The sequence below is a fragment of the Pholcus phalangioides genome, unplaced genomic scaffold, assembly GCF_987345545.1.
Source record: "Pholcus phalangioides strain wild (caught in Gottingen) unplaced genomic scaffold, Ppha-v1.0 ptg000015l_1, whole genome shotgun sequence".
NCBI classification, from domain to species: Eukaryota; Metazoa; Arthropoda; class Arachnida; order Araneae; family Pholcidae; genus Pholcus; species Pholcus phalangioides.
In genome coordinates, this window is record NW_028301608.1 from 27,816,090 (window position 1) to 27,873,157 (window position 57,068).

The 57,068-nt window shown below is 36.4% G+C and overlaps 2 protein-coding genes across 4 annotated transcripts; one reads left to right on the top strand and one right to left on the bottom strand.

Moving 5' to 3' along the window:
- The first annotated feature begins 3,831 nt into the window (after nt 1-3,831).
- On the top strand, nt 3,832-17,275 carry LOC149075767 (protein BANP-like). Its single transcript, XM_089243275.1, has 7 exons — nt 3,832-3,970; nt 5,250-5,342; nt 7,095-7,170; nt 12,105-12,268; nt 14,306-14,427; nt 16,229-16,420; nt 16,593-17,275. Exons 1-7 carry the CDS (start codon nt 3,964-3,966, stop codon nt 16,767-16,769), a joined length of 831 nt encoding a protein of 276 aa, XP_089099401.1. The 5' UTR covers nt 3,832-3,963; the 3' UTR covers nt 16,770-17,275.
- A 4,051-nt stretch (nt 17,276-21,326) lies between these two features.
- Nucleotides 21,327-45,493, bottom strand: LOC149075768 (uncharacterized). Of its 3 annotated transcripts, XM_089243272.1 has the most exons (9): nt 45,430-45,493; nt 39,916-40,082; nt 36,609-36,754; nt 28,546-29,512; nt 26,564-26,687; nt 26,202-26,386; nt 23,384-23,536; nt 22,347-22,514; nt 21,327-21,608 (listed from the first exon to the last, which is right to left on the bottom strand). In XM_089243272.1, exons 2-9 carry the CDS (start codon nt 40,071-40,073, stop codon nt 21,440-21,442), a joined length of 2,070 nt encoding a protein of 689 aa, XP_089099398.1. In that variant the 5' UTR covers nt 40,074-40,082; nt 45,430-45,493; the 3' UTR covers nt 21,327-21,439. The 3 variants fall into 3 exon arrangements, with proteins under 3 accessions (XP_089099398.1, XP_089099399.1, XP_089099400.1); XM_089243273.1 differs by lacking the exon at nt 23,384-23,536; XM_089243274.1 differs by lacking the exon at nt 23,384-23,536 and having other exon boundaries at nt 39,948-40,082; nt 45,430-45,492.
- Nucleotides 45,494-57,068: the final 11,575 nt, after the last annotated feature.

Sequence of the window (57,068 nt, forward strand, 5' to 3'; positions counted from 1 at the left end):
TTGGCCATGTGACCCATTGCGGCCGCACGGGGCACCGCTCAAGAGGGCGGTAAATTAAAGGTGAATGGGTAAAAAAAAAGTTCCATTTGCCGAAAAAAACCCAAAGAAAATGTTTTGTGTCTGTTCTTGAGGTGCAAAATTCGAGATGAAAGATGAAAGAGCAAAAAAATTTTTTTGTTAGGAATTGTTTGGATAAGTTGGAAGGGAGGGCATCACCTCCAAGGGTAAGGCTGACAGGGCTCCAGCTTCGGGGCCCGGGAATTAAATCCTTATAATTTTTCTTTTTTTCACACTATAAGTTAACTGTAGAAGGGGTCTCATGGAAAATCTGGCTTGGGTCTCACGAAAGATTCCAGCCCAGGGGCCCTGACGCATGATGTAGAAGCTATGGGGGGGGGGGGGGCAATAAGCAAAAGTCCTGCACGGGTACAGATTTTGTCTCAAGCCCTTCCAATAGCTTATATTCTTGTTTCTGGTATTACGGTCAGAAACCCTGTGTCTATTTTCTCAACGTTTCCGTTGTCGAAGTATGACTTAAAAAGCGTGATGTTATGTGCATTTTTACAGTGTTAAATTTTGTTGTCTTAATTGAAGTCTACACTTCCGCCCCTTACAACCTGCCACTCGGGTGCGCCGCACCCCATGCATCCTCGCTTAAGCCGCCCCTGCTGGTAACCCTAAATTATATACCTTGTGGGTTTTGACTATATCACATTCTTCGAATCGAAAATAACTTAAAATTTTCCAGCAACTTGAAAACACTAATTTCGCAAATGGTGCATGGAATTTATATTAATATCATATCGTTAATGACTCAAAAATATTATCTGCATATTTTTAAATTATGACAATTTTTTAACGTTTATAATTTTCGAGACTAAGTAGCAGTTTTCGGCTAAGTGGGGGCGTCAGAGAAAATCGCTTTGCATGGGGACCTACGGTGCCAGGGTACGAGGCTCAAGTGCCGGAATAAGTATGCGAATTAGTAGGCAGATACTTTTAGCCGAGTAGTGAGGGAGGGGCTCGTAAAATCAGCAAAATCACTTTACCCTTGGTCTTACGATGCTGTTAAGACGGCCCCACTTGATTTATGGAAATCGTGCCAAATATCTAGACTCGTCATTTCAACTTTTTCCAAGGGGAAGAGGCAATTTCATACTCAATGTATGTATATATATATTGTTAAACTTCCATCTTTTATATATGAAAAACTGGAAACCAATTTTTTAATTATGTGAACTGGAAAGAGAAAGCAAAAATATGAACATTGAAAATTTCAAAAAGAAATAAATCGAGGAATTCAAAAATGAAAAAAAGTCATAGCCAATGTCTAGGGCTCTCATCAGGAAGGGGGGTGGGTGGGGACACCCTGACATTGGCTTAACACAGAAAATTTCTGAGAGCATTTATTGGCCTCCAAAGCCTAAATGGATGCCCGATCCCTCGACATTCTGCTGAAGTAGAACTTTCTTGAATCAAAAGAAAGAATATGTTTTTTCACTACACAGCATATTACAGCTGCCTATGGCGTCATTTTCGGGGCAACGGGCGATTGTTCCCCCTCCCCCGGAAATGACTGGCATGGCTGAATCTCATTTCTAAAACTCAGCATTAATGCAAACTCTAGTTCACTGTATTGTTAGTTTCTTCGCTGTTGTTTCATCCTCTTGATAAAGATCTTCAGCTATACGAACAAGTTCTCAAGTTTCGGGATTTTCTATCGGATGATTGATGCTAGAAAAAAAATTGTTTAAAATAAAATAAAATTTGATTAAATAAAATAAAATTTGATTAAATAAAATAAAGTTTTTGTGATGCCTCCTCCACGTGATTGTTTTGCTTTATGGTTAAACTGGCCTTGTATGTGTGTTTTGTTTCGGTGAGTGTTGTGTTTGTTCATACAGATAATTCTAAACTGATTGACAAAGATTTTTTTCCCCATGAATTTTGATTTAGAACTGTTCAAATTTGGCGGGCGAAAGTTTTGTTTTGGCTTGTGCTGCCATCTAGTGATATATTTGGAAAAATTGAAAGTTTGATCTGTCACTAGATGACAGCATAGGTACTATATTTCCATAGTGATTGAATAAACGTTTGATTTGTTCCATTACAATAACTATGGCAAAAATAAATACATATTCATCTCACATGCTCGTCATATTCAATGGTCTTTTTTCCGAAAATGCCTTCTAATTTTTCTACGATTTGCAGAAATCCTAAATTTCTCATCTCGTATCAATTTTCCATAAATTTAGCCATAATTGGCCATTTTTTAACATTTGATAGCTTTTATGGTGAGAATTAATTATGTCCTTCACATATTTGGGACGTGTTTCTTCTGCGTTTATCTCCATGAAATTTATTTAATTTAGCTTTATTTATGTTGAATTCATTTGAGGAGTAAGTCTTACTAATCAAAAACCCTGGATAATTTGAACGACAAAGAAAAAAAAACAGAGAAAGTCACAGCCGTCCGTAAGTTTGAATATTTCAAGCATTTTTCAATTTTAACTAACAGAGTAAAACTTTCTATGCTTTGATTTTATTTTATATCATGAAAGATAAAAAGAGACATTTCAGTGTAAAAATAGAGAACGCCAAATTACGGGAATGAACGCCAGTTGGCGATATTTCTGAAGTTTTGTGATTATATTAAATTTAAGATAGTTTTAATTCAACATTATTATCTTGCTTTGAGCATGTGATTTATCATCGTAGCTGTTATCATTGCTATATTTATCAAAATTATCGCATGATAAGTTAAACTTTGTTAATTTTTATTAGCAACGCTGAATCAATATCGCTAATTTCGGTTTGGTCAATTTCCATGAGGGTAATATGATGCTCTAACGTACTGGTTCTCAATCTGTAAGCCATATGGACCCCAGTGGTCCTGGGGCATTATAAGCAAACCACGGGTGAACATCAGATGAAATGGGAGCCGTGACAAGTGACGGAGGCCCCACGGGGAGCTCCGAAGAATCAGCTCTTGCGAAAGAAATACGGAGGGGAGGGGGGTTAGAAATGTGACTACTTTCAGAATCCAACAGAGTTTCCAATAGAATCAATGCCACCTCAGACCACTGGCCTTATGACCATATCGGGGCCTATACGATGAGATCTGGTACTATAGTTTTTAAAAAAGTGTTAATGACTGCATCCACCACTAGATAGTGTACACCTGCACAATGTGGGGGGGGGGCACATTTCACTGTTTGAACAATGCAGCCACAAGATCATTTGTGATTTACTGCTGCACAATCTCTACAACAATGACCTGGCTGATCCCGAATGCTGTTCCACTTCTATTCCATCTGCCTCTGCTGTTACCTACTGTCATAGCGGCCAATATGACTGGCTGTTGAATTTCAAGCTGATTTTGGAAATGTCACCATGGCATTCACTGCAATTATGAGATGTTCTCTGATAATAGTAAATATATAAATATGGGGTAAAATATATAAATAGGTAATTTTTTTTATTTACTACTTTCACAGGTGTTAAAAAGACCTGGTGATAAATGACGGAGACGTCCCATGTTGTACACTGAGATATTATATGATGGGGAATAACGCAAAGAAATCTTTGGAGGTGATTGCAGAAGTATTTTCCTACTCTGAGATTTATTAGGCGTTTTTCTTTATTAAAAAATATTTTCATTCCTGTTAAAACATTTTTACTTACATCTTGATCTTGTCCTGTACATATTTACTGAAATAGTTCCCTTTCCAGCAGAAACTTATTTAGTTGTCCCAAATGGGCAATACAGTGAATCCCTTGCTGGATACAAATTCAAAAATTTCGCTAAAATTCTCCAACATAATTTCTCTTTGCAGGAGCTGCTTGCTCTGGTGCAAACTGAAGTGACAAAAAGACTTGACAGCATAGAAGAAAGGTTAGACTTCATCTCTGATACACATGATGAATTAGACGAGAAAGTTGAACAACTATCAGCTATCCTGAATGAAAGGTTGGTGTACTTTTAGATCAAGCCACCAATTGATATTACAAATACAGGCTTGACTAATCGGAAAAAAATTTTAAACATTAAAAATTACTATTTTCAAGAAAAATGATCCTGAATACTGTTTTTTTCAACTTTTCCGGAACTTTATACGTATCATTTACTTATATCAGGGGTTCTCAAACCCTTTCCCCTAATCAACGCTTATCTGTGGTTACCCAGAGCAGTTTGACAAAGAATCTCTTTGAAAAAACCGTTCAATGTTATGATTAAAAAAAAAGATGTTGGTCACGGGTTCTCAAACATTTTTTCACCCATGGGGTGCTCTTTTCTATAATCAACACCTATCCACGGCTTTGCAAAGCAGTTTAACAAAGAATTGCTTTGAAAAACCTTTATGAAGTAACCCTATTAAACCAAGATTGGTGGTACACAGTTCGAGAAACCCTGATGTAAGTAATTTGTATGCATGATCCCCCTCCCCAAATTGCAAAATTGTTGAATTATGAAAGAGCAAATTGCGAGGCACCATTGTACCCTTAAACAATGAAGAATTTTTCTTAACTTACAAAATTTACATAAGAAGGGAATGTTTATACGTCAATTGAAGGATTTTTTGCTGGCTTCATTTCTAGACAAGTGGGTAGTATGTTGAAGACAGTGGATAAGTTTCCAATATCATCTAAGTAGAATCAGATAGTAAAATTTGGGGTTTAATTGATAGGGAAAATGCAAGCTAATGAGAGATGGGTCACTATATGTATTGAGAAAAGTGCTAGTGGGAGATGACCATTACTGATCTCCCCACCTCAGCCATTAAGATTTAATGTTAAACTGATTTTTCTGACAAAGCTTAAAATGGTCAGTACATATTCTTGTCTACAAACCATTATTGCTCGAAGTAAGCTTGTTGTAAGCTAGAATATAAGAAAGGTTGTTTATTTACGTGAATTCTGTGATCCAGTTAGTATGCTGGACGAGAAGTCCCTTGAAGGTCACAAAGTGGGTGCATGTACGTATCTGTTTTTGTTTATTTTCGTCTTGTTGTCTGTTCTTTTTATGTACTTTGTTACGAGTTCTGTTCTGTCAAATAAAAAAATGAAATTATTATAAAAAAAGGATACTTCTAAATTTGTGCTTTTTCTTTCCAGATCTGCAGGTGAGTTGTGTTTTTCATCTAAAGTGGAATCTTGCAAATGCTTCACAATAGAAAAATGATTATTTTCCTTCCCTTTTGGGATTATATAAAAGATATCCCATACTTCCTTTTGTCTCCCCCTAACAGTATGCGGAGATAGTGCGGCCAGCTCTGAAGACAGCAACAGCCAACTGCTGCCACTAGGACCTGGTGTAACGGTGATTACACTTAATACAGCAGGTAAATCAAAATAGCAAAAAAATAAAATTCTTCCTGGATTTGATCTTGATGAATATTCCATGGATGTACCTATTTCTTTGAGGCAATATTATCCTTACCAGACAAAATTACATTGGTGTAATATATTTTACACCAGTTTTGTGATTAACATCAAGTGCAAAACTCTTTTTACAATTTCCTTTGTAAGACTTGCTTTCAAACTGGCTAGATTTCCACTGCCGTTTGAATCATTGGTTGCTCATTTGAAAATTTTTTTGCTGTTTTCAAATCAAGAAAAAAGACTTTCTTTTAATACTGGTCATTTGTGGGAATAATTTTTGATGATGATAGTGTGAAGGGAGTTTAAAAGAAAAATAAATGTGATTTCAATTGATGATTTCATTACCCCCAGGGTTGGCAAGTTTTTGCCACAGTGGTAAAAACCACCCTGACAAACATAGTTTTTGCCATATTTTTGCCAGTGACAATTCATAGAATTAAAAAATTGGATTTGTCTGTTTTCAATTCTATAAATAAATAATTATAAAGTCTTTTACTTATGAATTTTTGATAACAAATCTAGATGTGTATTTTATTAGGATGAAGCAAAAATTTTTGACACCTGGTAAAAATTCATAGAATTAAAAAATTGATTTATCTTTTTGTGAATTCTATAAATCAATAATCAGTCTTTTACTTATAAACTTTTTATAACAAATCTGGGTGATGCATGTTTTAATATATTTGGTTTGCTGAAAATATTCATTTTTATGCCATGTAATTTCATATTTCACGTTTTTTAAGTTTGTAATTGAAAAACCAAGCTTGGCATGTCTTGAGTAAAAATAATAATTTTTACTAATTTTTGCCTGGTTTATTCCACTTTTTGCCACTGTCCCGGCAAAACCCAACCTTGATTCCTCCCACCTGCTAACTGTGGAACAGGCAAACAAACGCACAAGAAGAAACTTGTCGAATCCAAATTTTTCTTTGTACAGAAAATTTAGGTCCAAAAATAAATAATTGAAGATTCTTTCTGGGTTTTTTTAGTTGTGAGGATTTCTAGTCAAACAGCATGGAGAGTTTTGATTACTTTTTGCCATCTTAATGCATAGGCCCACCTTCATACGGACTGGGGCCTCAAGTTTCTTGGGTGGGACTATGAAAACAAGATCTGAGGTAAGACTTTTTTAAATAACTACGTAGTAGATCCTGCTTACGTTTTCAGAAAACCCATTGTGAAAAAAAAAAGCCGTAAGCAGCTTTAAATAGGAAATCTCTGAGTATTAATAAGAGTTGCAATCACAAAAATGAGCTGTATTAAGGTGTGCTGGTTCTTCCAGGTGCAGGGGGTTCTAGGACATCACTATGTGCCCAGGGAACTATGATACAGTTGGAACATGCTAGGCTTGATAACCTATACATAAGTGTATTAACTATTCATACGTTAGACCATAGTCTCCCAAACTTTTTGTTCCATCGCCCCCTTCATCAGAAATTTTTTCCTCTCATCACCCCCTCCCCCCCCCAAGTAAACCCCATAGGATCCTATGTTAAATCAGTAGGTTCTATCGCCCCCTTGGACCATTCTATCGCCCACCAGGAGGCGATATTGCCCACTTTGGGAAACACTGCGTTAGACCTTAGTTGAACAAATTCAGATCTATTCAACGTGCCATTCAATGTAAATTTATAGATATTTAAATTATTCTGTTTGGATTCATGATTTTTTTTCTTCTTTACCACACTTAAAAATAGTGAAATAATTTTCAGATGACTTTCCTGATGGTTCATGGTTGGGGGATGAAACGAGACCTGAACTGAGGGTACGATGTCCGATGACCCCAACGTAAGTTCATGAAAAGATTGTTTCATAATTAGTATTATGTATGTTCAAGTGTCAAGTGCAAAGATTTACTTACTTGTGAGCTTTAAAATAATGTATATAAGGTCAAAACCTGCTTTATCATGTCCGATATGAAGAGGTTTTTAAGTGTCTTGTAATGTGTATACTTATATGTGTATTGACTGAAACTTCACAAATAAAGCATTTTGCTGTCAGTATTAAAAAAATTTCAAGAAATTCACACTTGAAAAAGCTAGAGTTTAAGACAAAATGCATACTAAAAGGCATCCGACAAAGTACTCGAGTACACAAACTTTTTTTTGGCTGTCTAGTATAAATATGTTATTGAAAATTAAATAGTAAATCTGCTGATTATGCATAATAGCCCAACATTTTTGAGTGTTTCATAAAAATTTTGTTTATGTACTATAACAAAATATCTATATACTATAAATTATAATATAGTATAATCTATATAAATTGTTATATACATTTACCACCATTACCATTTTATTATGTATAATCTGATACTCATATTGGTATACAGCTTGAATGAATTTCACCTAATCTCCTAAATGAAAGGGGTGATAGACGAGCTCAAGTTGAACATTAAACACATAGCTATTTTTTTCTATCTCTTACCATTTTTGAGTTATGGTGGATAGAAAAAAAGTGTCAAATCTGAAAAAAAAAAACACCCTTAAATTTGTGAAGTTCCTGAAAGACCGAGCACATATTTTGAAAGAGCAGAAAAAATTCCTATAAGGTGGCACAGTTTTTATCAGAATATTTGGATTTAATGGCGAGCTACAAGTGCTGAAAGATTGGTGAAGTGCAAAGTCAAATTGTTGCCAAAATCTGTAGATGCCTATTCTGCAATCATCCTTCTAGCTACAAGTAGTCAAAATTTACCAAAAACTTGCCCATTCCTCGAGTTTTTCAAAGAGCTTACAATCGATATTCTAGCTCAAGAGAAATTTAGCCTATTGTTTGCAATACACTACTGAAATCTGTGTTAATTGAGGTAAACATTCGGAATTGATGACTACAGATTTTTGGCAACAATTCGATTTTGCACTTTACCGATCTTTCAGTGCTTGTAGCTCACCAGTAAATTCAGCAACTGTGATAAAAATGCTGTCACCTTATAGGATTTTTTCTGCATTTTCTAAATATGTGCTTCATTTACGTCTGAGTCTTTCTGGAACTTCACAAATTTAGGTTTCTTAGATTTTGAACATTCTCCTTCTACCATAACTCAAATACGGTAAGAGATAGAATGAAGTTGCGATGATGAAATTCACTCTGTATATGATAAATTGTCTATTAATTACTAATTGAAAAATTTAAACGCAGTAGGTGCCAAATCAAAAAATTTTACAGGAGAGAAAAAGTTTCAGGCACCATAGACCAACATGTTAAGTGTCATCTACTAACACGGTTTCAACTATTTAGAATGAGTTAAACACACATTTCCCGGTGTTTTTTTGTACTTGTTGCTGCATTTACCATTTCCTGTCTTCAATTTACTTAAAATCTGGTCTTTATTGGACCAGATGCTTATTATGCTTAAAATTCAGTCTAGGATTATATTGATTAGTAATAACCAAGACTGAGATCATTTTTATGTGTTTATCTTATTATTTTAATGACATATACAAGAGAAAAACAGTAAGTGGCTAAATGAAAACATTTTTTTATGATTTTCCACATTCATCAAACTTGCAAGCCTCATTTGAAAATTATGCATAATTACCAGTAAGTGATAAATGTAGTGAAATTCATCAAAATTGCAAAGGCGATTGGAGACATAAGTAATATTTAAGTAACACATTAATAAGTAGAGACATAAATAAGTAACACACAAGACATTACCAAAAGACAGTTTATCACTTTTACTGAAAAATACACATGGTGTTCTCAAACGGTCAAGAAAAAATTGGAGAGGGTGATAGTACCCATCTCTCTCTCTCTCAAGAGGACCTGTATTTACAATGGAACATACAGTTGCAATCCACTCAGAGTGTTAGAAAAGCATAAAGTAAATTGTCCATGTTGAAGTTTTAATAGTGAGAAAAATAGACTTAACGGACATAATGAGTTGCACAATCTTGTGCAGATCAGCAAAGATTTAAAGGAGATGCTCAAAGTGACATTTGAAAGTACCTTACCCAGTTCACATCAATGAATGATGAAAGGCTGGTAACCCTCTCATAGATTCCCGGTGTTGTATCGATTCCCCCCCCCCCCCCAACAAGGATTGGATTCTTGCAAAAAGGTTTTCTGCAGAGTCTACAGAGATGTCTCATACACTAATGCTCCCCAAAGCAGATTCTACATTTTTCTTAAAATTCTTTCCGATTGTTCTGCAATAGCACTGATTGTTCTACGACATACGTCGCAGACTTCGGCATATTCTGCTTTGAGGCTAATGTTTTCATGTGCCCTCACAAGAAAAAGGCCAGTGGATTTAGGTCTGGTGATCTTGAGCAATCAATCAGCTGTGACTGTCGATGCTGTTTCTTCTCACCAGAAATTTGTATATGGCGAATAATTGACTGTTATGTTCATGTTACGAGCAGAAATGTCAGGAAAAGACTTTTGCTTGTTGGCCATGTTTCTAAGTTTCACTTTTCTGATGCTCTGAGTGCATTGCAACCATAAATTTCATTGTAAATGTTGTTGGTCTTTTTATGGGTACTAACTACCACACCTTCCAATTTTTTCTAAAAGTATAGAAATACCTCAGCTAACGAATGCCTTTGCTTACAAATTTTTTGGCTACTAACGATAAATATTTTCATGATCTTTTAAACTTCAGCTAATGAATGCGCACTTGGCTTATGAAAATTTTTATTGAAATGGATGCACACGTTAACATAAAACAGCCGCGTTGTCAGCTAAATTTTTAATTTTTTGCCGATAATCACCTGAATTACTCTCATCCGAGTCACTCATGGCCACCTCAGAATCTTTTTCCAGATGTACCTCCACTTCTCTTTCTGAACTATTACATCAAACTAAAAGATTCAGCTAATGAAAAATGCGTGAAAAAAATGGAGCTTGTGTTCTTTCAGTGCAAGACTCTTGGTATCAAACTGAACAGTCCAGATCAGTGTTTTTCAAAGAGTGCATCGTCAACCTTTGTCTGGGCATCATGACAAGCTGGAGATATTGATTCGTGTGCCTACTTATGCTTTAAAATGCCTCTTTCATAAGGATAAATAACTACTAAACTATTCTGGGAAGCCACAGAAGAATCATGAATTGTGCAAAGGAGCCACGGCTGAAAAAAGTTTGAGAACCACTGATCTAGAAGCTTATCTTTCCCATCTGCATGTATCAGACACATAAATGAGCTGACCAAATCACAAATGGATGAACTCGACTGGGGTTGTGTTAATACAGGGCTCCTACTTTTTTGGTAAAATGTCTCACTTTTCCTACTTTTTTTCTTATCAAATCCTATCTACGAAGTTCATGTAATTGGTTTCAATTGAGCAGGGAATCATCGATTTATTGCCGAATAGTACAAATGTTGTAGATTACAATTAATGATTCTGCTAAAACAGAAAATGTATCGTTTTCAAGGTTATTTGGGGCGGACCATTTGGTTTACTAATTTTTGATTTGCTTAGTTTGAGGGTTCAACAAGTGGAGTAATCATTAAAAACTTCTGTCTGAGATGGAAAAAATAATTTTATATGTACTTATCATGGTCTTGGACAGTAACTAACATTCATCATTTACAATTATGGTGCATTTGTCTAACAAAGCAGTTGGATACATAGGCCTATTCCAGGTTTGGTGATTCTGATGCTACTTAATAGCATTCAATTGTCTTTTGTATTTTTAGGGCATGAAGATTCATAAACAATGTTTACAATATTCAGCAAAGAGCTAGAAATGAAAATGCTTCATTTTTCAAAAACGATTACACTGGAATTGAATAGTAAAATGTAACAAATCCCTTTAAAAAAGGGATGTCAACACAGTAAAACCATTCTGATTGCCTCGACTTATTTACATCAAAGCTTGTAATTTACACATTTTGCACTGTGCTTGTGAAGGTGGTCTCGAAGGAGCATCTTCTTAATTTGCTGTGCATTGTCAAAGAGAGTTGACAGACTGGACTGTGGAAGATGCCAAAAAAAGAATATGTATTGCGAGAAGAAAAGAATTATCTGTGGTAGCTAGTCCACTGTTTTGGCCAAAAATTGCTTTTGTAACCAAGTCATTACTTTCATTTTGCTTTGACTTGAGTCAATCTTGTAGGATACTGAAATATTGCTTCAGGAATTTTTTTTTATGCCATGATTATGATGTCTAAGGGGAGTATCCTCCCCATCTTACTTTTTAACATTTTTTGAGTTTGAGTCCTGGTTAATACCAGCCTAGTCTACTAAAGTCAGGTCAGTTTTTGCCCTTTTTATAATTCTCCTTAGTGTTTTAAAGAAAACTTACCTTTTTGAATTTTGGGTAGTACCTGGAATGAATTTTCCATAAAAACCTATGGTGAATAACATTTTGCCTAATGAAGGTGATTTTGGAACATATCTTAGTTAGCCGAGATATCACTTTATATACAGAATTGAAGATTGTTAGTAAACTACAAGTGAGAGAGAAGCATGAAGGAGAAGAATTTTTTAAAATTCATTGTAGAAGCAGAATCATTGTTGATGCACTGAATTGTCAGTTTCGCTGTATTTTGCACTGTAATCCAAACTATATTAAAGGTAGAGCAAGCAAACATAGGCCTATTAAATTCAGCTTCATTATATCAATAAAATCTCTACTTTTCTCAATGCCAAACAATTTCACCTGGATTAACTGGTAGAAAATCATTTTGCAGTGATATTCATAATAGATGCTACAATGACAAATAAACTGAATTGGTTTTCTATTTTTGCAAATACAACATATGTTTTATTTTGCAGAGAGCTCTTTCATATCAACACAACATGTTCAACAGCAGAGAAGATGGCTTTGACGTTATTAGATTATCTGTTTGATCGAGAAACTCAAGCATGTTCCAACATATCAGGAACTGGCAAGCACAAGAAGAAGAAACTTGATCCCTTATTCATTTATGGAATCCAATGCAAGTCAGATGTTTTGCTTCCAGTATAAAGTCAGTTTGAGAATTATGTATTTGATATGTATAGACAAAGCAAGAATTCACGTTATCAGTTTTTCAAATTATTGTGTGTGTAATAATTGAAAACAATAAAGTACTCTTAATGGTTATTTTGGCACTGCATTTAAAATTACATTAAAAAAAAATAGACCCACTTTTGGTCCGCAAGACTTTGAAACCTTAAATTTTATTGCATTTTCTGATAATATATCAGATGTATAGAGCACAATAAATATAAAACACATGTACTTAACATTGCACTTATACCCCTTGTACTTCAGACCTCTTAAACAAAACAAGGAGAAACATATTTCACCAACGAAAGAAAAAAAAGCCCCCTTCTGATATTATAGAAAAATTGGTCAAGCTCCCAGCAATGGCTGCGGCTGTAAGTAAGCAATGTATTCTAGGGCTTTTTTATGATAAGAACAAACTTTATCACAACTTAATACATTGAAATCTCACTAAAGACTTCCTTCATATCAAAACTGCTCTCTCCTACTCGACTTCTCGATGCCTAGTGCTTCTTTGTTACGGCTCAAATTAATTTTCTCTCAGTCTTACGATATCTCTTCCTTTTCAGCAGCAGCTCAATAAATTCCTACATACATTGCACAGCAATTTGTATGTGAGTGTGTATACAGTAGAACCCAATTATCTAAGCTGATGTAGACTGGACCTATCTTGGATAACCAAAACCTTGAATAATATAGAACTTAAAAAATTTTGAGGTTGAATGAAATCACAAAATGGGATAGAAATTAAGTTTACTCATTTACAATTCAACAAAAAAAAAAACCATATATGCATAGTATAAAATTATATGAAATACTATAAGTTCAACTACACATCATGTGCATGTCATCTGCACACGTCATCTGCATGTTCCTGACATATTATGCTTATGTAGACTTACCTGTAAGATGTCAGCATATCAGAACGTGTATAGTGGCCTTGATGCACTCTCTCTTACAGCTTACAACATTTCAAAGATTACTTGCATACATTGCTTTGAAAATAGTCTTTCAATGTCTTCTGTCATCAAGCAGTTTAAATGTTTCAGAGAGCAAGTTTAAGATTTTTGTGAGAGATACACAATCTTCCAAACTCATTTTCCTTAACCCCTGCCTCAGAAAAATGAACTATCACACTATGGCTAAGCCAACCGTTAAGATTTTGTGTCATATCTATAGCTCCTATCGCCCTCCTGGTTTGAATTCCCCAGACCAGTTTCTGTACCTTAGCATGGTTTAAGATACAGTCGAATTTTTCGTGAAACGTGGAAGAAAATCTTAGAATGCGGGTAAGAAGTAGTAGCCACTTTTGCAAAAATGTGTACAGAAGGTATGAAATGAGTAGACATCCATCCATCAGTCATATTAGCATTTGCTAAAGCTTTTTCTCCCCTTTTTGATTTTTCTCTAAAGGAATTTTTTATCTAGCTTAAACCCTGTACCTCCGACAACCCAACACGATTAATTGAGGCTCAGATAATTGGGAGACCTACTGTATATTACTCATATAAATTAAGAACATCTATTTCTTCATTTCAATAATGTATACATCTACAATCAGTAGTGTACACAAGATTTTTCCCAAGGTGGGGAAGGTTCATCAATATTTTTCCCTTTTTTACTGAAAACTACTGTCTGAGCTCAGGAGTGGAGGTTGCATACACCAGTGTCTGTAATGAGTCACTTCTCATATGTACGGTAGACTCTCTCGCTGATCGGCACATATCAGACCAGGGTGTACGAAATTACTGAAATCGCCAGATTACTGGAAGTTTATTGGAAAAGCCCATCAAAATAATATAAACTTCTGCACAGACATTCAGAGACATGTTTTCCTCTTCTATGATCAAAGAAAAGATACCTGAAAAATGGTAGGTTACTGGATGGGACAGACTGGTGCATGGCTAGATTATTGAAAGAGTTTACTGTATGTACATTTTTTTGGTAGGCATTGAAGAAATTTCATGACTGTTTCTTCTGTATTCAGGTCACCTCATCGCTCACTTTGGGATAACTGCTGAAGATTGGTTTAGAATAAAACAGAATATTGATTCCAAGTGCAGAACTGCTTTCCGCAGAAAAATCAAAGGACTACCACTGTTCCCAAAGGTTTGTACTACTTCCCCCCACCTATTCCACATGATATATGGACCTCTAAATATGTTTTATAGTACCATGATGCCAAACTAGTTGAATTAAAGGGTGAAAATGGTGAACGAAGTGCCAAAACGAAAAAAAAATTTCAAACACTGTTTTTTATTAGAAATGCCCTGCAGTCTTCTAAGTGGTTTAAAAGAGTGCGTGAAGAGGTTGCAAATATGAACGCCCCTGTATGCTCCAGAAACAGTTTTTGCATTTTTCCAATATTTTCCCTTTTGGCACTTATGACCAGTGTTCACCACTTTTACCCTTCAATTCATAAGTTTTACTCTGTAGAGACGTCCCATTTTACCCATCAGCATGTGTATCAAAATTTGGACTTTAGGGCATGTGCCCAATGTTCATTTTAGTGATATTGTACAGGGAAACAAATTTATTTTTCATTCATAAAACCAAGGCTCCTACCCAAACAATTAGTAAAAGTAGGAAAAAATAGGGCTAAAAAGTAGGACGGGAGGGTTATTCCTCTAACATAATCATAGCAAAATCAAAATCTCTCAAATTTTTTTTTTAAACTTTTAAAAATAATTTTTTAAAAGTCCCAAACCGGCTTTATTTGCATAGTCGAGCTTGCAAAACTTGTGTTGGAAAGAATGTTTCATCGTAGGAGCTCTGATACAAAGAAAATGGGGAGGGGGGTCTAGTTGCTAGATGTCTGTATATATAAGGCCCTATAAGGGTGTATGCCGGTTTGGATTGCATTGAATATTCATGAACTATTAAGGGACTCTGTGACTTCAGAAAGTTGCTTCGGAAGGTGGGGGCTCATGTGGCCTGAGCCTTCTAGGTCCCAGTGTCGATGAGGTGCTGTATTTAATGAACTTTTAATTAGAATTTTAAAAAAAAGTGATTATTTTTCATTGTACTATGATTATGTTGTCGGCCTATGTGTCCAACTGCTTTGTAATACAAACTGTTGTTTCACCTATACCTAAAATGTGGACCATAATTTTGAATGATGAACGTTAGTTACTGTCCAAGACCATGAACTAGTAAATACAAAATTATTTTTTCCATCCAGTCAGAAGTTTTTAATGGCTACTCTATTTGTTGAACCCTGAAACTAAGCAAATGAAAAATTAATAAGCCAAATGGTCCACATACACCTTCCCCCCCAAATAACCTTAAAAATCATATACTTTCTGCTTTGATAAAATCATTAATTGCAATCTAAAACATTTATAATATTTGGCAATATATTGATTCCCTCCTTGAATAAAAAGGATTACACAAATTCTGTTGATAGGATTTGGTAAAAAGTAGGATAAGTAGGACATTTTACCAAAAAGTGGGAGCCCTGAAGAACACATACGTGAACTTATTCAGAATTTTCTTAGTTTAAATTGCTTTTTTCACTCTCTTCACAACCTTGTTCTGCAACCTTGTAACTATGGTCCAACAGCTCAGTCAGCATCTTGGTTGCTGAAAATTTCTAGGCAGTTGCCTTCAAGAAGTTAAATTCCATTTTCATAAGAACAGGTGACTGGTTCTGGGCTAACTCGTGAGATGTTTTGAAAATCACGTAAAAACAAGCATGGAGCTCATTATACCCCATGTGTGTGGGTTGAAAAGACAAGCCATCTTTAAAAGAATCAGGATCTGTTGGACCCTGTGCACGTGCTGTCGGGTCTGAAGTAAAAATAAAAAGCCCTCTTTTCTTCAATATTTTCCAAATTACTATATGTTGATTTGTAAATTGACAAAATCTCCGGGAATTTATTTTTTGTAACGGATTTTTTCCCCCATCAAGGGTGGCCACGGCAGCCCACATTCAAATGAGAGCATGGAAAATCTTGCAACAAATGCCAGTAACTCCGAAAACTTTGAGAACTTGAATGTAGAAGTGACTCCTGATCTATTGGGAAGTGGCCCAAGCAGTCAGAGTGGAGAAGTGACTTCCATCGATGAAAATCTGCTGGCTCAAGTCCTGCAGCAAACAGATGTGAGTGGCTACTTGTTTCACGTACATTCTCTTAAAATCTCAATATTTAAATTAGCTAGTACAAAAATACATTTGCACTGGGTAGTTAAAATATATAGGAATGCACATCATGGTTTTATTTTATTTGCATTAAACAAAAATATGTATTATTTTTAATTTTATCTTGATCTAGCTTCTGAAGACCGCTCAAGGGGAAATCCAAATTCTTACTGATCAAAGTGAAATACAGATCCTTCGTGCAACCACTGACCAGTTGATGCGAATCAAACAAAGCCATCAAGTACAGTTGCTCAGTGATGGACAGATAATAGCCCTACCGATCACCAGCAGCAGTTCAGATTCTCAATAACATTGCTATCTAAGTAGTACAGAGAAATAAAAACATACCATGATCACTCCTTTCTCAGTATAACTTATGCCTAGTGTAATATTATGTTACCACTTATGCGAAAATACTATATAGCAAATTGGACAGCTAAGATCCATAAAGCATTTTAATTTAGCTTTCGGGTGTCATACTTCTTAATTGCTTGGAAATTAATCGAACACTCATTAAATATTAACTACAAAAATGAGCAATTTATAGTGCTGTTTCTTATTTCATCAGTTAAGGTTTAAGAAAAAAACTACAGTAGAATTCCAATCAATTGGGATTGGACCCCATTCAGATAATTGGATAATTAATGGAAAAAAGGTTATTTCTTAGTAAAAAAAATGAATTGTATTAAAAATGAATTTGTATGAAATGTAATTCAAACATTATTTTATGTATTTTATGACTATGAAAACAATCTTGTTTACATTTTGTACTTGCGTACCATATTAAAACATATAATTGCTTGAACATATCAGGTTAAACTCAGTTGTTATTACTCACTGTCTTTACTCATTTCTGTGCAGCCAAGTCTGGCATCCGAATGATAGTGAGTAACTGCAGATGGTTGCACTTGGGCTGCTCCATCCATTTTAGTATTATGTCAAGGCACTGCATGTGCGCGTGCAATCATGTCTTATTGACAAGGAAATTGTCCCAAGGTATTGTCCTCAAAAAATTATGAAAAAATTTAAATACACTCATCTCACTCAGAAACTCATTAAAAAAATAACAGAATTCAATTATTAATGTCACAAAAAATTATTTAAATTGATAAATTTTTTTTTTAAATTCTATTACTCATCACTTCTTGGCTATATCTAAAAAAAGCCTCCTCACTTTCTTTACCTCTTTTCCCTCCAGCTTCTCTGTTCCAAAAACGTTATTTCTCCTTTTTTTCATATCTTTCTTTACCTGTACTATACCAGATCTAAGGCATCTTTAAATGTGTACTATACCAGATCTAAGGCATCTTTAAATGCATATTCTAGTGGCTCTAACCTGATCATGTGTTGTGTGAATCATGTCACTCTTAACACTCTAGGGTTGCAGGATTTTTAAATTTATTCTTGGCATCTATTGGCATTCAAAATATTAATATTTAAATTTTTTAAGTGATCTATAATAATTCCGTCAAATTTTTAAATATTTTTGTGCATATTTAAATGAGTAGAATCATTAGTAATTTTTTCAAAACTTTTTTAAAATGTCACCTTGGGATCCTTTCCTTGTAACTTTTAAATATTTAAAATGTAGATTTTGCTGATTTCTTTTTTCTCAAAGGGATTCCGATAACTGAAGTTTGGATATAATTGGAGTTCTATTGTATTCAAAATTTATTTTTAAAAAAATGTTTTGCTGGGGTGGGGGTGTGTACTGGTACCTTTTCCGTCATTGGGAGGCAAAAAGAAACAAAACAAACTATTACTTATTATGTGGGGGGGACCTTACCAGCAATTATAAATAGAGTCCGGAAGTTCAGGCAAAATGCCATAAATGTCTTTTTTGAACAGTTTCTGTCATAAATGCCTCTTTTAACATAGTTTTAAGTTTATTGGTGCATTTCAGAGGCCATAATATGCAAAACTTTGATATCAACTTGAAGAAAATTTTTTTTAAAAAGCATTTCTCTTGTTCTCAACTCTCAGAATGAATTTTCCTCACAAAGTCTGTAGTCTGAGTGAGACATAATGAGAAGCATGCTGAGAAACACGTTCCTAATTTTCCTCGGCTTTTCTAATATGGGCTGCATTCATCTGAAACACTACATCTAACACCATCCAGTCAAAGCAAATTTAACTCATTTGGAGCTGGAGGTGTGCCACACCTCCAGCAAATAAGTGATCTGAGAGATAGGGAACTTGGTATTGAAATGAGTTAAATTTGCTTTGACTGGATGGTGTTAGATGTAGTGTTTCAGATGAATGCAGCCCATATTAGAAAAGCAGAGGAAAATTAGGAACTTGTTTCTCAGCATGCTTCACATTATGTCTCACTCAGACATTGGACTGCATTGTATATGTATATCTGATCGATGACTGTTCCAAGAGGTCATCACTTGACGTCATGACTCACACAAGGTGGGGCAGGAGAAGAAAGAGCTCTGGGGGCCCATGTTTTGATTTTTTTTACACAATAAATGCACTGCAAGCACCATAACCATTCATTTTACATACATATTTTTTGGTATTCGATTAAATTGAGCAGAGGTGCGTGACAAATCAGGCCACACAGGGCCCCCACGCTTGGAAGAGTCCCGCATATGTGGGAATATTAAAGAAAATAATTTGTTTTTACAACATTAGAACAAGGTAGCTATGCGTCAACTATTGAAATGATGGTGATTATTCTATATCTAATTCTTACATCAAATAAATGAGAATTATTTGCTACTCGAAGGATCATTTTCTCTTTGAGCTCCGCGTCTGTTAATGGTGGCCCTAGAATTGATCTGAAGGACCTGAAATACTTTATTTTGGGCTTGAAATCAATTTAACTTGGATAATAATGCAATTATTATAAACTATAATTAAAACAGCAGATGGATTAAGTGCATCCAATTTTTCAGCTAGTTTTTAGATCCTTAATACCTTAGGTTTTAGTTATATTTCCTTCCTTCCTTCAATAAATCATAAATGCTTTTTTAGGGCCTATTTTAGGTATTTTTAGTGTCTTTTTGCCAGCCTATTTCGACCATTTTTAGTGCCTAAACTTCCAAGCTCTAATTATAAATATCCCATTCTATGTGAACTGATTTTACAATAGACGAGTCATACTTGGTTAGCTCAGTTTTCCAAACATTTGTCTCATCTGCCTTCTTTGCAGAAAAGTTTTAATCCCAACCTCCAGCACTAAACCAATAGGATTCTTGTGGTATCTGTAGCTTCAATTCCCACCCTTATCTGTTCCATCTCCCTCCCATGATCACCATTACGGAAATTTAAAAAGCAAAGAAATGGACTTGATTAGATGGATTTATTTTTAGGAAAAAAATAGTCCTGCAGATAAAAATCTATCTTTGCAGTTATATAAGTATTTCCTATAGCTGAGTGTAACTTATTAAAACTATGGATAAATTTATAGCAGTTAATAAGTCATATTATTAGCTATTTTTTGTGTGTGAAGTATAAATGTTCATTTGTTTACTGAACAAACACCACAATAGAAAAAAAACAGACTTTAAATTACTACACCCAGACAGCGATCTTGTACATCTGTTTCGAGAAGAGGAAGAAGAGAAGCCTGAGTAGTCGAGAATAGTTTGCTCCATGTGGGCTTATCGAAAAGCTGGATACAGGCAGCAATTACTCACGAATGTCTTTGGACCAAATCAAACCACACGGTGCAGCAATTAGATCAACCCAGCAGCAGATTGCCAGCTTTCATTGATATGATATAGTTACTGATTCAATGAAAATCCCAGAAGAGATTCAAATCAAATTTTATCAAGAACTATCCTCGATTATGACGATTATTATGATGATTTCGTGATTTAAAACCTGTGATTTATTTTACATGAATCACCATTTTTCGATCATAAGTTTTATACTTGTTTACTGACGAGGTGCGTAATCGCACCTGCCCGTGTATTTAATATATCTTTCTCAAGCTCAATAAATAGTTAGGTTCCTCATAGGTACCCGAGTCCTCAGGGACAACGTGGACTCGGACAATCACTGAGTGTGACAGAGCCTAGGTGTCTCGGTTTCTATCACTATCACCCAAGAGGGAAAAAATACTGAACTAGATAAGATGCAGAAACAGCATAAATGTGACCTGTGACAATGGTGAAGCCTCTCAAAATACCAATATAATTTTCCCAAAAATTTTTTTTTGGTCCATAGAAAATCATTATATCAAAAGATTTTACTATGTCATGATTGTTATTTTCTTGTATTAAACTTGTAACTTGATCAGCTGTGCTATCAATATAGTTGAACATGTTCAATACGAATAATGCTGAAACCAACTTTGATTACCTCAGAAATTTCATGTTTTTTTTTAAGATTTCTAATAAGAAAAAACGTTTTGTCAATACAAGCAAACTTTTTGGATCCAGTACTAGTGGTTCTTTGTATCACTTTCTTATAAGTGACTCCTCTCCTGAGTAAATGTGATAGAGCTTTGACCACTTCCAAATCTGTTTTAATTTTTTTCATCCCAGAAATGGATGAGAACAAATGCATATTCTGTTTTCCACCTACCCCATGTTTTGCTCAATGTTCATTATAACTTTAAAATATGTATTATGATGCCACGAGACCAGACATGTTCTTATAGTGAAAACCTAGCACTTGTTCGGATTGGATATTACTCAAGAAATTTCAATTCTTCACAGATTTTATGAGTAATGGCTAATACAAGCAAGTGCCAAATTTTTTGCTACTCGTATGAACTGAGTTGGAATATGTAGAAGAGAGATTATGGTGAACATTTTCCATGGTCTCACGCAACATCATTACACACATGGACTTGTCTACATCAAATTAATTTTTTCTATTCACTTAATACATGAATGGAATGAAACATAGCTGCAATAATGATTTTTACTGATGGGGATAAAACCGATGGCTATATGATGATATGGCTACATCGAGTGGAACAGCTAGTATTTTGCATGAAAAAATGACATATTTACACATGTTTCATCGCATGCTTGAATCTTCTGGTGATATAAGATGGTACTTCTCATTAGGTTGATTCCGTATCAGCATCTGAAACAGATGGTTCATCGTGTACTTCCGACCAATGATTATTTGCCTGCTGTGATTTGGCCCTCTGCTGGTGCTTTTCAAACCCAACTTTTCAGCTTTTCTGAGTAAAGAAAAAAAAATATACAAAATGAGAATTTTCATGATTAAAAGAAAAAATATATGTATACTATTCTCCAAATTCATGCAAATATATACAATATTAAATAAGTTTTATCACTGAAATTTAAAATATCGATCAAATTTATTATCAATTGATTCTGAACATTAAGTAGCTACTTGCTTTATGAAAAATATTTGGTTGTTGAACAGGGGAAAAAAGGTGAATTTGAATGTTATGCATACAGTGAAGGAGACAATCACAAGAGAAAATTAGGGCCATATATGGCCCTAATACCTATCAGCTGATAGGTATTTAAAAACATATTTGCTTTTTTGTGAGTATTTAATTTTTTTCGTCAAAAAAATTTCTGTTCTTTAGTACATATTTTGGGAATTTCTCAGTGCAAAATTTATTTTTAGAACACGATTTACACACACAAATTTAAGTGCATATAAACCAGGTTCTAGTCATAGGAGCATTTCAGCAAAGATGCTCCTAATTCAGTCACTTGCTAAATCTGTTTTCAAGTCCAAAAAATGAAATTTCAGAAATTAAGTGCTTATACCAAGTAAGATTATATCAATCTTTGATTACTGTTATATAGCAGATATCACTATATAGAATTTACACTAAAATTTAAAATTTTGCAATCAATTATTAAGGTTGTCCAAAAAAAAAAAAAAAATTAGGACTTAAAGGCTGCAAATAAATGCTGCTTATGCGCTTATGGTGTCTTACACATGAATTTTTTTTCGTTCTTCCTTGGTGTATTCTGCTTCGAATATGAGATCTGTTGTCATGTTAGTAGCAATGTACTGCTGGAGAAATTTTTCGACTTTAGAAAGCAGACCTCCAGATTGTTTTGAAAATCCTAGTCCTTCACCTCTACCATGAGAAGTATCAGCTCTGGAAGAAAGAAAAATTTATTTGCCTATGTAATATTCCTCTTTTTCAAAGATAAAAATCAAAATTCATTATAAAAATGTCAAAGATGATGTGAATTTTTGCTGTTACAACTGAGGTTGCCATTTTCAAGCCCTTTGTTGATGAAAAATGTAATCTGATGTAATAAAATGCTGTGAAGAAGTTGTTATTCCATTATGATTAGGGTGGCTATATTTGATCAAGAGAAAACAGGAAAGTAGGGTCATAAATATGAGATATCACCAATTCTCCCCAAAAGTATTACCAACTGTCAGAGAAACTGCCAAATACGGCAAACAAATAACCCTTGGCGATAAATACAGTGATAGAAAATATGCAGTGATTCAAAATGTATTTCACTGAAAAGAAAATTAACATGGGAAATAAGTGAGATGAATTTATAGTCATATGCATTTATACTAAATTAAAAAATTATACAAAATACCTTCATCTCTGATTTCAGTAAAGATTAATAATTACAGTAAATTTCATCAAAAAATTAGGAAAAATTGGACATTTTTTGTAATGAAAATAGTCAGAAAAGATGAAATTGCAGAAAAATACAACAATGTCACATATACAGGCCATATGAATTAAAAACATGTCGAAAGCCCTAAACTTAAAATATTTTTTCCCCTTGTCACATCAAAAATGGCATAAACGATGAAAAATGTGTTGTTATATCCGTGTTTGCACGCCTTTTTCATCGACAATATAAATTTCCTCAACATTATTCTGTATTGCAGGAGTTCTATAACTTTCTTCACCAGCGGTGCCCCTTTTACTCTAATCAACACTTATTCATGGTTCCCCAGAGCAGTTTAACAAAGAATTTCTTCTAAAAAACCTACTTTTCGACAAAGGTTGGCACCACTACAGGGTGGCACGGCGCACAGTTTGAGAACTCCTGCTCTATGGGGATCAGCCCCAGACCACCAATTATTGATGTTATAACTGAGGTGTCGTTACAACTAAGTTTATATTGGAATGGGTTGCAATCAGATCTAAGATATAATCAGAAATATTAAAAATTTACCACAATAAAGAAGTCAAGAATACAATACAAACACATCTGCACAGGTATTCCACATTTCATATGATTCAATTGAGGACTGAATGGAAAATGCAGTAAGTACCAATTTTTTTCCAGCAACAAAATATAGTAAATACCAAAGTTTTCAACTTGGGAAACAATGTGTGTTCCAATTCACTCTAAGTAGTTGAAAAATGTGTTTGTGAATGTCGCCAGTCACATAAATACAGCGAGGAGCTAACTTATTTTTCGCTCTCCTGTAAAATTTGCAATATGGCACTTAGTGCGTTTTCTAATTTCAGTCTTCAATTTCTAAAATGCTAAAAATTACAAATGACGTACATAAATGAATCCATCCAATACATTCATACTTTGAATTTCATTGACATGATGTCTTTTCCAAATTTTCTACAATTATTTTTTCCTTACCCCTGATTTAGCGCCTCACGCTCACCCTGTGCAGCCAAAGGGCCCCTCCTCCCGAACAATGCCATCAGAATTATAACTGAAGAAAATAATACTTATGGGAGTAGAACTGTCACATTTGCAAGAGATATTCAGAAGTCAGCTGCATCTAATCAATTTCTTTAAAAAAATGAATTGTCTATCATCCCAGACTTTTCAGGGGAGTAAAGATAAACGCTAACCTGAACCAGTCCCTTGATCATCCACCTGAGTGTCATCTGACAGTCAGGAGTGGAAAGGTTTATTAAATTCATTCTCCTGGAGCATAGTTTCCCAAACTTTTTCTCTCATCGCTCCCGACTCAAGTGAACCCATTGCCCACTTTGGGAAACACTGTTCTGGAGCAATAAACAAAAAATTCTAACCCCCACAATTTCTATCTTACCCATGTTAAATTCAACTCCTTTTAAATGATTATTTAATAGAACCAATAAAAATTGCATAAAGCTATGAACACCTATACATTTAAAATATTTAATAAGGGCAATTTAATTAATTACCCTGCATATGTATGTTAATTTAATGCATAGTATAACGTACATAAGACATGTACATTTGGTATGCATATTACCCTATCGTCAATGAAGAGACTCCAGAATGATGTCATTTGATAACTTCTCTGCATAAAATTTTGAAATCGCTCTTTAATTATACAGCCAACTTTCATTATGAAGATCATGTTATTGTGACCATTTCATTATAACAATCAGTATGATAAGTCCCAAATTCTTTCCTGATGATATTTTTCATCCAATATAACAACATTTAATCCAATACAACGTCCAAACTCAATGACAGCTTTTTTTTGTAAAGACATGTAGAAGATCTGTGTTTTCATATGCCAAAATTGTTTCACTCTGACCTCGATATCAGAGAATTCTGCGTAATTGTAATTAATTACTGCAATCTTATTATTTTCTAAAATGATGCTTTTTCAATGCAACTGCTAAAGATGTAAAATTCTCGAGAATAATCTTTCGGAAAATATTTATTCTCATCGAGGGACATAATAAACCGGATTTGCTGATAAAAAGCTTTCTTCTGGTCAAAAGCACCAGTTAATGTTGCAATTTGCCTGCTCATGGATTTGACAAACAAGAAATTTGAGTGACTTTGAACGTGGCATGATTGTGAGTGCCAGAAGGGGGGGGGGGGTTCCCATATGAGGTGGCTAGCTTTTCTTGGCTTTTTTCATATAACAGTATCTTGAGTCTTCAAAGAATGGCAGCTAAGCCAAAAAACTTCTGGAGGTAAGCAGAATAGTGGGCAGGGAATCGCTTGTGAACAAAAGAGATGCCAAACGACTGACATGCATTGTATGCAGCAACAGAAGAGCTACAACACAACAAATTGCAGGGCAGCAAAACAACTCGGGATCATCACAAAGCATACCAAGTATGCTCTACAAAACGGATCTTAAAATGAATTGGTTTTAAAAGCCAGTGACCAACAAGAGTCCACATTATTGCTGACCATGTGCACCCGTTTACCGCCATAATGTTTTCTGATGATGATGATGATGGCTATTCCCAGGAGGACAATGCACCCTCCCACAGGGCTGGAATTATCTCAAATTGGTTTGAGGAACATTACTGAGAGTTTCAATTGTTTTGACGTCATCCCCCTCAGTTAACCCGATTTGAGAATTTGTGAGATGAGAGGTTAAAAGGTCTGTTAAAAGCTCCAAAACACCACCTTCTAATCTCAGGGAATTAAGAGCTACTATTTTGTTTGCATGGGCTAGTATTCCTTCTCAACAGTTTCAGCCACTTGTAGAGTCCATGCCAAGAAGAATATCTGCTGTCATCAAAGCCAGAGGAGATCCCACACGATATTAGTGGTGAGTAACAGGGTGTTTCAAATTTTTTGGCCACTGGCTGTATACTGTAATTTTAAAGTAATAAAGTAAATATGTATGTATTATGAATGAACAATGTATTGTATCAAGTTAGAAAAATTTAGTAAATATAGAGTAAATTATGTATACTGATTGCATTTATAGTTTTTAATTACATACTAAATCGTTGCATAATTTACACATTATGTCAACTGAGCCTATGAAAAGCAGAAACCTGTGTTCACCAAAAAAAATCTTGATTCCTCACGATTCTGTTAAAGGCAGGTTTTACTGTACTATATATATGTGCATAGAAAAAGCTCGTATACTATACATGATTGGTTCGAGGATTCCAGATTGACCTCTTCCTATGCCTCCACCAGACCATCCCATCATCTGTAGCATCTTGTGTCCAACATTTCCGCTTGAGAGTGAAAAATCATTTATAGCAGAGTTGTTGTTCAGCAGTAAATCCCGGGTCACTTTGAAACCTCCTTCTCGATGTAGAAAATTTTTGGCCTGTGGGAAGATAGCAATTCAAATTACAGGCCAGATAAAAAAAAAATATAAAACTACAATGAAAATCGACACCATTCCAAGATATACACCGACAAATTAAAAAAATTAGGGCCAAGCCAAATTTCTTGGGAGCCAAGTAGTTCAAAATAACCTAAACTTTCAGAAAGAAAGTTTCACCTTTATCGTATAACACTTTTTCCTAAAGAAGTCTAGTAAAGCATCGCAAGCAGCTCTTTTGGCATCTTGCTTCGAGTTTCCAGATGCTTGGCATGCAAGGTTATTATTCACATGTATGCTACAACTACAGATAAAAAAAAGACAACTAGTAACACTGAAAAATAAAACAAAAACTGATGGATGACGTACTATAATTTTTACCAAAATTCAACATAATTTTGCACTAATGTATCACAAATTCTAAAAAAAAAAATTCAATAGATTAAAATTTTAATAAATAGGTAAATAATATGTTGTAAGAAATAGAAAGATAATCAAAGCATATATTTAAATTACCCTACATATTACCATGTATAAGCCAAGTTTTTTTGTTGAATATTTTGTCACTCAATTTGGGAAGGGGTTGACTCTTAGATGAGTCAGTTTTAATAAGAAAGTATCAACCCCCACTCACCAAATCCGATAGCTATATGGAATCCACACCGCTAGCTTGAAAATCCACTACATCACTGGACTACTTCAGATGGTGTCATTAATCAAGAGAGTAGTTTTTGTGGCTATGTTCAAACCCTACAGAACTGATGATGCTAAAGCCAAAGCAAAGAAATCAAAAATGTTGTTGGCTTTGATAACTTGGACTAATGTAAATTTTATAGCCTTTAGATATGAGCATCAAGAAGCCTTTTAAAGATTCAAGGAATTTTATGGACCGAGAGATAAATATCATAGCTCCAATATTATAGCTCTGAAGATATGGGAACAACAAAAGGCGGTGTCTTAAAGAAACTGACATTGGCCCAGTATGTCATTGGGTTCATGAGGTGTGGGAATTCTATTTCCATTGAAATCATCATCAAACACTATAAAAAGTGTTGTATTAGCAATGCGATGAACAGAACTGAAGACCACTTCCTCTTTGAAAGTAGTGACGGTGATAACACCACAGTTGGAGATGAAAACAAAAATGCCACAATGTATGATAACTTTGCTTTTCCAATATAGAGCTTGGAGAATCAGAAAAAGAAATGAAAAGTGTGAATAATTTTTCATTGTAATTTTTGTATGAAAATATAAGAACTTTTCCTCCACTAAAAAATGAGATGATTTTCGAAGGTTGGCTTGTACACGGGTTTTTTATTGCAGTTTTGGTGGTCCTAAAGTGAAGAGTCAGCATATACAAGAGCATATACAGTATATTTTTCTTTAAAACTTTTTCTTTTGTCCCCACAGCCCCTTAAATTTTATATTACCAATTTTAACATGTAGAAGGAACCCCCTTTTTGCCAAAAATAGGGGAGGGGTTTCTTATACATGGATAGTATTATAGATATTAACAAATTACTCAATACCTTGCAATTTACGATGAGAACAACTCTGATGATGATAATCAACTAGTTCGGGGGTGCTCAAACTTTTTCCTCCTGCTGTGCCCCCTTCCTCTATTCAATGTTTATCCGTGAGCTCCACCGGCTCCCAAGAGCTGTTTAATGAAGAATATTTTTGAAAAACGTTGTCAGGGTCAACGCTTAGCAATGCTCTTGGCAAAAGTTGGAGGCACACCAGGGCACTGCGCTGCACAGTTTCAGAACCCTTGAACTAATTTATGTAGCTAATTGTGATGCATCAGATGAGAGTGATGAGGAATTTAATGAGGGTTTCTATGATGAATAAAAAAATGTTTTTTTACTTTTAAGATATTAAAAAAATATATCTTTGATGGAAACCTTTTCCAAATTTTAAACCCAAAAAATCCTGGGGTTCCATGTATACGTTTAAATACTGTTTTTATCAGCCATTTTTACGTGAATGAATAGCTGTGTGGAATGAATCACCAGAGTTAACATTATATCCTATATGGGAGAAGTTGGATTCAATATATGAGTGGTTGGATTACATGCATGTTCACGAAACTAATTATGCTCATAAACCTAAGTTCCACTGTATAGAATAGTTGCTTTAAAAAATTCAAAAAAATTACTCACCAATAATAATTGTTAGGTTTACTCGAGAAAAGTTGTACTTCCATATTTAATGGGATGCGGGAGAAACTAGCAGATTCCGACAACATACTGTATGAATGCTCTGCTCTGTTAGTTTCAGTGTTGTCAAATAGCACAAAGGCAGGGCAATCAGGACTAGGATATGGCACAGGAAACAGTTGATGCAGATCCTCTATCAGGTGCAAGATTTTGGTATCTGGTGGTAGCTGAACGTCTACGCTTAGAGGAGATGTCAATTTTGACGACTGCTCGACCGATTCTGGTTTAGCTATGTCAAATTTTTTTTTCTCCTCTTGCTTGATTTCTTTTATAACTTCTTTGTTGGGCTTCATTTTCTTCATCTTGGATGCGAACACAGCAGATAAGATATCCTTATCAGCAACTTGAACATTACTGGGTTTTAAATACAATGTGCCAGAGTCACTTTTGCTAATACAGACAAATTCATTCATGAACAACCTGTATGCCTGCTCAATAGCTTCTACCCGTGCTCTATCTTTGTTTATAGTGACAGCTTCCGAGACAATAACATTTCGTATTAATAAGGTACAAGAATGAAGTTCTTTACAGTTTTCTTTTGGGATAGTTTTGCATTGGTACTGAATCGGAGCTAATCCCATTCTGCCACTAGCAAGATTTATGCATTTCTTATAATTTTTTGTGGTGGAGAAACAACTTTTAATGTAATTGCTCATATTTTGAAAATCCGCCAATAAGTATTCATCTATTACACAATTCTTTGTTTCTTTGATTGCGCCTGTGGTTTTTGCCTCATTTATACATTGTGGATTCAAATCAGGCTCAATTTGTTTTTCAATTTTAACATCTATCACTTGAGCATCCTGCTCTTCAATTTCGACTTTTACTGTTGGAGTGTTTGAAAGTGACAGGAGTTCATTTTCTTGAGTCTTCTCTGAACTTCGAACAAACACCTGTCTTTGAAATTTGACTGAAAAAGAAAATTCTTTTTAAGTACAAAACAGTAAAAGTATAACAGATGTAAAAAAAATGAGTCAGTCATGAATAATTTCAAACACCTAAACGAATAAATCACAAACTGTGCAATATCTCATTTCGAAGATATAGAAACGTACCCACTTAGCCGTTAGAAGTACTGAGTTTATGCAATTTTTACAATTATAACTTTCATGAGTGTACTGTCCACACATGATTGCACACGCAAAGGAGAAGCTGTAGGTGTTGAAAGTTTGTGTTAAAAAAAAAGAAGTTTTGAAATATCATTAAATATGGAACACCTCAAAAGTGGGCACCTATGGGACCAAAACTCTGTTAATGGGGAATGAAATTTGTTTAAAAGAACTCTGAAAAGTATCCATCCTAACGAAACAGGTTTTGGTTATGGGGAAGTGTCCATCTATATCATGTGAGAGATTCTCCTGTAATTTTCTCCGAATCCCAAATGTTTCGAACACCAGTCTATGTATAAAGGTTTTAAGCACTTTTAGTATCAATGACGTATCTGAGGTCAATAACTATGACGTTTCAATAACTATACAAACACTTTTAATATTCAATGACGTTATTTGAATACTTTTTCATATTGGAAGTATGCCTCTAGGATCAACAGTTCGCCAGTAATTTGCAGCCGACTTAAGGCATCCCCCCTGCATATATTAAGAAATAAAAGAACTCTACAGTGAATAAAATTGGAACCGCTGTAAATGAGGGAAAGTTGTTCCATAAAAGAAACGTAATATCTATGATAACCCCATGCATAAGGCTAAACTGTTAAATTCCATTATAAATGTTCAGGGCCATAACTAAGATTTTTGCCACCCCCACAACTTTAAAATTAGATAATTTTGTTATGTGTACTTTGTTCCCACCTAAAACCTGCCACTCGGGGCGGTTGCCCCCTCTAGTTCCGGCCCTGTATATGTGTAATGTGTTAGGCCTTTGGTTAGGGTGACTCAAAGTTCATATGAGAATATGCAAGTTTCGGGAAAATATAATGCTACTTTGTGTTAGAAGAGACAAAAGTTTATCAAAATCATGATGGTGTGCTAAAATCTAGCATTCATTACAGTCTGCACTGTATTTGCAGGTCTCCTTTGCAGATACAGAAAATCCAGGAGTAATCCAAATGTTAAAATTTTAATGAGCAATTGTGGGGGGGTGGGTGCTTCCTTGATTACAGTAAAAATCAGAGAGATTTGAGAACTTTTCCAGTCTGGGAGATGGGGACTTGACACAGCAACGTCTCAGGTTATCATTACGTACAGTAGTGGTTCTCAAAGTGCGATATGGCTCCTGGAACGTGTCGTCAGTATTCCCCAGTTCCCCAATATGCATCAAAATTCAATTTTACCTGTTAAGTTTCACTAATTATGTTGAGTGAAAATATTCCATCAAATTTTTGTTTTAATAATTATTTTTTGTTTTTCATGAAATAAAATAAACACTCTTTTAACAAAAACACTCCAATTTTACAGAGAAGTGAAATATGACTCAAAGTTCATATGAGAATATACAAGTTTCGGGAAAATATAATGCTGCTTTGTGTTAGAAGAGACAAAAGTTTATCAAAATCATGATGGTGTGCTAAAATTTAGCATTCATTACAGTCTGCACTGCATTTGTAGGTCTCCTTTGCAGATACAGAAAATCCAGGACTAACTCTTCAAAATAATTTTTTCTAATAACACTGGGTGTCGCCAGCATTTTTCAAGGGTGTTGCAGCATGACGACAATATTGATGTACTAGCTATAACACCCGGCGCTGCCCGGGTTTTCTTTAATGAGGCTTTTTGGATCACGTGATATCTCCCTATTTCTTTGAGGGACACGCAAACTTTGTCTAAGTGAACCAATATGGAGACTCCCTGCAAAATAGACGAATCTAGATTTAAAGAAACGTACAAATTAATATATATTTTCACCTTTTTTAAGGGGTGCAAGGTATTTCGTCTCCCCCCCCCCCCTGAACTTCAAGTTATCAATCTGCTTATTTCTGCTTCAAAAAATACTTAATTAAAGCCGTGAAATTACTTCGATGTACTCTATCGGCCCATAACTAATTTTAAATAATCCTAAACTATATGACTTCATGCAGTTGAATATTAAAAGACAATACAGAGACAAATTTTCATGCTTGAGAAGATATAAATAAAAAAGTTGAAACTAATGTTATTGCATGAATATCCAACTCAAAAGTAGGTATGGCTAATTAGTTCATATTTAATCTCCTGGGCTTCGTATATCTCTAAGCGAACTCAATATATATTTTAGAAATCGAGAATTCGATACAATTTTTACAATTATTGAGATGACAGAAAACCCTACCGAATTTCAGCATTTCTACAGTAAAATCGGCAGTTTTAACACTGATTTCTATGAGGATTACCCTTTTCCTGACCCTCAAAGTGATGCTGATGATGATTATGACGTCTATTCAAAAAGCCTCATTACTGAGAGTATTGAAAATGTGGCAAACCATTATAAAGGCATAAACTATTATACATATACACATACTAACAGGATTAAAGAAGTGACAAACCGTTGTAAAGGCATATACACTCTTATTGTATGGCGTCTGAAACGCATCGCTAGGGAACCATGGTAACCAAAGTACACGTTCGGAAAGTGATTGTTGAGGCCCAAAAACCATAGTTGCCTGACAATTTTTTTGCCCATTTGGGGCATTTGTCCTGCTCTGACGAAATTTTAAAGTAGCCTATCGTTCAAGTCGGGTCCCATTTGGTATATATGCAAAATTTGGCGACGATCGATCTAAAATTGTAGATTTGTATAGAGAACATATACACACACACACAGACAGAAAATCAATTTTATATATATATAGATTCCTGTTCTCAGTGCTTCAAAGTGGTTGTTTCATGGATGCAGAAAATCTACTGGAATATATTCTAGAAAGCTGATGAATTATATATACAGCAGACGAAGGTGTAGGTCCCAAAAGTTTGAGAAGAGCTGATGTAAAAGTTTAACAAATTTGAGGTGGCAAATGAGTAAAAAAAATTGGTATTTTTATTGGTATTCAGTCTTTTTCCATACGGTGGTTACTAAATTGAAGTCTGACGACAACAAGTTATGAGTTTGTGTGGGCATGCCTACCAACATGGAAAAAGATCACCAAATCCAAGAAAAGTCAAAGATGCTATCATTTTGGACAATATTGTAAAAAAAAGGCTTGGCTAATAAGAAATTTCACTGTTGCACTTAATTTTCTTTTAACTTGCTATTTTTATTTATTATATATGATGCAACTTATCCCTTGAAATGTACAACTCATTTCTAACGCATTTCTAAAAAGTTGCTGATCTATGTGAAGAAACTTCTGAAGAAGCAGCTGGCTCGCCTGCAGTCTTCAAGATAAAAGTCATATCACTGTGCACAATTATGTAGATTGAACCAGAATACTTTTGTAATGTGAACCCTTATGTACCACAGGACCATGAGCGATGATACAGGGCACATGGAGGAGCAATGCCACCCCAGCTTCAGAGATGTGAGCAGACAAGCAAAAAAATGTGTATATATGTATTGGAGTCATCAGCATGGTTCCTGAATTTCCAGACCACCAAGTCTATCATCAGATAATTTTTACTGCACCCAAATGGTCAGTGTCTGCAAATGAGGGCAAACTAGACTGGGACCTAGTTTATTGCAGATTCCGAATAGCACAGTTTGGTTCAATAACATATCTCGCTGAGAGGTTGGTGCGCTAACCCCTGAGTAGGGGAAGGGGGGTCGCCCTCAGGTAGCATTCTTTTTCTGTGGTCATGTCACCGTTTCTGTTGTACCACCAAATCAGGAAGAATTCTGACAAGGAGGAATTGAGTATCTAATTTGTGACCTCTAATCATTCTTTGGTACTTTAGGTGAGCATCTTATCGACCTAAGCTACCACACTCTCAAGCCTATTTTAGTTTATGCACAGGACATGCCACAGTAGCGATTGATATAAACTATTACCAACACAAATTTTTAATTCAAAAAAAGAAAAAATACTATGGCATGATTGCATCCCAAAATGATATAAAGATAGAATGGGGAAAAAAAAAACCAAGTTACAAGCAACAAAATGATATTTTTCAAGATATCCCTTATGATTTTGCCTCAATGTGAGAACTTTATGCGAGAGTTGCCCTTAGAAGTTGTGTGACAGTTCCCCCCTCTTATGGTGATACACTAACACACATTTTTCCCCCATGAAAATTTTAATAATTTAAGGAATTATTAAAAATTATGTTTTTGGAAGGAGTGCTGCAATCATTTCTGCACTGGACCCTAGTGCCTACATCCCTGCTTGATACAATTGACTACAGTGAAAAAAAAGCTATGACCACAGCAATAGTTTTTAAACTTGACTTTATTATAGTGGAAAATGTTACAGCGAGTTCTTGAAATTTATGATATCTTAGACATTGTACATCCCAAAATGTGTGGATGATAATAAGACCGCTACAGGGCAATAATGAATTGTGATGGAATCTTGACAAGCTTGATGTTTTTCTTGTTAAGGAATATCTTTTTGTTTAGTACTGTCCTGCAATTGAAAAAAAAAAGAAGATTTTATAATTATTTTGAAAAAAATTTGATAGGAGGAGAGAAAAAAGCTTGGATATCACTTTTACATAACTGCCAACTTTGGAGAACGAGGGAGAGTTTTGCTTGGATTTTTTGATTTTTGTTTACAGATGAATAAAAGATTTTTTTTAAACACTGGATTTTTCATTTACAAGAGTAAGATAGTATGGATATTTCCTTTCTGAAAATGTGACATTGTGCTAGTCAATTAGTAAGTCGTAAATAAGTAAGGTAAATTCATGGCCCCTCCTAGGATATTCTTTATCTAGGAGGCTTTAGCAAAAGTAGTAAAATTTTTCGCAAATATTTACTCTATCTAGAGGCATTGACCAAATGGGACATATGGCCATCCAGGACATGGGTCATCTCAGTGATTCGACTGTAGAGACTGAACTGATGATGGCTATTTGTTGTTTTCCCACCGAAACAAAACATTTTCTTGTGATTTGGTGCACAGCCAATTTACTAAAAGCATGTGATGCCATTTTGGGTGAGACACAAGAGACATTTTTCAGGTAATTTTTTTTTTAGAATAACATTCCCCTCTCCTTCCCAAAAAGAGAAAAAAGTAGGGATTTCAGCCATGGTTGAAATTCAGGAGCATCCCCGAAAATCTGTGTGATTTGGCAGCTATGCTATCACTTTCTCAGCAGTTAAACCTTTGCCACAATCTCCCCACTTAGTTCCCTTGCCCACCATTTATCCCCACTTAGTTCCCTTGCCCACCATTTATCCCCACTTAGTTCCCTTGCCCCAGAAAACATTTAACTGTGGGTCCTGTTACCCCCAGGCCACTTATTTAGCTTCCTTACTTGGCCCTTCATTTAGATCCCTCTTCTTGCCCTGTCATATACTTACGCGCTTCCTCCTCCTAATAGTCATATATAAGTGATGCTACCACTTTTGTACAAATAGTCTGGTAAATTATGCCAATTGAGTCGATGCCAATTGAGTGAATGAAGAGTTATTCAAATTTGTTGAAAATTATTTTACTGGATTTATATTTTTTAGATAGCCCCAGATACATAGGGGAGGGTGAAAAAGGCGATTAACCCCTACCCCACTAAAAAAATTGTATTATTGACATAGGCGAGTGTGGGTTGAGTTCCACCTCCCTTGCTCAAAGAGCTTGTATCCGCTCTTATGCCCCAGAACACATATAGTGAAACCTTGCTACAATGATTACTCGATATAACGACAAACCCTCTACACCAATATTTTTTCAAGTCTTGTTTGAAAATGGCTATAGCCTAATGTTAAACTACCACCTCTCAATATAACAATAATCCCTCTACAACAGTTCCCAACCTTTTTTCTTCCAGCACCCCCAGAGCAATGCAACTTATCTTCCAGCAACCCCTTGAATAAGTTTTTTTATCTGATAGAAAATTCGGGTTTTTTCTGTAATTGATTGTCTAATAATTAATTATCTAATAATTAATTTTTATGAATTCTTTTACTTATTTTTTAATGTCTTTTCAGCTATGACTAATATTTAACTCTGGCTTCATTTTTTAGAAAATTAATTCAGAAACAAAACCAGAAGTTACTATTTTTTAACATCTTAGATTCGTAAAAAAGATTCATTAAACAGTTCTTCACTAATTAACTCCAAGCACAGATCTTTTGGTAGGTGGGGGGGGGGGGGGTGTCCACCAAGCAAAATATGCAATACTCATCCAATGCAGAAAAATGCTCAAAATTCATGAAGTTTTCGTAACTTCTATACAATAATATTGCATTCAATCAATCTGTTGAAAATTACCTACATCAACATTTTTGGTTAGTTAATGAGTTTAAGGAAACTTTGAGGAAAAAACGGGAAAAATTGGGATGAAGAAAAAGAGGGGGACTTTCCCGGGAAAAAAAGGGACAAAATGTGGGATGTAGGGTCACTACAATTTATAAAATCACCTCTCCCAACAGCAAGATCTAGATCAGCCCCTGGCCACAACAACTATACATTAATAATTCCTTGACATTTGACTGAATTTTTGGCGTTTTTCCCGAGTCATGTGTGTTCACGACAGTTTCAAATCAAAGTGCAACATGCCAATAACACGAGGTACCAATGTAAACAAACCACGAAATTGTTGAGTTAAAGGGTATTTTTCTCAACCAAAATGGAAAACAAGTATCATCGCTAATTGAAAAAGAACCTTTCGCAACACAAAATTCATATGACACATTTCTGCCAGCATCAGTCAGATGAGGCTTCAAAATATTGGTATGATTCATGTTTTTTTAGGAATTGAAAAATTCATTTCCCATCGCATACCCCCAAAAATACTCTCCCGCACCTCCAGTTGGGAACCATTGCTCTACAACAATATTTTTTCTTGGTCCCCAGAGTAACATAACATTACATTAAGATATCACTATAATAAAATAAAACAGCTTAGCCATCAAGTTAAAAAAAAAGTACAAAAGTCCCAATATTCACACAATTATTGCTTCAAATTAAAACAACATACGTTTCTTGTTTGGTGGGTAAGATTGATTTTGATCCTCTTCTGGTTTAATGAAGTGTATGACATCCTTGTCGGTGTTCTTCAACTCTTTGCATAGTGTCAGGTTGACAGCCAACTCTCTGACCTGCTGTTCCACTTGTTCTGGGTAACTGCGTTTCAGAAAAAAATTCCAATAAACATACTAATAAGTTACAAAAACTTTATACACTAAAGACTTTAATACAACTGAACTCAGTTAATACAGTGCACAGCACTTAATGTGATCACACTGCGACTCAGGGTAACTGATAACAATAACAGATTTATAAGTATATCTGAAAAAACCAGGATGTTAGCGCAATGACCATATGTCCCCGTTTAGTTGAATGGTATGTATGGCAGGGCTGGACAAATTGCAAAAAAATGTAGGTGCCAGAAAAAACTTTTACATAAAGAAAAAGGTCCAAAATAATGCTTCTTTTGCATTTTTCAAGGCAATGACCTTCTTTCATGTTGGCAATGCAGACACGCTGTTATAAATTCTAAACATTCTGTGCTGATCTATGCCAGCAATTCACTAACTCAGGGGTGGGAAGTGACTAAGTCCATTTCAGAGCAGCTTTGGAGCAGCAAAATTCAGGATTCGGAGCAGTTTTGGAGCAGCAAATTCTGGATTTTGAGCAATTTTGGAGCAGCAAATTCTGGATTTGGAGCAATTTTGGAGCAGCAAAATGTGGGATTCGGAGCAGATATTTATAAATTGGAGCAGTGAAATTAACAAGAATATTTTCGTTAACCCTCAACCCTTTTCAAAATAAAACTGCACTGTCTTTTGCTATGAAACATCTCTTCATCAGCTTGATTTTTGTTTTTGGTGTTTTAGGCTTTTGACACCTTGTTTGAAAGAGCGGCTGTCATAAAATTTTTTGCACCCGTCTATTTAAGATGATTTTTGCTTACTGAGGACACTATTTGCTGCCTTGAACAGCAGCACTTCAAATGAGCTAAAAAAATTTTTATAAGTTTTTAATTTTTTTATACTTGGAAAGAAATTGTTGCAAAGTGGGAGAAAATTTCGGAAGTATCAACTCGATGTTTGGCGATTCTCATTCAGCACTCATTATCTGGCGAGATTGGCGATCTGACACTCGTTATTTGGCGAGATCGGAGATTTAACGCTCGTTATTCGGCACCATTGGCGATTTAACGCTCGTTATTCGGCAACATTGTCGATTTAGCGCTCGTTATTCGGCAAAGTTTCTAAACTAACATTCGTAATTCGGCGGACATGCGCTTTTTACTCCCGGAATGACAATTTTTTTCACGAAACATCGGGATTTAACGCAATGACAATCTACTACAGTAATTTCTGCTGCTTCCAGTGACGACTTTTTTTTTAAACGGTCGAATTTGCACTTTAAAGCTGAAAGGCACTGCAAATCATCTTCAGTTCCTCGATCACGGACAATATCGGGGTTTCGCAATGGAAAGCCCGATCAGGGGCCAATAGTTTAAGTATAGTGGAATAAAACACACTCTTTTCGTAAAGAAACGTTTCGTGGCTAGCAGGAACAAAAAAACTTTTGGCATCCTTTCCGAAATTCCGGGCATACTGAAGCGAAATTCGTTATTTGGCGCAGAAAAATGCGAAAATACGCTATTGGAGCAGGATGGCGCAAGATATTAGTTTTGGCGCAGAGTTCCCACTCCTGCTAACTACACAAATAAAATTTTAGGCACCAATACCAATTTTTTAGACATCATAGTGACCTGGTGCCTGGGATTTGTACAACTCTGATGTATGGAAACATATTTAAACAAAATTTTGTGTCAAAATTTTTTTTTAAAATCAAAATTAAGAAAAAGTTCCATTCCTCCTCCCCAAGACAAGTTCTGCATTCCCCCCGAGCAGAATATAATTTCATGTCAGTCTTTCCATGCAGAATAGAGAAATCACATCTACATATACTGTTCATAAAACAAGTTTCCTTTCGTGGATGCTATCAGTGATGGATAATCTTGGGTATATGAACTCTTAAAAGCTTTATATAGCTTAAAGTTTTATATTTTCTTTCTGAAGACATATTTAATTGAAGGAAACAATTTAAAAACTTCAAAATACAAAGCTACTGATGAAAAAACTTGTGTTTACAGCACAGCTGTTAATGGAATACAATAACGATTATACAGGAATTTCGGCTACCAAGGTCATGCCTCTGATAAATGATCGCCAATAAACGTTACGAAAACAAAGTCACGTCTTTGCAGTTGCTTAAATGCGGTCACCAAGACTTTTTTAAGGCTGCTCGATGGGAATGACCACGGCTGTCCTCTATGGGTGTTTTCCCTAACGACGACGGCAGTCATTGACGTCATGACTACATGAAAGCTCGCGTAAAATCTAATTTACTGCAAAATTCCGGAGAAATTTAAACAAATACGGAGAGCAGGAGAAAGGATGAAAAATCGGGAGTCTTCCGCCTAAATCCGGAGAGTTGACAGGTCTGCAATTGCTCTAAAACAGGATTTTTTCCCCCTCTTGTGGTGGTTGCCAATAACATGAAGGTCGCTAAGATCAGACCGGTAGAAAGTAGACAGTTCTTAGAGAAAGCTGGAGGAAAAGCATTTATAATTTATAGTTACACTCTCACTAGTTTTTGTATATAGAAATACAATTGAATACAAAAATCAGAATGAAACTAAATAAATGCTAGGTGACTTAAGTCAGAGCATTATAGTAATTACATTGGCGAAACAATACTTTTTAGAAATTCAATAATTTTGGACCATCCTTGAGGCATATTTTATATTTTACAAAGGAAACTCATTCAACCGAGTGCAAATAGTTGCTTGTATTAACCCCCCCCCCCCCACCCCAAAGCAAAATATAAAAAAATTGTGAAGTGAATCGCAGAACAATTTGAAACATTCCACTTTGGGGGAATTAACACAACTGCTTGTTTGAGCACTTTCAACAGCATGAAGTCCAATAGTGAAAACCAAAGGTAGTTTTAGAAATGCTCGTATTAGCTCTGATCTTGTATTCAGCTACTAACTTGACTTTTTCTTTCGAACTGAGTACAACTCGGGTCTATCACCATGTATGGGCAATTTACTAACTAGTGAGTTGTACCAGAAGTGTAACTGTGTGTGGACCTAACAGTCGGAGTACATATGTACTGTTGGATTAACTTGACTGCAAAAATGATTACCATAAATGCATAGGTATTCGCACAGACATTTCAGAATGAAGGGTTGAATACTTATTTGATAAACATAAAATACCTAGTTCTCTTTCTCTCATGCATTGATTAAGATCATCGCTAATTACCTGCAATTCAAGAGTTCCATGTTTGTGTATACCTGGGCAAGACACAACAGCCTGTCTTCATCAAATTCATCTTTATACCGTTCCAAGAACTCCTTACGCAATTTCCAATGCTCATCAGACTCCCAAGGCTGTCTATATTCCCTTTCATTCAACTCCATAATCTATGCCTGAAGATGTGTAAAAAAAATGAATGAATGAAGAAAAGACATTTTCAATATTAAAAACAAATGAAATACAATGCTAGAACAGCTATTGTATAGTCACTTCTCCCAGCAACTTGTAGATTTGCTGTTTTCCTTCTATAGGTTATTTCTTCAAACAGTATCATCTCTAGCATACAGATGCCGCTGGTCTCGAGCCTTTCAAGATTTAAGTGTGAGAGCTAGGTTTTCCCCCATAATTCTTGAGCACATACTCAGAAACTATACTATATCACCTACCACTGTAAAGGTTGCCGTCAGGTCCCAGGTTTAAACATGGGAAACAAGATATTTTCCATAACGAAGTTGAGGCAACCACTGACAGATAGCGCCTTCATTTCCAACCTCACTTGTTAATGGCAGTAAAATTACAATACAGTGATATGACCAGAATCAGTATTTCGTGAAGTATCTTGATGGATATCTTGTTTAGAATTTCTCCAGGTTGCATTTATCATTCATATTTCCATTCTTAATTTTTTGCATACTAGCTGTTTTTGTTTTGATTCCAGGATCAGTTCTTATTGAACCCAGTGACTGTTTTCGACCAATCTGTTTTTTTTTTTTTTTTGCCCTGACCGTTGTTATTTAAAAGAGTCCTGTTTTTCAATTATATATTCCAGAGAATATTTATTTATATATCAGGAGGGAATTGTTACAGATGCAGTATAATCCAGATTGCCAAGGGCGCCGTAAGTTGCTAAGGCAGACATAATGATGCTAGGTTAATGTAATTTTTTTAGATTATACATTTCAGGTAATGCTAGTAATGCAGGCAATTCAAATGGCATCTCCTTTCATGTAATAGTATATGAAATAGCGCCATTTCGTTTTCCGTTGTCTGAACGTGTCTTGTCTCACTAGGATTGTGTGTTTCCAACAGATTAAGAGGATAAGTCGATAGTCTGACAGGATAAGTCTGACGATAAGTCGCCAGCACCGGCGCATTGTGGTGTTCCGCGTTGCCTGCTGGGTTGTCGTTGTTCTAGAATGTTCTTTGTTAAAAAATACAGCGAGATGGCGCTGGTGGTTGTTTTCTATTGTTTCTAGCGCGTCTTTTGAAACTTTCAACTGCCATTTTCAAAACGTGTCTTCATCCGCTCTATTTTTCTTCCAAATGACGTCACCTTATAGCCGCAGCGTTTTGAATGATTTGAAAAATCGTTGGAGATTAGTTCAGTTTCTCTTCCTTCCATATATATAATGTAGTGTGTGGGTCGGATTAAGTATTGGATATCTCTTCCCTCAGGTTGTACCTTTAATATTTTCATACATTTATTCTTTTCTAGATACAAGATGCTCCTGCATCCTTTTTATTTTTTTTTCCTATTTTATTTAAAAGAACCCGGATTCCCGGAAAGAGAGTCCAGGTTTTAATTAATAATGTATAGGATATATTTATTTATACAACATCACGACCATTGTTTATTTATAAGAATCTGGATTCCCGGAAAGAGTCCGGGTTTTAATTTATAATTATTTTTATTATAATTATGGTTGTTGGTTTTAGCATGTTTATGCTTGCTTGAGCGTCAATAGCGTTCCACAGCCTCATATCATATATTTATTAACTCAGAAATCATATTTATAATTCAGATCTTATTTATGTTTTCATTTCTCGTGTTTCCAGATATTTTTCATATTGCTTTCATTATTTTCTATGCTGGCGATTTTTTTTTTCGGCGCCCATAATGTGTCTAACGACCTTGGAGACTTTTGATGGGGTCGTCGCAGAAAATCGCAACCTGTCCCTTATACCGAAGCTGTTCCGTGTCTGATACCCAGAGTGACTCTTGTGCCCGGATCGGTTTATTTTTCAAAGAAAGAGTTCAGGTTTTTTTTAAAAAAATAGAAAATATTTATTTTTAGTAGTAGTTTTATTTAAGAGGGAATTTTCCCGAGTCTGGATACCCAGATCGATTTATTAATTCAAAGAGAGCCCGGGTTTTATTTTTTCATACTGTGAATATTTGTACTATTATTGTTGGTTTTCGCTTTTGTTATGTTCTCTACGCTTTTTTTTTTGGCATGCATAGTCAATCACGGCCTTGACTTTTCCTTGGCTCGTCAGTTTGGTGCCGGAAAAAAAAGTCGCCAAGGGAGTGTAGCGGAGGGGGGGGGGGGGACTGTGGTCCTGCTTCCCCCTAAAATGAGAAAATGACTGAAAAAAGATGGCCAAATCTATTGCTCTATCCCTTTGCCCCCCTCCGAACGAAATTTCTGGCTACGTCCCCTGGGCAAGAGAGATGTCCATAAGCAGGGCCGCAACTAGATGCTTGGTCACCCGGGGCAAGCACGCATTTTGACGTCCCCTTGTAATGTTCCAGAATGAAATTTGCACCCCCTCGGGTCTAGCGTCGGGGCACAAGACCCGCCTGCTCCCCCATAGTTGCGCCCCTCCATTTTAAATGTATCCACTTCAAACTTGGCGACGACTACACCGGCCAGAGTTGCCAGGTACTTAAAAAATTTCCAGCAAAAATCCTATTCAAAAGTAGCCAAAAATATTTGAACTTGTGCTGCCATCTATGAAGCAACGAGCGAGCTACAGTTTGACGATATTCTAGCCTGTAAAGGTGTGGCTTATAGCTCCTTCTTGTTATAGTCACTAACTCTTCCCCCCCCGCCCAACTTTTCACCTTTTCGTAAAAAATGTTTTTTTTTACCGAATAAATTGATTTTGAAAAGTTGCGAAAGTCAGGGCTACACATTCTCTCTCCTGGAAAAACGGCCCAGAGATGGCCTGGAGTCAACACCGTCTTAAAACCATCATGGGCCCCAGGCAAATTGATTTTGCTCAGCCCTCTATCTTCATTCAAGGCCTCCGTGACGTGCCCGGATTGGCCCATGCGTCAAGACGGCATTACCACAAATTGTTCATAGGTGCCTACGAAATTTTGTACAATGATTTTAAAAATTAGGTATGGGTCCCAGACCAGATTTTTCACGGCATCCCAATCCCAACCGTCGGGCCAGAGCAACACCTTCTATAGCAGAAGGCCTCCGCCCGAAGCTCGTGACTAAGGTTTCTCATTTCCCTTACAGTGTTGGATATCCTACTTCCCTTATACTACATTGAATATATTATAACCGATTGGCCGCGGTATCATAAAGGTTGAAAACCACTGATCTAGAGCCTAGGACAGTTTCCCAAGTTTTTGTTTTACGGTCCTTTCAATTATTGGGTGGCAAAGACATTATGGTTAAAAGTTTTGGCTTTCCATAGTTGGGTGAGATGCCCCCTACCCCTTCTGCCTTGTCAGAAAGAAAACACAACATGAGGTGGGGACTGAAGTGAAAAAGAAAAACTTCTTTGCGGTACAGGTGCTGTATAATCCAGATCGCCAAGGGCGCTATAAGTCGCCAACGCCGGTGCTCTCAGTTCTTTCGATCGGGGCTTTCACTTGTTTTGCCGGGTTGTCATTGTTCTAGATTGTTCCTCGGTAGCTTCCATTACATATCCAGGAACAGATGCAGTATGGTCCGCCACGACTTTGGCGACTTTTTTCTCGCGATAAGTCGCCAAGACCGTCATAATGCTTCTCTGGGTTGCCGTATTTTTTAACACTTTTCCGGTTTCGTTGGGTGATACTAGATGGCGCTAGCTTCAACAAACAGGATTTTTCTTTTGTTCACCGCGTTTTTTCAAAAATTCTAAGCAGCCGTTGTTCCATTTCCAGCGCGTCTCTCTCTCTCTCTCTCATTATTATTCCTCCCTTCTGTAGCTCTAGTTATTTGGATTATCTACTGCTCAGGTTGTATCATACCATTTTATTATTTCGTTGTATTTATTAGTTATTCATCCATTGCCATGCCTTCGGTTTTATCGGTTTATTATTTAAAATGAACCTACAGAATTTTTCATGCCCGGACCCGTTTACTTAAAGAAAAGGGTCCGGGTTTTAATTTTAATGCATAAATATTTATTTATTCAACATGCCCGGATCCGTTTATTTAAAAAAAAGGGTCCGGGTTTTAGTTTTAATGCATAGAATATTTATTTATTTATTCAACATGCCCGGATCCGTTTATTTAAAAAAAAGGGTCCGGGTTTTAGTTTTAATGCATGGAATATTTATGCCCGGAATTCCTTATGCCCCGATCTTTTTATTATTAAAAAAATGGGCCAGGTGTAATTTTTTTTTAACTGATATTTTTTTATATTTTTATGCTTGGTGGTTTCTATTATGTTTTGCACGCTTTTTTTTCGGCGTCCGTAGTGTCTGACGGCCTTGGCGACTCTTCGTCGGGCCATCAGACATGTGTGGCGCCAAATAATCGCCAAGTGGCGGACCATACGACAGCTGTTCCCATATCCATTATAGATGGTGCTCAAAACGCGGGCGATTCAAACGAATAACAGCGTTTTTTCCCTTTGTGCAGTAGCGTCGTTGTCTTGGATTATCCCGATGCGATTACCTTTCGCTAGTTGTTTTTAGCGTGTCTTTTCAAATGTTTGTTTCCATTCCAAGCATTAGGATTACACGAACCGGATTACATTTTCGTCGACCGGTAAGGTTGTATCATTTTTATTTATTTTTCTTATTAATATTCTTTATTTTATATAATTTCTGTTATTTATTTAAAAGAATCTGGATACCCGGAAAAAGTCCGGGTTTTAATTTTTTTTATACGTAGAATATGTTTTCCATGCTGGCGATTTTTTCTTTTCGGCGTCCGCAGTGTCTAACGACCTTGGCGACTTTTGGTCGGGTCGTCGGACATGTTTGACGCCGAAAAAAAAGTCGCCAGAAATCGCCAATCTCTGGATTATACAGCACCTGTTCCCAAAAATTTCCTGCCGAACGTTTTCAAACCAGTCTAATTTGGCGTGAAAACCGCCAACTCAGACGTTTTCTTCGCAAAAGAAAAAAAATGTCGCCATCATATCGCCAGAAAGGGATTATACTGCCAGCTGTGCCTTAAAATTGAAAAAAATAATAATTACGAAGCGCGATAGCTTCTTACGAGAATAATGCCATCTATCAACTTGTACCCAGTCCTAAACAAATGATTATGAATTGATAACATTTCATATAACTGCATCTACACATCGCGTCGTTCGAAGAAAAAAAAATTTATAACCAATGAACTGAATTGTGAAAATCTAAATAAAATACAAAAATGGCACGAGAAGAAATGAATGAATGAATCAATCAATGGTTTAGTTTTAGCAGGGTTTTTGGCAACAGCAAGGCCCTCTCCCTGCGGCTGGTAGAGATTTTCTACATTAAAGAAAAAAAATATTAATCATTGTCGACTGCTCCCAGAAATTACGAGCAAAGGAAAACAAAATAAAGAAATGAATCGTTACCAGTAAAAGAGCCGTGTGTAAAAAAAGCCAATGTGAAGCCTTGATAATAAGATAAAGATCAACGGCTTTGACCACAAGCGTCTAGTCCCTTACATGAAGATTGACCATATTTCCTCTAGAAAACTTGTAAAATTGGGCTTCGAAATACGGGACATCGAAAATTATTCCCAAAAGCAAGCATAGTTGCCAACTCAGACTAGAACCCCTTAATACGTATATGAAGTCGTCTTAACTCAGGCTAAAAATAAATGAAAAGTCGCCAGAAATTTCGTTCGTAGGGGGACCAGTGATAGAACAATAGATTTGGACCTTTTTCGGTCATTCTCACATTTCGGGGGGTGGGGGAGGCACGTAGCCGGTCAATTTGTCGCAATCAACTTGTCGCGCTCAACTCGTCGCGCATCAATTTGTCGCAGTGCCAATTCGTCGCGGTACAAATTCGTCGCAGAGCCAATTCGTCGCGATACAAATTCGTCGCAGAGCCAATTCGTCGCAGTACAAATTCGTCGCAGAGCCAATTCGTCGCGGTACAAATTCGTCGCAGAGCCAATTCGTCGCGGTACAAATTCGTCGCAGAGCCAATTCGTCGCGGTACAAATTCGTCGCAGTGACAATTTGTCGTGTAACCAATTCGTCGGGACGTCAATTTATCGCAGAGTCAACTCGTCACGCGATCTGTATGTAGGTTTTTTCTCTCATACGTGAAAAAATAAACATGAAGAAAAGTTTTTTTCCATCAAGAAATGCACACAGTTTACTAAATTTTTTTTTTGTCATTTCGAAAAAAATCATCGAAATTAAAATTACAATTGATATTAATGTTTTATTATTTAATTATTATAAATGTTAAAAAAATCATTTTTTCTATGGTAAAATTTTAAAATTCTGTAAAAAAATGTCGGTGTTTATGATATTCCCCAAATTACAGTACAGTGGAGGCTGTCTTTAAGTGTAAACTTGTATCTGTCCCATGTGGAATCGAGACTCCCACCAACATTAACCACTACAGTATCTCCACAAGAACCTGAAATAATTAATAATTTATTTTAATTAATATTTCATTTTCACCGGATAAGCCACACTTGTCGCTTTCTCTCGAGATTTCCATTACTCGTAGCGAGGGGAGTTGGGGCGCACACCGAGATGATAAATTGCGATCACATACATTTTCAAAATTTAATTTGCACCGGATAAGTTGCTCAAGTTAAAAACTCAAAAAATCCAACCAATAAAGTTCATAGGTTACATTCGAGCAAATGCAACCGATAATCTTATTGGTTGAATTTTTCAAGTTTTATAAAAGGATTTTTAGAACACTTTCATAGTGTAATGCTAGTCTTAGATATATTGTCGGTAAAAAATTCCTCAAAGATGTATTCCCTACATGGCAGATACATATTCAATAGTGAATTAGGGCCATTCAAGTATTACGTAAGCAGATTTTCAGCCATTTTTTACCCCCTCCCCCTTGTCAGCAAAAATCAGCAAACCACTGACCCCCATCCCCTCCCCCGTCAGCAAAATTTCACCAGAAGCTTAGAATATTTCATATCTTCAAAAAGGGGTGGTTGATGACGTAAGCGACCTTCAACCCCCCCCCCCCCCCGCCCTCAAAAGTCAACAAATCCGAAACTCCCTCCCCGATCCTGACGTAATACTTGAATGACCCCTTAGGCAAATTGTGCTTTGGGATGGGCATTGATCCTAATTTATCATCTTGGTGTGTTCCCGCAACACCCCTCGCTGCGAGAAATGGAGATCCCGCCAGAAAGCGGGAGTGCGGCTTATACGGTGAAAATTTAATTTTGGAAAATTTATTTTATCGTAATTTATCATCTTGGTGTGTTCGCCCAACGCCACTCGCTGCGAGAAATGGAGATCCCGCCAGAAAGCGGGAAGTGTGGCATGAATACCATGAAAACTGAATTTTGAAAATTTATTTGATCGGCGTACTGACTCTGCGACAAATTTGTACCGCGACGAACTGACTCTGCAACAAATTCGTACCGCGACGAACTGATTCTGCGACAAATTTGTACCGCGACGAACTGACTCTGCGACAAATTTGTATCGCGACGAAATGAGTCTGCGACAAATTTGCACCGCGACGAACTGACTCTGCGACAAATTTGTACCGCGACGAGTTTGTAGCACGACGAATTGACGCTGCGACAAATTGATTGCGACGAATTGTCGTGCGACAAGTTGATCGCGACGAATTGACCTAGACCCGGGGAAGCAGACTTTTACTGAGAGAGTTAGTTGAATTAAGCAGGGCTATCGGCTGCAATGACCATTCCCTGGCTGGGAGAGATTGATGTGAGTAAAGTGACCATACATCCCGTATTTCTCGGGACAGTCCCAGTATTTTCTGTTTTTTTGGCCGTCCCGACTTTTTGGCAAAAGTGTCCCGGTTTTTCCCGTATTTTACACGAAGCCTACTTGAATTTTTATTCTTTATTGAAGTCAAGGATTGACAATATTTTTCAACTCAAATTATTTTATGATAATTGCAACTATATATGAGAATATTAATCTCTCACATTTGCCTTGAACGTTTGTTTTTCGTGGAATACATTTTAATCTTTTTTTTTCGAAGCCGAGCACAACTCAGGTCTATCGCCATGGGCAATTTACTACTTAGTGAGTTGTGCCGGAAGTGTAAGTATGTGTACCTAACAGTCTGAGTGCGTATTTAGTGTTGTGTATGATTTTGTAGTGCTGCCATCTATATCTCAGAAGTGAAGTGTAATGACTGTATATATATTTGTACTGTTTGTAGGACTGTTGCTCTCTGTGGCGAGACTTTTTAACGGGGAGATCGGCTCGCATTTGCGCCTTGAAGTTGGGAACCACAGAAAACCAACTTCAGCCGACCACCACTGCGGTGACGGTGGGGCTCGAACCCGGGTCCCCACGATGCGAGTCCGTCATTATGACCACTCGACCACCACAGCGGTTACATTTTAATTTACTACAATTTGCAGCAATGCATCATTTCTCGTCATTGTGATTTTCCCGTAATTTCAACAATATTTGGCAACTTTGTTTGGTTTTGGCGATGTCCCGTATTTGAAATCTCAATGTCCTGTATTTCTCTCGAGGAAATATGGTCAGTCTAGATGTGAGGTAAGTAAAAAAAAATAATAAATTCAAAACAACAACAGTAGTAGCTTACTACAAAAACAATCTTCAGATCTAGGGGACCATACTCGATCACTCTTGTGAGTTAGGAGATGTAGTCCCAGGATGAGTGTGTGTTTAGATTGGAAAGGACCTGAAAACCAGAATGAAATGTCAAATAAATCTTTTACTTAACGAAATGAATTTTTCGAAATGACAAATCGATACACGGAGGTTGGACGCCATGAAGGTGGGCCAACATTTAATGGGATAGAGGACGCAAAAAAAGGATGGAATGCGATGACTAGGGTGACCATATTTCCTCGAGAGAAATACGGGAAATTGGGATTCCAAATACGGGACATCGCCAATTATTGCCAAAAATGACGCCAAAACCGAACAAAGTTGCCAAATATTGTTGAAATAACAAAAAAATCACAATGGCGGGAAATATAGCATTACTTCTAATTATTAAAATGAATTCCACGAATAAAAACGTTCACTAAGACAAATGTGGCAGATTATCATTCTCATTTATAGTTGTAATTATCATAATATAATTTATGAGTTGAAAAATAATTTTAATCTTTGACTTCAATAAGGAATAAAAATTCGAGTAAGCTTCTCTGCAAAATACGGGAAAAACCGGGACACTTTTGCCAAAAAGTCGGGACGGCCAAAAAAACAGAAAATACCGGGACTGTCCCGGGAAATACGGTACGTATGGTCACCCTAGCGATGACGCATGAAGCGGGAACAGTTGAAAAGAAAATGGGTCGCAGTTTCCGGAAGTTGACAGAGTGAACAGAGAGGGCTGTTAACTTTTTTGGAAAAACAAGTAAGCATTAAGAGGCGCTCTATCACAGATTAACTTGTAAAAAAGGCGTTGAAATTTTGAATTAGAGAAGAGATGAGAAATCTGATTACAACAGTTGAAGAAAATTTGAAAGTCAGGAATAGTGGAATTAAGCGAATGAGATGTATATTGACGAAATGAGAGTCGTAACATAGATCGTTAGGTCCTCTGGATAAAGAGCAGGCGTGACGTAAGGACAGGGTGAGGAGGAAAGCGAACGAACATAGCTGTCAATAGACTCATTAAAATCTATCCCCGAATGTTCAGAGACCCAAATTAATGAGATATGGCAGGTATAAGAACAAACCATTAGAAGTTGGGAATAAAGGAGGTGGATGACTGTGGGAGAGTGACTAGAGAATTCATTAATCGCATGAAGAACTGATTTAGCATCCGAAAAAAGGACCACGGGTTGGCCCCTGGTGGGGATAAATGATCTCAGACCCATAGTGATAGCTAGAGCTTCTCGTGTAAATATAGAAGAGTGAATCCACCATGCTCTCATACTATTCGTAGAGGGACAAAAAGCACCGCAGACAACATTAGGATTTTTAGACGCATCAGTAGCGATGATGATCGTTGAACGGTCTAAAGATTTCAAGAAATTTTGGAAGAGGATGTTGATTATATTATGTCTATTTTGTTGAAAATCCAGGTCATCAGTGGCAACAGAAATTTTGTTTGAAATCCAAGGATAGAAAGAGTAGATTGGTCTGAGAGTTTGGGAGAATGAGAAATTAAGGGAACTGAAAAATTGGGAAAGTCTGATTTTCAATTTGGGAGCAATACGCGAAAAAATTGAATTGAAGTTATCAGCATAGCCTTTAGTAGGAGAAGCAGCAGCCTGAATGCATGCAATACTTCTGCAAAATTCATGCAAAATTTCTAAGAAAAAGAATTTCCTCCAGCGTGGGGAGTGCTAAAATGGTACGCATCTTGAGTATTCTAGTAGAAAGTGGTAGACCCAAGGTAGCTCTCATTGCAGAATGATACATAGTATCCAATTTAGAACGGTTAGTTTTAGCAGCATTTAACCATACTATGGAACCATATCCCAAAAGAGCTGTAATGATGTTAATGAAAATAAGTTTCACAATGGAACAAGGAATATTACTGGAAAAATGATGAAGAGAACGACAAATATTGAGAGTGAAAGTGCAACGAGATTTGAGATGATTCATTTGCTTTATCCAGATTAAAGAAAGGTCTAAATAAATACCTAGGACTTTAAGGTAAGGGTCAAACGGGATACTGTTTCCATTGATTTGGAAATTAGGAACATATGAAGTGGGGTTTCGAGATAAAACCGTAAAACGAGATTTCGAAAGCGAGATGGACAGATCACTGTCCTTCGCCCACCTAACAATACAATTAATTGCAGACAACATACGAGCTTCAATCGACGCTTCACAGTTAGATTTATACATGATGAAAATATCATCTGCATACACAAAAAGTTTAATGTCGGGCGGTAAGTAGGTGACGATATCAAGAGTGAAAAGAAAGAATAAGATAGGGGACAATGTTGAGCCCTATAATAATCCTGAACAAGGTGAAAACTTATTGGATGAGCAACCACGCCAATGAATGAAATGATCCCGTCCACCCAAATAATTAGATAACCAGGGCAAAAAGCGACCATTCAAACCCATTCTCGCCAGTTCATGTAACAAAAAAGTGTGTTGGGTTGAATCATATGCTTTATTGATATCAAAAGCAAGAAGATAACAGGTCTTAGATTGGCGGAAGGCATCTGAAGTATAAGAAACAATATCTCTGAGACAGGCCTCGGCAGAGGTCTTTGGACGGAAGCCGTAGAAAAAGTGCGGAAAAATTTTGAACCGTAGGCAAATCCAATTAAGACAAAACAGAATAATGCGTTCGAAAATTTTGTTTATGGAATTGATCAATGTGATAAGAACTCGGATGCGAGTTTGCCAGGTTTTTGAATAAAAATAATTTTACCCTCTTTGAAAGAGTCTGGAATCATGGCAGAACTCCAAATCCTATTGAAGGCGGGCAAAAACTCCAAGCCTTTAGCAGGAAGATATTTAAAAGCGTGAAGAGGAATGTGATCAGGACCAGGTGCAGTAGATTTTCCAGATCTTACTTCGAGTCGCAAATGCAGGGGTGCAAGTGCCCCTCATCCATTTTGGAGCAGCAAATTTCATTTTCGGAGCAGAAATTTTGAAAATGGAGCAGAACTAAACACGAACTATATCTGCGATATAAGGAGTAATTTTTCTGTGAAATGCCCATAGTTTTGCTAAAAATGGTTGAAACAAATAATTCTAAATAAATTTCCTTCACAAATTAAAATTGATTAAAATTTTTTCTGAATTATCTTATCTGTCACTAATAAAACATACATTAGTGAAATGATGAATAAAAATTATTAGACTCTTTTCAAATTAAGCAACATGCATACTGAAAACCTAGACAGCAAGAATTTCTGCAGCTTGAACACCAAAATCTTATTCATCCTGATATAGCAAAAAAAGTGCGTGCAGAATATAATAAGAGTTTCAGTGAAAAATTGGCTTCTCACAGAATTTAAAGGAATTATTAAATTTAAAAGCAAAATGCAGAAAACGAGAAAAATATAAATACCTTATTTACTTAAACAATTTCTCAACCTAAAATAGCATGTTAATAGATTACGAATCACGAGTCGCTTTGAGAAGTACAGTATCTCAATGACAATTTTTTTCCAATTTTTTATGCCCTTGAACATAAGATTTTGTATGTCTTATTCCATTAAAGCATTGGATGGACAGATTTTTCAATGTTCAAACAGACTTTCTTTATTTGTTAACAATGAACTCTCTTTCACTGTCTGCGTCACCATATGCTGAAGATAAAAAAGCCTTCACCAAAACTGGCAAAATTTTGAACTTTGGGCTGCTTTCAAAGTTACGAAGTTTGAATATGTCTGCCCAATATCTATCTCTCTATTCTCTGAACTGATTTCACTTCTTGTAATTATTTGCATTGTAGTGCAACCCATTCATCACACATAATCAATAGTTCTGTTGGTGATACAATATTAAGCAACATTCCAGCAATACGTGAGGGAGTAATGTACCATCCCAGCAATGCACGAGAGGGAGTGCAAAGAACGAGAAAGGGTGCAAACATTTCATTCTCTCCAACAACATGTTTTGGAAAGGTAGGACATTAATATAAAAAAGGTATCTCACAGAAGTTATGTAAAATGAGCACATGCTCCTAGTACAAACTCCTTCCTCTGACTATTGTTAAGAGCATGCCCCTCCCCCACCAATGAAGTGGCGGACCGTGCGGCCATATTGGGCGCCGCTCAAGGAGGGGTGCCCAATGGAGTTGAAAGGGTGAAAAAAGGTTTGTCGACCAAAAAAACGTGGTCCAAATGTGGTCCGTAGCGCCAAAAAAAAGGTTCTGCATGGGTAGAAAATTTTTTCCCTCGAGCCGGCACTGTTCACCAAATCCGGTTTTTCGCGATGTGAAATTGTTACGATCGGCAACCGCCGACGATAACCACACGACCTCATAGTGGCTAGATGACAAAACTATGAATATATTAGCTGGAGTTTTTACAGAGCCTATTTTTTCCCAAAGATCTCAGAAAAATTTCGGTAATTTAAACGAGTAAACCAATCCTCTTTTCGATGTATGCCGTCTTTGAACGCCGGTTGGCAGCAGCGAAATTACTGTTATTTTCAGTATATAACCTATAACCAGCAGGAGAAAAAACGGTCTCCGAAATCGGAAAAAGTTGGCATATTCATTCAAGGACTTTGATAGCCCGCCGGTTATACCAATAACAGTACAGGACTTAATACTTCAAGGTAGTATAACTACTTCCCAAGGTCACGAGATAACGTGATTGTGGTAGATGGTGGGAAGTGAAAAAAAATGAAGTTTCTCCCGCCCCCCGCATCTTTTTCCGTGTCTCGAAAAGAACGCGTCCCGTGATCAAAATTTTCATATTTCTTTTTCCTAAATTAAGGGTATTTGACGTACAACAGTGCATTAGCGGTACCTCCGCGAACCACAAACAAGAATTGGCGCAAATGCGCAGGGATTCGGCGCCATGGCGCACCGTGTAGCAAGAGAACCGTTTCGGCGCAGTTTGGCGCAGCTCTTGCACCCCTGCAAATGCGAGCCGATCTCCCCATTAAAAAGTCTCGCCACAGAGAGCAACAGGCCTACAACGATTAATTATTCAATCATTACACTTCACTCATAGTTCGAAAAACTGGTGGAAGATGGCAGCACTACACATAACAAGCATTACACAGAAACAAACTTCACATCAGGTTTCACTACACGTACACGCACATTCCCGCATGTACCAATTCGTTAAAGGTTCCGCAAAGGAATATGGACGAGGTGCATGTCTGGGTTTAGTAGTAGTAGTAGATGTTATGGCTCTGCGAAGTTCCTGAAAAGAGAAATCCGCATCTAGACATTGTTGGAAACGATGGTGAGAACCAGTGAATTGATTTGGAAGAGGGAGGGAAATGTTTGGAAAATGAAAATTTTTTAGAATTGAAATGTGGTCCTCTGGACCAGTGATGTCTCTTTGAGCAATTGAAGAAATTAGTCGGGAAGAATCCAAAGATTTGGAAGCCACATACTGGTTTTACCTCAAAATAGAATATACAGCTGAAGGAGGGGAATGGGGCTTAACTTCAAAAGCCAGAAGTTTAAAACGAAGAGTACGCAGATGACGACGAAATTTAGCAGCACTCTGTTTGTACAAGATCCAGTTTGAATTAGATAGCGAAGAACGAAACTTTCGAAAGTTACGTTTTTTTTTCAATGAGAAGAGATCGGCCATCCCTATCCATTTTGATACGAGGGAATTTTTTTCGAGGTTTAAGCAAAGTGTGCTTTGAAATAAAAAAGCGCAAAAAAGGATATAAGTCGTCAAAATTATCGGACGATGGGATATTTTTCAAGTCCGAGATAATTGAAGGCCAGTGGGAATAGCGAACCATTGATGAAGTATTGCAGTTGATCGGAATAGAAAGCTTGATTGGAAAGTGGTCACTGTTCAGAAGACTGTCAGTCTGGTTAAAGTCCGATGAACATTTGGGGAGCTGAAACAAAAATCTAAAAAGGAGTTGGTATTAGCACTATAAGTAGGGCAGGTGGGAATGGTGAAGCAAATATAATTTTGAAGATACCAGTTGTAAAGGGCAATACCAGCTGAAGAATTTACATTGCCACGAAAGTTCACATTTTTAGAATTAAAGTCACCCAACATAATATAATCGCAAGTCATCAAAGACATCACGTGGTTCAAAGGATCAATGTCAAAAGGGGCCATCAGGACGGTAAATATTTGCAAGGCAGATGGTTATTTATAAAAATTTTAACACAAAGAATTTCGAAAGATACATCGTTGATAGCCCAAATGAGCTGAGATGAAAAATTAGACCTGATAGCTGTAATTAAATCACCACCGGAAGAATATGTTCTATCAGAACGGTATATATGGAAACCCGGAATAAAAAAGGATTGGTAATTAGAATTGAGCCAACTTTCCTGGATACAAATTATGTCAAATTGATGAATAATATTACGAAATAAATTAAATTTGGAACGAATGCCACGACAGTTCCACTGCAAAATATTTAATCTTTGACTTAAAGACATGAAAAATAAAAATAAAGGCAGGACCAACTTGGAATTCTGACAACAAAAAGGCAATAAAAAAGTGGCATGCATATGAATAAGATAAAAATAATTAGGTATTACCTTTGGGAGGATAAAAACCCCCTAGAGCAGCGGTTCTCAACCGGTGCTCCGCGGAGCCCTTGGGGCTCCTTGTACTCTTCCCAGGGGCTCCGCAGCGACTCAAGGAAAATAAAACAAAGCAGTAACTTTAATAGATAAATAAAAAATAAGAGGCCTACAGGATTCCACCATAAAAATTATATGCAAAAAGGGCTTCTAAGAGTGAAACAGGGCTCCGCCATAGAAATTATATACTGAAAAGGGCTCCGCGAGTTCAAAAAGGTTGAAAACCGCTGCCCTAGAGCTCCACCTGTCAGAAGACTCGAGGAATAGGATGGATCATTTTTATTTTTTTTTCTCGGCAACGTCCGTCCACCATGGGACGGAGAGAGTCAATAACAGTCTTGATGACATCAGGCATAAGAGCGGACAAACAGTTCGAGACTGTTTTTTGTAGTTGAATCGACATTTCATTCAGCAAAGCTTCTTTGATCTTTGTGATCTCACTCTGGATTAAGCTGTGAATTTCTAATTTCAAAGATGCCAAGTCAACAGGAATCGTAGACATACTAGCTTTACTAGCATATGATTGAGGATGGTTAGGACGACACGCAGCCCTGGCCTCTTGAAGAGTGACATGATTACTTACCTTAAATTCAAGCACTTTACATTCAAGGATATATGACACACGATTTGTCATCGGATCATGATCACCAGCACAGTTGACACATGATCTAGGATTTGAACAATCTGAAGAGCTATGAGCATCCCCACAGGATCGACAGACTGGACCAGAGGCCCGACAATGGACTTGTCGATAATTCAATTTGAAGCACCTGGAACATGAAATGGACGGTCAATGAAAAGTTTCGGTCTATGTATGGTGAACCATATTTTGAGAACTGTAGGTAGATTCACTCCCAAAATAGTAGCAAGCACTGACGTGGACGCTTCACTATTTCTTGCAAATCTTCTTAGACTCAAAAGGGTGATGTTATTTTCACAAATTTCCTCGGCCAAGTTCGCAAGAATTTCAGAGGTAGGACTATTCCGCAGGAGGAATTTCGAGGTAATGGTATCAGTAAGCAAAATAGCTTTGACTGGAATATCTAATATCCTGGGTATCGATAAGGCTTCGGTCGCCGCTTTTTGTGAAGAGGTCGCGATTATGAGTTCATTACTATGAGTAAAACGGACGTCTAAGATCTGGGAGGTGTCCGAAAAATAATTTAAGAAGTTTTTTTTTAAATCCCTCGGACGAGATCTCGGAATAGCTTGAGCACCCGACAGCTTGACAGAGAAGCATTTAATTTCATTACTAGCACAGGCTAATAAGTCCACATCACTAATATTTGAAGACCACGTGTTATCAGGCAGAGTCCTATTGGGGTTCGCAAAACCATTAGAGGGAGCATCGTTATTAATTTCCATGTCGATATTGTTATCAATCAAATTAGACATAAGAGAGTTGGAACTACATAACAAATTCGCCGTTTCGACGATAAAACGAGGATTAAATAAATAACCAAAAAAAACAACGAAAAAATTACCGAGACGAACAATATGAAGAAAGGGAAGGGGGGGGGGAAAGAGAAAATTACAAAAAGGAAAAAAATTATCCTTTTTCTAACACAAACGCAAAAATACTAGCGCTACAAAAGTCGACGCGGAAACCGGATTACAAAGAAGCAGCCGATCAACCCCGTCCTGCGAAGAGCAACCCACTCCTTACTTATCAGTATCTCATTACTGAGAGAGAGTATGACGTCAGCGGGCAGTGCCACCTCCTATAGCAGAAGGTATAAAGCTTCTGCTCTAGGTGTTGGCAGTGCTGAGAATGGTGTCCCTCCATCTTTCGTCGGAAGATCACGTGACTCGGTGATCAATCAATCAATGGTTACTTTCTTATGGCATCCACAGGAATTTAAAACAATAA

Coding starts and splice junctions, on each gene's coding strand:
- LOC149075768 (XM_089243272.1), bottom strand. CDS start 40,073: ATGGAGTTGAATGAAAGGGAATATAGACAGCCTTGGGAGTCTGATGAG. Junction 36,755..39,915: donor ATGGAACTCTTGAATTGCAG/GTAATTAGCGAT, acceptor TCTGAAACGCAG/TTACCCAGAACAAGTGGAAC. Junction 23,537..26,201: donor GGAATCCTCGAACCAATCAT/GTATAGTATACG, acceptor ATTATATCTTAG/ATCTGATTGCAACCCATTCC.
- LOC149075767 (XM_089243275.1), top strand. Junction 14,428..16,228: donor GACTACCACTGTTCCCAAAG/GTTTGTACTACT, acceptor TCCCCCATCAAG/GGTGGCCACGGCAGCCCACA. Junction 16,421..16,592: donor AAGTCCTGCAGCAAACAGAT/GTGAGTGGCTAC, acceptor ATCTTGATCTAG/CTTCTGAAGACCGCTCAAGG.